A 72,089-nucleotide genomic window follows, 5' to 3' on the forward strand; every position below is an offset into this window, starting at 1 on the left:
CAGAGGAGTTATCTGGTAGAATCTTGAGGGTCGCTTATTTATACTATCTTATCATCTGTGAAAAAGCAGTACTTTGACTTCTTCTTTTCCAATTTGTAGTTCCTTGATCTCCTTTACTTGTCTTTTCACTTTAGCTAGAATTTCAAGTACTATATTGGAGAGATATGGTGAGAGTAGGCAGCCCTGTCTTGTCCCTGATTTTAGCAAGAACACTTTAAGGTTCTCTCCATTTAACTTGATGTTGGCTATTGGCTTGCTGCTTATTGCCTTTATTGTGCTTGGGTATGAGACTTGTATCCCTGATCTCTCCAAGGTTTTTATCATAAGGGGTGCTGGATTTTGTCAAAGGCCTTTTCAGCATGCAATGGGATGATCATGTCGGTTTTTTTTTCTTTCAGTTTGCTTATATGGTGGATTACCTTGAATGGGTTTTCATATGTTGAAACTCCTTGCATTCTTGGGATGATGCCTACTTGATCACAGTCGATGATATGCTTGATGTGTTTCTGGATTGGGTTTGCAAGTATTTTATTGAGTATTTTTTTTCATCAATGTTTGAGGGAGATTTGTCTGAAATTCTCTTTCTTTCTGGGTCTTTGTGTGGTTTAGGTTTCAGAGTGACTCATAGAATGAGTTTGGCAAAGTTCCTTCTATTTCTATTTTGTGGGATAGTTTGAAGAGTATTAGTTCTTCTTTGAAAGTCTTGTAGAATTCTGTTTAAAGCCCTGTGGCCTAGGGTTCTTTTTGGTTGGGAGGCTTTTGATGACTGCTTCTATTTCCTTTGGGATTATAGGTCTATTCAAATTGTTAACCTGATCTTGGTTTGATGTTGAAAAGTTCTATCAGGAAAATTATATATTTCATTTAGATTTTCCATGTTTTGGCTGCGTACATATTTTTGAAGTAAGATCTAATAATTCTTTGGATTTCCCCTTGGGTGTCTGTTGTTATAGCCCCATATTAATTTCTGATTTTATTAATTTGGATACTCTCCCCCTGTACTTTAGTTAATTTGGTGAATGGTTTGTCTATCTCATTGATTTCCTCAAAGAACCAGCTCTTGGTTTTGTTGATTCTTTGTATTGTTCTCTTTGTTTCTGGGTTATTAATTTCAGCCACAAGTTTGTGTATTTCCTCCCTCCTACTTGTGTGTGTTTGCTTCCTTTTTTTCTAGTGCTATCAGGTGAGCTCTTAAGTTGTTCTCTCCACTTTCTTTTTTCTTAATTTTATTTTTCTTTTTAGTTACATTTTGTTAACTCTGTGTCCCAGCTGTATCCCGCTCCTTTATTCCCTCCCCAACCCCACATTCCCTCCTGGTCTCTTCCCTGCCCCTTTCCACGTCCACTGATAGGGGAGGACCTCCTCCCCTTTCATTTGACCCTGTTTTATCAGGTATCTTCAGGGCTGGCTGCAAAGTCCTCCTCTGTGGCCTAACAGGACTGCTCCTCCCCTGCGGGGGGGGGGGAGGTCAAAGTCTCTCCACTTTCTTTATGAAGGCACTTAGTGCTATGACCTTTCCTTTTCACGCTTCTGTCATTGTGTCCCATAATTTTGGATATATTGTGCCTTCATTTTCACCGAATTCCATAAAGTCTTTAATTTCTTTATTTCCTCCCTGACCCAGTAGCCATTAAGCAGAGAGTTGTTAAGTTTTCTTGAGTTTTTTGGTATTCTTCTCTTTTTGTGGTTGTTGAAGTATAGCTTTAATTCATGGTGGTCTGCTAGAATACAAAGTGTTATTTCAATCTTCTTGTATTTCTTGAGGCTTGCTTTTTGTCTGAGTATATGGACAATTTTGGAGAAGGTTCGTTTAATTATTTTCCTGTTTAGTTCCTGTCTCAAGGATCTGCCCATTGGTGAGAGAAGGGTGGTAAAGTCTACTATTAGAGCTTGGGGTTTGATTGATGTGTGATTTAAGCTTTAGTAATTTTTTTTTAATGTGAGTGCCCTTGTATTTGGGGCATATATGTTCAGAATGGAGACGTCATCTTGGTCGATTTTTCCTTTGATGAGAATGAAAGGCCCTTCTCCATCTCTTTTTATTAATTTTGCTTGAAAGGCTATTTTACAACATTTTATAGTTTCCATGCTTACTGGAAGCATATTAGAAAACAGCCTTATACAGGAAATGAAAATAAATTAGTCATTAAAAAAAGAAATCTAAGCCATATAACCTGGGCCAAGGGATATTTATAAAACAAACAAGCAAACAAACAAACAAACATGATGTTTCATAGTTCCTAGTGAAATGTGACAACTTCAGAGAGTTTTGATTGTCATAGTCATCTGAAATTTAAGCATACTAAGTGAGATTATTTTAACAAGAATTTCTTCTATTGTCATGTTTCTGACTGTGTTTCTTATGGTACATTTAACAGTGATGTTTATTATGTGGTATACATAGAGTGCCAGACATCTCTTGTCATATCTCATCCTTTCTATGTAGGTTCTTGTAAGTCTGACATCTTTTAAAAAATTAATTAACTAACTAATTAATTAACTAATTAATTAACTACAATTTATTCACTTTGTATCCTGGCTATAGCCCCCTCCCTCATCTCCTCACAGCCCCACCCACCTTCTCTCTTCTCCCCCTATGCCCTTAGTCCACTGATAAGGGAGGACCTCTTCCCCTTCTATCTGACCCTAGCTTATCCAGTCTCATCAGGGCTGGCTGCATTATCTTCCTCTGTGGCCTGCAAGGCTACACACTCCAGGGGAGGTGATCAAAGAGCCAGCCAGCCAGCCACTGAGTTCATGTCAGAGATATCTCCTGCCACCCTCCCCCCATTAGGGAACCCACTTGGAAACTGGGCAGCCTATGGGTGTCCCCAAAGCAGAGGGTCTAGGTACTCTGTATGCATGATCCTTGGTTGGAGTATCAGTTTCTGCATTCCCCCCAGGCCCAGGTGATTTTTTCCCCCACTTTGTTGGTCTCCTTGTGGAGCTCCTGTCCCCTCCAGGTCTTTCTATCTCCCTCTTCTTCCATAAGGTTTCTTGCATTCTGCCATGAGTCTCAGTATCTTGTTCAATACCGTGATGGGTAGAGTCTTTCAGAGGCCCTCTGTGGAAGGCTCCTGTTCCTTGTCTTCTCCTACTTCCAATATCTACCCTTTTTGCCTTTCTGAGAGAGGTTTCAGCCGCTTCCCTAGGGCCCTTCTTTTTATTTAACTTCTTTAGGACTATAGATTTTGTATGTTTATCTTATATTATATGACTAATATCCACTTATAAGTGAGTATATACCATTTGTCTTTCTACTTCTGGGTTACCTAACTCAGGATGATATTTTCTAGTTCCCACCATTTGCCTGCATATTTCATGATTTCCTTTTTTTTTTTAATTGCTGAGTAGTGTCTCACTGTGTGAATGTACTACAATTTCTGTATCCATTTTTCTGTTGAGGGACATCTAATCCTCCAAGAAATGCAAACCAAAATGACTGACATTCCACCCCACACCCATCAGAATGGCTAAAACACACAAGGGATGACACCTGCTGGAAAAGTTGTAGAAAAAGGGGAACCCTCCTCCATTGCTGGTCAGAATGTAGCCTTGTAAAACCACTTCAGAAATAAATCTGGTGTTTTCTCAGAAAATTAGGAATAGTGCTACCTCAAGATTGAGCTATACCACTCCTGGGCCAATATTTGAAAGATGCTAAAATGTACAACAAGGACATTTGCTGAACTATGTTCATAGCAACATTATTCATAATAGCCAGAATCTGGAAACAATCTAGATGTCCCTCAAGTGAAACCTGACATCTTAAATGTACATTGAAAAAATATCATCCTACTCTTTAAAACATTCTCCTTTATTTAAAAATTATGTATTTTCACTTATGTAAATGACTGTGTGTGTACGCATGTGTGTTTTTGTGTGTATGTGTGTGTTTTAGTATCTTGTTATGTGCACTGATTCCTTTATGGAGCCCAGAGAGGGCATCTTTTGCTTTGGGGCTATTGTTACAGTTGGTTGTTAAGACCATTTTTCAAGGCTCTGTATTGAATCAGGTCTTATTCAAGAGCAGGGCATGATATTAACTGCTGAGACATCAATCCATCTTCTTTCGTATTCTTTCTGTTTATCAAACCATCATTCTCTCTGTTAAGTTCTAATTTTCTAACTCCTTGGTTAGCATCAGTATTCTCTTATTTTAAGGAGGAACATTGTTTCATTTTCATGCAAACAAAACTTCACTCTCCCATAAACTTCTTAAATTTTTTGCACACTATTCAACTGACATCACAGCCATTCACCCAGATATTAAAATAAGAACTTTAAGTTTATTTTGCTTTTTTTATTTCAGAAAAGAACATGTCCACTCTGCACTATGTCCCATGATAATGCTATGAAATATCATTAGAGGAAACAGTGAACATCATTTTAGAAATAGATATTGCACTATATTTGGTGCAATACAATATTTGGTGGTTATGCACCGATCTTATATTTGTCAGTTAGAATTAATGAAATATGAGTTTAGGAGTATGATTTCTCCCTGATCTTTTGAATAGAATTTCTGTCTGGTCTTAACAAAATTATGTATAACTTGGGAACAAAGATGCATCCCAGCATCCCTGCACTGGAAGCCAAGATAGAAAAAATCTCCACAGCTACCATGATCTTGCCCTTGGTGCTATGGTAAACAGGGAGGAAAGTGATCCAGACACTGCAGAACAACAGCATGCTGAATGTCAAGTACTTGGCTTCATTGAATGTGTCAGGCAGGTTCCTGGCCATGAAAGCCACAGTGAAGCTTCCCAGGGCCAGGCAGCCCAAGTATCCCAGGACACAATAAAATGCAACAACTGAACCCTTGTGGCAGACAATGAGGATGTGGCCATGCTCAGAGTGTGCATCAATATCAACACAGGGAGGAGAAACTCCCAGCCAGATTGAACAGAGAATAATTTGGATGAGGGTACAGAGGGGGATGATACAGTTAAGAGCCCCTGAAACCAGAAAGTACCTCATCCTTCTTCCATGAGCTGTGACTTTGAAAGCCAGAACCACAGTGATTGTTTTGGCTAACACAGTAGAAACAGCCACAGTGAATACAACTCCAAAAGTGATTTGCTGCAGGATACAGGTGACTGAGTTTGGATGACCAATGAAGAGCAAGGAACAGAGGAAACAGAGCATGAGTGACATGAGTAAGATGTAGCTCAGGGTGCGGTTATTGGCCTTCACGATGGCAGTTTCATTGTGTTTCAAAAATACTGCAAGAACCAGAGCTGTGAATGCAGAGCAGCACAAGGCCACTAAGGCCAGAGCCACCCCCAAGGGGTCTTTATAGCTCAGAAAGATCACAGCTTTGTGCATGCAGTGGGTCTGCTCTGTGTTGGCATACTGGTCTTCTGGACACTTCACACACTGATCCATATCTGATAGAGAAAGGAAAGATTTGTTAGTGTAGCTTCAGCATTTTTATTGATGAGACATTTCAAATAAGAGTCTTGGAGAAGTGTTGCAAGAGTGGTTGTACAGACCATAAGTTTACAAAAGCTAAAATCATTAAGAACGTGTGGCTGCATATGGTTTAAAGTCATCAACCCCATACAGTCAGTGCCTCCCGAGTTTACTGTTTAATGCTGTCCTTATGGAGATGGAGGCTGTTTTCTAGTGGGACAAGACCTGTGATAGGCTTCCTAGTTCCAGTTCACCAGGCCACATACAATGACATAGAAGGAACAGTAAAAAGAAACTCATCAGGTTTTCTTTGTCTCTGTATGTTTGTGTGTGTATAGGTGTGTCCATGTGAAAGTAAGCAGTGCTTATAAATTTGGTAATGATTTAGTTTATATAGGGGAAGTAGGAACGTGAGGGTGAGAAATGAGAGTTATATAAATGCAATATTAATGTTTGAAAACTAAAAATTAAAATTACAATTATGTCCTTATTTATCTTCTCATCTGGCAGTAGGGACAAAGTGTTCCTCAGTCTTGTTCATGAGAAGCACCAAACCTATCAATGACATTAAAAACCTCTGAACAGACTGAGCCCTATGTCTTGATTCCATCTTCTTGGGAAGCATCCACCCTCTTCCTACTTCCCTCATTTCCATCACTGTGAGACACAGACTCTGTGAATATACTCAGAGGTAAAATATATATTAATAACTAGAATGAGCAAAATGAAATAAGAACCCTCAAGCAAGAGTGGTAAACCAGATTTTTATTAACAGATCTTGCCTTGGGTGTATAAAAACAGCACAGGACACTGGTCATCTGTAAATAGTATGTAGGTAGGTTTGTCACACCAGTCCATCTGTCTTCACATTAGCAGAAGCCTTTCCTATGGGGCCTTCACCTGAGCTGGTGCTGAAGTCTGGACCTTAACTGAAGCTGTGGCCTCTGCCTTGGTTTGAAGCTTGGGTTTTGTTTGACAGAGCCTACAACCCTTGGCCATGTAGCTTCAAATCTGCTTTCCAAGCTTGGGGTATGCGATGAAAGCCAGATGCCTGAGTTTGTGGCTGGGGCCCTTTGGCACCTTTGGCTTAATGGTGGTAGGCTTCACAAAGGCCTTGATGGCCTCTGCTCGCACACTCATTGCCTTTGCATCGTTTGCCTGCATCTTCTTCAGGCCTTTCTTGTTGTGCTTCTCAGAAGAGCACATGTTCCTCTAGAACTTGGGGTAGACCCCTCTAAGAGATTTGTGTCTTTGTGTTAGTGGTTTCTTGATGCCATTTCTGTGCTATTTGTGGTACTGTCTGTGTGTGGTATAGTTCTTGGACTTGGTCATCTCTGCACAGTAACTGGTGGCTCCTGCAGCTTCTGAGACCAGAAGAGGTAACCCAGATTTTTTTTTTGTGTGTGTGTGTGTTGTGTAAATGACCGCTTTCAGGATATGTAATTCCCAAATGGCAACTGTGTAAAATGTGATTGCAGTTGTCCTGAATCAATAGGTAATTGCCAAGAGATATGATGCACTTCCAGGATTTTAAGTCTTTTCATCTAACAATGCATTTATGGACAGCTTTAGTCTTTAGTTAATTGGTTTAAACAACTGGAAAGTTGGTTCAGCTGTGAAGAGAATGTCCTGATCTTGCAGAAAACCTGCACCTATGTCAGGAGTTTCACAACAGCTTTTATAACCATAGGGTTATTAGGTACCTCTCACTTGCATCTGCCCTTGAGTACACATAGCCTAACACCTCACAGATACACATAATTAAATTAACAATAAAAACATTTTCTGTAAATTGTGTGGTATTTCTTAATGCAATTACCCATTATTCTTACCTGTTTTTACATTTAAAATAATTTTATAGTTTTGGTTGTGTGTCTAGCTTTTAACAGCTGAGCCATCTCTTCAGTACAGGCTGATCTATCAATGGAATCAAATCAAAGACCAAGAAATAAACCCACACAACTACCAAAAGTGGATTTTTGACAAAGAAGCCAATGCCATACGATGGAAAAAAAGCATCTTCAACAAATGGTGGATGAAGAGAGAGAACAGAGCAGGAGGTGGAGTAGGGAGGGAAACAAAAGTGGAGATCAGATGTGGGGATAATGGGGTTGGGAGGTGAGGGGGCCGAGAACAAGAAGAGAAACTGAGGAGGGACATCTCTTGGTCAGGGTGGAGGCCTGCTACAGGGTAGGCTCCTGGGAGGATATGTGTGTGATTCTAGCAGAGACTCCTAACAGCGTGGGGGCCATGAAGACTGAAGTGACCACCTCCTAGCCAGGCAGGACTAGTGGAAGGAGGGGAACAACAACCACCGACAAAACCTGTGAACTAAAAATTACCCTAAAGTGTAATTACACAAGAAATGTAAGGATAATGAGGGAATAAAGATTGAGGGAAAGTCCAAACAATAATTGGCCCAACCTGAAACCCACCCCGCAGTAGAGAGCCTGACACTACTCTGCTATGCCTTCAGACAGAAGCCTAACTTGACTGTTGTCTGGGAGGCTACAGCCAACAGTAGATTGAGACATATGCTGGGACTTGCAGCCACACATGGAGCAGAACTCTGGGGGTCATGCGGAAGTGTTGGGCGAAAGAAGGAAGGACCTGGAGGGGATAGGAAACTCCTAAGAAGACCCACAGAGGCAACTAACCCAATCACATAGGGGCTTACAGAGACTGAGACATAAACCAAGGAACATGCATGATCTGGACCTAGGCCCCCTGCACACACGTAGCTGATGGGAAGCTTGGTCTTCAAATGGGGCACCTGGTGAGTGGAGGGGAGGCCTGTTTCTAACATGGACTCTATTGCTTGCTTTTGGATCACTTCCCCCTGGCAGGGCTGCCTTGCCTGGCCTCAGGACACGAAGATAAGTGCAGTCCTGATGTGACTTGATGTTGGGGAAGGTTAATAAGGGGGGGGAGGGGGCTCCTCTTTGTCTGGGAGAAAAGGGAGAGGGAAAGGGAAAGGAGAGGAAGCAGGGGAGAGTAGGAGGAGAGGAGGAAGGGGGCACACTTGGAATGTAAAGTAAATGAACTAATATAAAATTTAAAAAAATTCTCAATGTTCTGTGTCATAAAGGAAATGCAAATCAAAATGACTCTGTGATTCCATCTTGCACCAATCAGAATGGCTAAGGTTAAAACCTCAAGGGACGGCACATGGTGGGTGGTGTGGATGTGGAGAAAGGGGAACATTCCTTTATTGCTGGTGCAAGTGTAAACTTGTACAACAACTTTGGAAGTCAACCTGGTGCTTTCTCAGATAATTGGGACTAGCTCTACTTCAAGACACAGTCATACCACTCCTAGGCATAGACCCAGAAGTTTCTCTACCATACAACAAGGACATTTGTTCAGCTATATTCATAGTACCTTTATTTGTAATAGCCAGAAACTGGAAACAACCCAGATGTCCCTCAACCAAAGAATGGATAAAGAAACTGTGGTAATTTACACAATGGAATATGACTCAAGTATTAAGAACAGAAAAATCATAAAATTTGCAGGCAAATGGATGGAAATGGAAAAGACCATCTTGACTGAGGTAATCCAGACCCAGAAAGACACACATGGTATATACTCAGAAGCAGATATTAGCTGTATAGTACAGGATAACCACATTACAATTCACAGACCCAAAGAAGCTAAATAACAAGGCCCCAAGATGAAGTTGCTTGAATTTTACTCAGAAGACGAAATAGAATAGACATCAGAAGTGTTTGAAGAAACACACCAGGAGAGGAGAGGGAGTGTGAAGGGAAACAATAGTGCAGAGCAGATGTTGGGAGAGTGGGAGCAGGAGTGGAAAGACAGGGAATTTGCAAAGAGAGGGGAACCTGTGGACAGGAAATTTCTGAGACAAGTTGGAGACCTAAAACAGTGCAGACTCCAGGGAGGATATTGAGGCGACTATAACTGAGACCCATAGTAGTGGAGGGTCATGGAGACTAAAGAGACCACCCTCTAACTAGACAGGATTCCTGGGGGAGGGAGATGGAACACCAACTCACCTACAAACTATTGGTTTGAAATTTACCCTGCCTACAAGCTGTGCAAGGATAAAGATAGATCAGAGAAAGAGGGAATGTCCAAGCAATCCCTGGCCCAACCTGAGACCTACTCCACTAGAGAGAGACAACCCCAAACACTAATAACATTCTACTATGCTTGCAGAAAGGCGCCTAGTATAGCTTTCTTCTGAGCAGCTCAGCCCAGCAAAGGGTTGAAACAGATGCTGGGACTCACAGCCAAAGATTATGCAGAGCTCAGGGAGTCTTGTGGAAGAATGGGGAAAGAACAGAAGGACCCAGAGGGGACAGGATATCCACAAGACCAATAGAGACAACTACCCTGGGCCCAGGAGGGCCAGCAGAGCCTGAAGCACCAACCAAGGACCATGCACCCATTGTATCTAGGCCCCCTACACATATGTACTCAGTGGGCATCTTGGTCTTCTTGGGTGTCCCTTTAAGTGAAGAGGGGGCTGTTTCTGGCATGGACTCTGTTGAATGCTTTTTGAACACTCTCAGTTGGTGGGGCTACCTTGCTAGTTGTTCAGTCCTGATGTGACTTGGAATGCTGGAGTAGGTTTGCTGGGAAGGGGAGCTCTCACTTGAGTAGGGGAGGGGGACGTGTGAGGGAGGGTGGGACCAGGAGAAGAGGAGAATAGAAACTAAGAATGAGGTGTAAAGTGAACAGCTAAATAAATAAAAGTAAAAAAATTACAATTTTATTATACTCTGTTTAATTATTTCGGAGTACTTTGAAGTGCATAGATGTCAGAGCAGTTTTCTAGGAGTTGGTTACATGCTCCTACTACATGGGTCCTGGGCATGAACTCCAGTCATCAGTCTTAGTGACAAATGATTTAAATGTTGTATCATCTCATTTGCCAGAGAACTAGCATTTCATTACATAAGATGACAGGCAAAAGCAGAGAAAACCTATGCATTGGCCTTTTGCATATATCCAACCCTAAATATATAATCATTTGATTATTGCTCTGTTGGTGGCAATAAAATTTGAATATTTGTGACTAATTGCTTTCAGTACAAAATCATTATAATCTATTACTTCATGATTTAATTAATTGGGCACTTTATATAAAAACACTGAAAATACGACTCCTCATATTTTCTACATCATATGTTAACACTTATTCCCACCTTCCTAGATTCAAATCACATTTGAGAATAGGCTTCTCAAAATTGCACAAAATCTGTTTCATATTTCGCAGTTTGTGATAATTTTACAAGTAATATTTGACCTCTACATTAATTTCCAGAAGAAATGGATTTGGTGTCCAGCACCCTCATCACACAGTCCAGTGGGTCTGATGTCCTATTCTATTCCCCATGGGCCCCTCTACATACAAGGTGTGCATAAATAAATGTAGGGACACACACACACGCAGAAAGAACTAATGCATTTTTAATAAGATTCGTGACTGAGATATTTTCTACATATTGTTTTAGAGGAGATTAATCACAAGAAAAGATTTTGTATAGAATGTGCTCACACTGCATTTTGACTATTAAAACTTTTTTTTTTTTAGAAAATATGATCTGACAAAATTTCAGTGAATCAAAATCTAGGTCTAGGCATAAATATTTTTTTCTTTTTTGGTTAGGACATTGTTAATGTTTGATTCCTACAAAGACTACTGTAAAAATGGTATGTTTTATTTTTGCAGTTGCTTTTTCTAGGCTCCTTCAGCATCCCAGCGTGGGTGTGAGAGGAGTGGCAATGTGAAGGATTGACCACAGCAGCAAACACTCACGTGTCTCATTAGAAATTTCATTTTCTGGGCAGGGGATGCAATCAAAACAGCAGGCTGCCATTCCCTCCTTCCAGAATTTTCTGAACCCAGGACTGCAATCAGCACTGCATACAGAGGGCGGCATCTGAGAGAAATAACATACATGCTAATATCAGGAGTTTTACCCACTTCTTCCATAACTATATTCTATTAGCAAGTTGAGATATCAATAAGCGTATTTCATACACAGAAACTGAGGTAGCACTAGTCACTTAGGACTTTGTATAATGCCAAACCTGAATATGTGGAAGCAAAATGATGAAAAGCTGAGTTCTTTACCAAATCCTACAAATTCAGGAGGAAGAGCTTTTAGAGTGCTTTGTGCATACACTACAGAGATTGCAACTTGGTTTTCTAGTTATTTTTCATCAAACTGACACAAAGTACAGTAAAAAGACAGAGGAGATGGAGGGAAGCTTAACTGAGAAATTCTTACTATCCAACAAGTGATCTTTAAGTTCTTGCCTTGTCTTTCCTTAACTATAGCCCTTCAGCCAAGTCAACTCTTCTTCCTACTTTGCTTAAGGTCAGTGTTTAATCACAGCAACAGAGTAGCAAGTTAGGACTAAAGGATATCTGAACAAGGAAACATCTCCTCTGTACCAGATAACAAACATGACCTCCAATAAATTAATACTGCAAATCTTTACAACTCAGTGTAAAAAAAACAAAAACAAAACAAACAGCTGAAAAGACATATCCTGGGCTATATAATGTGCTGAGTTGATGTGCAGGAAGCTTGAAGGTGAAGTATTTCCTGAAGTGCAAAGGCCTTACAGGGGGAACCTGAGTAAAGTTAGTTTGTTTAAAGTTAATTGAAGGGTTTCTTAGGGTAAATCTGAACATGGTGACGGAGCTCTAAATGCTACATCAGAAATTTGCTGCTTCTTGAATGCTTACTTTCTTTTTTTTCTTTATTAATTACACTTTATTCACTTTGTATCCCCCCCCCCCTGTGGTTCCCTCTCTCCTCTCATCCCAATCCCTCCCTTCCTCCACTCTCTGCATGCATGCCCCTCCCCAAGTCCACTGTTAGGGGAGGACTTCTTTTTCTTCCTAGTCAATTAGGTCTCATCAGGAGTGGCTGCATTGTCTTCTTCTGTGGCCTGGTAATGCTGCTTCCTCCTCAGGGGGAGGTAATTAGAGAACAGGCCAATCAGTTCATGTCAGAGGCAGTCCCTGTTCCTATTACAATGGAACCCACTTGGATACTGAACTACCATGGGCTACATTTGTGCAGGGGTCTTAGGTTATCTCCATGCATAGTCCTTGGTTGGAATAGCAGTCTCAGGAAAGACCCCTGTGCTCAGATTTTTTGGTTCTGTTGCTCTCTTTGTGGAGTTCCTATCCTCTCCAGATCTTGCTGTTTCCCACTTCTTTCCTAAGATTCCCTGCACTCTGCCCAAAAGTTGCCCATAAGTCTCAGCATCTACATTGATAGTCTGCAGGGCAGAGCTTTTGAGAGGCCCTCTGTGTCAGGCTCCTGACTTGTTCCCTCTTTTCTCCTTCTTCTGATATCCAGCCTCTTTGCTTTTCTGGATAGGAATTGAACCTTTTAGCAAGAGTCCTCCCTCTTGATTAGTTTCTTTAGGTGTACAGATTTTAGTAGGTTTATTCTATATTATATGTCTATATGAGTGAGTATATACCGTGTGCATCTTTCTGCTTCTGGGATAGCTCACTCACGATGATCTTTTCCAGATACCACCAATTACCTACAAATTTTATGATTTCCTTGTTTTTAATTGCTGAGTAATATTCCATTGTGTAGATATACCACAATTTATGCATCCATTCCTCCAGTGAGGGGCATCTGGGCTGTTTCCAGCTTCTGGCTATTACAAATAAGGTTGCTACAAAATGCTCAACCTCATTAGCCGTCAGGGAAATGCAAATCAAAACGACCCTAAGATTTCACCTTACACCCATCAGAATGGCTAAGATCAAAAACTTAAGAGACAACACATGCTGGAGAGGTTGTGGAGAAAGGGGAACCCTCCTCCACTGCTGGTGGGAATGTAAACTTGTACAACCACTCTGGAAAGCAATCTGGCGCTTTCTCAAACAACTAGGAATAGCGCTTCCTCAAGATCCAGCTATATACCACTCCTAGGAATATATCCAAAAGATTCTCAAGTACACAATACGGACATTTGCTCAACCATGTTTGAATGCTTACTTTCAATCCTTCATTCAGTATTAAGGTCTATGTCTAAACCACATTGTCACTGATGCTGTCCTCATGTGCTCCACAAATACAGTTTTAACTACAACTTTTCTTTTTATTGTGGTTGTGAAACAGGGTCCCAGGGAACATTTTTCCCTCTTTTTTGTATATATTTCCCCATTTATTTTGGCACTTGGTAAGATTTTAATGACTATTTTAAAGAAGAGTGGAGAAAATACACTCTAATGTCTGTTCCTTTTTTTTTTTTTTTAAGGCAGGTGCTCTATGTCTGCTGTGCCAGCCTTGGGTTAGCTGTATTGGCCAGACTGGATACATGTGGACACAGATCTTACTACCTTTGCCTACAAAGTGTTTGAATTAAAGAAATGCACACACTTACCTGGCCTGTTTTTGATTGGAATGGAAAAATTTTAATTTTTCTCTCTAACTAGTACAATCTGTTTACCATAAAAAAACCTTAATCTGTCAAGGCATGTTCTTTTTATTCTGTCAGGTTTTGTTTGTTTTGTTTTTTAACTCTGAATGGATAATGGAATTCTGTTTTTAAATTTTATTTATTTTTCCTTTTTATTAATTTATTTTACATCTTGGTTACAGGCTTCTCCCACCTCTCTTCCCATTCCTACCCTTCCTCCTGCATAGCCTTTCCCTTATTCCTCAGAAAAGGGGAGGCACACACCCAGATACCCCAGCTCATCTATTCACATGATGGCTGAGTTATTTTTTCTCCCCTGTGGCTGATAGGGAAACCCTATCGGGTTGAATTGATCAAAACCCAGGCAACATAGTTCATGACTGAGATTTCCTCCCTTTCCCTAACTAGTTGGGCCCACATGAGGCCTAAGATTCCTATCTGTCTTATCTTCTTGATATCTGTGCATTGTAGTATGCCTATCCTGTGCTTTAAGACTAAAATCTGCTTATAACTGAGTATATACCATGTGTGTCTTGCTGGATCTGTATTACTCCACCTAGTATGATCTTTCCTAGTTCCATCCATTTGCCTGCAAATTTCATGATTTCCTTGTTTTTAATTGCTGAGTAGTATTCCCTTGTGTAAATGTACCACAGTTTCTGTATTCATTTCTCCGTTAATGGACATCTGGGTTGTTTCCAGTTTCTGGCTATTACAAATAAAACTGCTATGAACATGGTTGATTGAATGTCCTTGTGGTATAGTGGGGCATCTTTCGGATGTATTCCCAGGAATGATAGAGCCGGGTCTTAAGGTATGGCTATTGCCAGTTGTCTGGGAGAGCAGTGCCAGATTGATTTCCAGAGTGGTTGTCCTGTGCACTAGCACCAGCAGTGGAGGAAGGTCCCCTTTCTCCACATCCTTCCCAGCATGTGTTGTCACATGAGTTTTTGGTCTTAGCTATTCTGAAAGGTGTAAGATGGAATCTCAGAGTTTTTTTGATTTGCATTTTCCCGATGACCTAGGACATTGAGCATTTCTTTAAGTGCTTTTCCGCCACTCAAGATTTCTCTGTTGAGAATTCTGTTTAGCTCTGTCTCCCATTTCTAAAGTGCATTATTTGGTGTGTTGGTGTTTCTTTTCTTGAGTTCTTTACATATTTTTTAATATATTAGCCCTCTGTAAGATGGGCTAATCTGACAGACTGGAGATCTTTTTCCAGTTCACAGGTTGTCGTTTTGTTCTGATAACAGTGTCCTTTGCTTTACAGAAGCTTTTCAGTTTCATCAGGTCCCATTTATTGATTGTTGATCTCAGTGCCTGTGCTGTTGCTGTTCTGTTCAGGAAGTTGTCTCCTGTGCCAATGAGTTCAAAGCTCTTCCCCACTTTTTCTTGTAACAGATTTAGTGTATCTGGTTTTATGTTGAGCGAGGTCTTTGATCCACTTGGATTTTAGTTTTGTGCAGGGTGATAAACATGGAACTATTTGGTTTTTGCTACATGTAGTCATGCAGTAACACCAGAACCATTTCTTGAAGATGCTGTCTTTTTTCCATTGTATGGTTTTGGCCTCTTTGCCAAAAATCAAGTATCTGTAGGTGTGTGGGTTTATTTCTGGATGTTCTGTTCAATTTCATTGATCCACTGTTCTGTTTCTATGCCAGTACCATGTAGTTTTAATTTTTTTATTTTTTATACTCTTTAACAATTTTATTTTTATTAATTACAGTTTATTCACTTTGTATCCCCGCTGTAGCCCCACCCTTATTCCCTCCTAATCCCACCCTCTCTCCCTCCCTCATCTCCTATCCCCAGTCCACTGATAGTGGAGGACTGATAGTGGAGGATCTCCTCCCTTTTCATCTGACCCTAGCCTATCAGGTCTCATGACGACTGTCTTTCATAGTCTTCCTCTCTGGCCTGGTCAGGCTGCTTTCTCCTCAGGGGGAGGTGATCAAAGAGTCATCCACTGAGTTCATGTCAGAGACAACCCCTGCTCCCCTTATTAGGGAGCCCATTTGGAGACTGAGCTGCCACTGGGTACCTCTGTGCTGGGGGTCGAGGTTATCTCCATGAATGGTTCTTGGTTGGAGTATCAGTCTTAGAAAGACCCCTAGGCCCAGATTTTTGAATCTGTTGTTCTCCTTGTTGAGCTCCAGACCCTTCCAGGTGTTTCTATCTCCCCCTTCTTTCATAAGATTCCCTGCACTCTGCGCAAAGTTTGGCTATGAGTCTCAGCATTGCTTTAATACCCTGCTGGGTAGAGTCTTTCAGAGGCGCTCTGTGTTAGGTTCCTGTCTTGTTCATTATTTTAAGCTTCTTCCAATGTCTATCCCATTTGCCTTTCTGAATGAAGATTGAACTTCTTAGGCAGGTTCCTCCTTCTTGCTTATGTTCTTCAGGTATACAGATTTAGGCATGATTATGTTATATTAGGTCTAATATCCACTTATAAGTAAGTATAAACTGTGTGTGTCTTTCAGCTTCTGGGATACCTCACACAGGATGATATCTTCTAGATCCCACCATTTGTCTGCAAATTTCACGATTTCCTTGTTTTTAATTGCTGAGTAGTATTCCATTGTGTAAATGTACCACAATTTCTGTATCTGTTCCTCAGATGAGGAACATATGGGTTGTTTCCAGGTTCTGGCAATTACAAATAAAGCTGCAATGAACATGGTTGAGCAAATGTCCTTGTTGTATACTTGAACTTATTTTGGATATATGCCTAGGAGTGGCATAGCTGGATCTTGAGGTAGCACTATTCCTAATTGTCTGAGAAAGTGCCAAATTGATTTCCAGAGTTGTTGTACAAGTTTACATTCCCACCAACAGTGGAGGAGGGTTCTCCTTTCTCCACATCATCTCAAGCATGGGTTTTCACTTGAGTTCTTGATTTTAGCCATTCTGATGGGTGTAAGGTGAAATCTCATGGTTGTTTTGATTTGCATTTCCCTGATGAGTAAGGATGTTGAGCATTTTATTAATTGTTTCTCTGTCATTCGATATTTCTCTATTGAGAATTCTTTGTTTAGCTATGTACCCAGTTTTTAAAATTGGATTACATGATTTGATGCTTTTTAACTTCTTTAGTTCTTTATACATTCTGTCAGATATAGGATTGGAGAAGATCCTTTCCCAATCCATAGGTTGTCATTTTGCTTTGACCACAGTGTTCTTCACTTTACAGAAACTTTTCAGTCTCACGAGGTCCCATTTATTGATTTTTGATCTTAGAGCCTGTGCTGTTGGTGTTCTATTGAGGAAGTTGTCTCCTGTACCAATGAGCTCAAGGTTCTTCCCCACTTTTTCTTCTAAGAGGTTTAGTGTGTCTGATTTTATGTTGAGATCTTTGATCCACTTGGACTGTAGTTTTGTGCAGGGTGATAAATATGGATCTATTTGCATTTTCCTACATTTAGATATCCAGTTAGACCAGCACCATTTGTTGAAGATGCTGTGTTTTCTCCATTGTATGGTTTTGGCATCTTTGTCAAAGATCAGGAGTCCATAAGTATGTGGGTTTATTTCTGTGTCTTCTATTCGATTCCATTGATCCACCATTCTGTTTCTATGCCACTACTATGCAGTTTTTATTACTGTTGCTCTATAGTACAGCTTGAGATCAGGGATGGAGATACCTCTAGAAGATCTTTTATTGTAGAGGATTGTTTTAGTGATTCTGGGTTTCTTTTTATTCCATATAAAGTTGAGAAATTTTCTTTCAAGTTGTGTAAAGAATTGTGTTGGTATTTTGATGGGAATTGCATTGAATCTGTAGACTGTTTTTTGCAGGATGGTCATTTTCACTATGTTAATCCTACCAATCCATGAGCATGGAGATCTTTCTATCTTCTGATATCTTCTTCAATTTCTTTCTTCAGAGACTTGAAGTTTTTTTCAAACAGGTCTTTTACTTGCTTGGTTAGAGTCACCCCAAGGTACTTTATGTTTATTAGTGGTTATTGTGAAGGGTGTTGTTTCCCTGATTTCTTTCTCGGCTCTTTTGTCTTTGGTATACAGAAAGGCTTCTGGTTTTTTTTGAGTTAATTTTGTATCCTGCCATCATTCTTTGAAACTTTTATTTGTAATGTCGTTGAACATACTCTCATTTATGTCTCTAACTGTAACATTTTGAGGCATGTTGCTTTGATATCATCATTTTTTAAGTTTGTTTCTGTATGTATCCTGTTATGCATATCTGGGAGCAGAACACTGACTGTATAGTTTTTAATCTTGTTTATTTATTTATTTATTTTTCTTTTTAAAATTTTTTTCATTTAATTTTTATTAATTACACTTTAATAATCTTGTTTATTATTCCAGGGGATGCTCTTGTAATGCTAAAGTGAGCTGTCATTAGAACACACATGAAATTTCATCTCTGCCATTGAATGGATATGTAGATCACTAGCTACACTTTCAGCTCATGTGATCTTTTGCCCAAGAATGATTGCCCACATCACTCTGGGGAAAGAATTTTAACTATAAATGTCACACTATATGAATAACCTGAGATATTACTTATGATCTAGCTTGAAGAATGTCTGAACTTCACTTCTTTAAAATTTAAACAACTTTGGAGTTGGGTAGTTAGAATAGAATACCTTAAAACCAACCACATCAAAATGTATATACCCTATGATATATATTATACCCTAAAGCCATGATGGGATATTTTATGTTCAAATTTCCTCATAGCTAAATTTATATTATTACCAATACTTCTCGGTATAGTGAAGGAAACTAGACATAGTCTTATTAGTTTGAAAGAGATATGCAGGAATTAAGGGAACCAAGCAAGGATACTATAGCAAGCAATTTCTTTTCCATGGCATAATTTAGGGTTGGAGAGATGGCCAAAATCTCATTAACAGCTGAATTTTTTTGCACCCACTGTGTACCACTAAGCTATCTCAAGTTCCCAGGTATTCAATCACTCTACTAGTGTCCACATGCTTCACATATGATAGTGTTGAATGGACAGGCATGCATACAAAACACCCATACACATATAAAAGAAGAAAAGAAAGAAAATACAAAGTTATATTTCATAGAATATCTGATATGTATGAAAATGTTAATTTTTGATTAGATTAATTTTGATAACACTTTAGGGCCTCATTGTAAAAAGGCTTAAATAAAATTATAAAATAAAAATTAATGATTGCATTTGAAAAAGTACTTTGTATTTTTAATTTACTCCATCTTTACAATTAGCCTCAGCCTCTTCAAAAACTCTTTCACATTTCAGCATAAGGGAGAAAATCACTGTATAGTAACTAGAATGGTACCATGAAGACATTGCTCACTTCACTGAAAATAATATCAATGAGTGTTCAAAACAGTTTTATATTCCTATTAAAAATAAAACAGGTTCTGAGATAATAAAGTACACTGTATATACTGTACGTTTGAAATCCTCAAATAAATAGAAATGTCACATCTAAAACAGTGAAAAGAAGTAATGTAATATAGGAAGCTAGAGGTAAGTTTCTTAAGTAACATTTTTTTTAATTTTTAATTTTTATATTAATTACACTTTATTCAGTTTGTATCCCTTAAGTAACAATTTATCACATTTTGCTAAATCATAATAAAGTATTAATGGATCCACTAAGCACACAGTGATTACTGCTGTGCAATGAAAAATTGATTCAGTTACTTAAAACCCACCTGTCTACTTCCTGTGGCCCACTCTATCATGTCTTCAGATAAATGCAGCTGTTGACCATGTGGGAAATATGAGCTAAACTTTCCTATCTTCACCTTAAGTCCAAGGCCATGTGGGAAATTTCTAATGTGGAAGATGTCACACTCTTCCTGTAGTTTTTCCTTCTGGTTCATATTCACTTTATCTCCAATAGGACTAGTGAAGTGGGTCTTTCTCAGAATGGAGTGCATCTAAAAGAGAGACAAGGGTTTGTAGTCTATATGTCCTTTATTGGTGTGAAAAAAACTGAGGAAGTTAAACAGCAACAAATCAATAATCCAATTAAAAATGGGGTATTGAGCTAAACAGAGAATTCTCAATAGAGGAATACCAAATGACAAAGAAACACTTAAAGAAGTGCTCAACATCCTTAGTCATCAGGGAAATGCAAATCAAAATGACCCTGAGATTTCACCTTATAACCCATCAGAATGGCTAAGATCAAAAATTCAAGTGGCAACCCATGCTGGAGAGGATGTGGAGAAAGGGGAACCCTCCTCCACTGCTGCTGGGAATGTAAATTTGTACAACCACTCTGGAAATCAATCTCGCTCTTTCTCAGACAATTAGGAATAGTGCTTCCTCAAGATCCAGCTATACTACTCCTAGGTATATATCCAAAAAGATGCTCAAGAATACAATAAGGATATTTGCTCAACCATGTTTGTAGCAGCTTTATTTGTAATAGCCAGAAGCTGGAAACAACCAAGATGCCATTCAGTTGAGAAATGGATACAGAAATTGTGGTACATATACACAATGGAATATTACTCAGCAATAAAAAACAAGGAAATCATGAAATTTGTAGGCAAATGGTGGGAACTGGAAAAGATCGTCCCAGCAGCAGAAAGACACACAGGGTACATTATATACTCACTCATAAGAGGATATTAGATATATAATATAGGATAAACATACTAAAATCTGTACACCTAAAGAAACTAACCAAAAAGGAGGGCTCTGGCTAAGATGTTCAGTCATTATTCAGAAAGGCAAAGAGGATGGACATTAGAAGAGGGAGAAAACAGAGAACAGGATGGGAGCCTATCACAGAGGGCCTCTGAAAGTCTCTACTCTGAAGGGTATCAAAGCAGATTCTAAGACTTATAGCCAAATTTTGGACAGAGTGCAGGGAATCTTATGAAAGAAGGGGGAGACAGTAAGACCTGGAGAGGACAGGAGCTCCATAAGGAGACCAACACAACCAAAAAATCTGAGCCAAGGTGTCTTTTCTGAGACTGATACTCCAACCAAGGACCATTCATAGAGATAACCTAGAACAACCCTGCACAGATGTAGCCCATGGCAATTCAGTGTCCAAGTAGGTTCCATAGTAATGGGACTGTCTCTGACATGAACTGAATGACCTGCTTTTTTATCACCTCCCCCTGAGGGGGGAGCATCCTTACCAGGCCACAGAGGAAGACAATGCAGCAACTCCTGATGAGAGCTGATAGACTAGGATCAGAAGGAAGGGGAGGAAGACCTCCCCTATCAGTGGACTTGAGGAGGGGCATGGGTCAAGAAGGGGAAGGGAAGGTGGAATTGGGATGGGAGGAGGGAAGGAGCTACAGGGGGGATACAAATTGAATAAAGTGTAATTTATAAAAATAAAAAAGAGAAAATATATTCTCATTCATCAGAAAGACAACTTTGTTGAAGGTATCCAGGGGAAAATCTCAATGAAAGCAAAATGATAAATTATTTCATCATAATGTTTGCAGAATTTTAGTTCGCTGAAAGTAATAAAACAAACAAAATCATAGGTGTAAATGTAGACACCAAATATAGATGTGGAACACACATGTCTCTGGACAGAGAGATACATCCATATGGATATACACAAGTAATATGGTCTCACATTTATTTGCGCACATATCAACACTCATGCCTAGACACACTTATGAATATACAGTCACAAACACACAGACATATGCACCCTAAAAGACACACAAGAAACAGTGAAAACACATACATAAGCACACACACACACACATGCACAGACAAATGCACACAGGGTGACATAATGAGATAGAAACACCCACACAGAGAGACGCTGACACAAAGACAGATTTATGTTCACAACATCCAGTGACAGTTCAACACACACATACACACACACACACACACACACACACACACAGAGCAACACAGGTATACATATAAACAAGGCTATACACAGAAACACAAAAACACATATTCAGGAACACAAAGACATATGCACTGACAAATACATTCAGAAAAATACACAAAGACAGAAACAAACAGAGAGACATTGAAAAACAAATCAATTTATGCTCATTTTCACAGAGAGTTAGCAGGACAGAAACACACATGCACACAAACACAAACATCAACACAGATATACAGAAACACTCATAGAAACACAATCACACTGGAAAACATAACATTCAAGCACATGAACATATGTCTGTTACTGAACTCAGTAACAGCACTATTTTCTGTGTAATTACTCTCAGCCTCTGAGGAAGGTCTCCAGAGATCTACAGTTGGGACAGAATCAGTTGTGAAAACTTGAGAAAACCTTCCCTTGCAATTATTAACTCAAATTTAGCAATTAATAAACAAATGTTAATCTTATCATGGGAAAGATTAATGAGGAAGGACAGATTACTTCTCCAATAGTAGAACAGGTATGATTATATTTAGGTGCTCTGTGACAGAATCATTGATTTTTCACAGAAACATAGTGTCTTTGACTCCACCGCCTTTCTATTAGAGATTTATCCAAATCTCTAGATTTAGTTTGTCAGCATTAAACATGTTTAGAAACCTAGTTTTTTGAGTAAACATTTTCTAGTCAAATTAGTTTGGACATCTGAGAGATTCTTAAAAACTATGACATTGATGAGAACAAGCATCATCCAATGGAAGAAACATTACTTTCAAGTAGATAAAAGCGTGTACTTTCCAATTGTCAACTGGCTGATTTTCTACCTGCTGAAGAAGTATCTCATGAAAGACATGGGTCACGGCATACACAGCATTGTATGTGTCATAACTGCTATCACTAAAGGCCATGTCAAATGTCTGTTCCATTAGCCATTCCAATGAGGCATTGGATGAGCAGTTCCTCAGTGTCTTACAGTTAGCTGCTGAGTCTTCACAGTTAAAGTGCATCCACTCCAGCCTTGCCAGAACTTGTCTGAGTATTTGAGTGGGTTCAATGTCTGGACAAAATTTTTAAAACCAGAAATCTTCCCATGGTGGTGTGCAAAAGCAAGATTCCCATGGTATGAGTCAAGTCTGAAGTCTCTCTTACTTGTAGTGACATCCCATTGTGAGGTGGTGACCCACATTCTCTGTATACCTCGAGATTCCCACATTCTGAAGCTCACAGCTAGAGTACCGTCTGTGTCACCATAAATGATAACCACATTTGCAGATGATGTCATTATATGGTTGTAGTACACTTCAGCTCTTGACATATATAGCTGTGTGTTGCCTGGGATCATGTTCACAAAGGCCAAGCAGACTGTACTTTTTTCCATCTCTGTTCTCAAATATGAGAGGAATTGGATACTTTGATCATTGTCTGAGATGGCCAGCCCAACCCAGTTCCAGTTGAAGTAAAGTAAGAAGGAGACCATGGCCAGAACAAGAGATGAATCCTCATGGGCCATTTGATGCAGAAAGGGAAATTGTACAGCATCATTCAGGATAGGATGGAAAGACCCATAAGTAAGCTGAAGAACCTAGGATATAGGTAGCAGCATGAGGAAGCATGCACACTTCAGAAATTATAAACACCTTTTTTCCCCTTCGAACTGTTCTAGAAATCCCCCTTAGCTTTTACTTCTTCCCCTTTTCCTATTTCACACATATAAATGTAGGAACCCCATCAAATCTCTGAATAACACCCTTGAACTACACAGATTGACATAAGCCATTAAAGCCAGTTTTTCCTTTACAGCTGGTTAATAACACCAATGGAGATAATTTCAACCATTTCCACCCCACAACATCTCACCTGCTGAGCTGTGTAGTGGCACATGAGTGTCTGATACAGCACAGATGCTGCCCAATTCGGTCCTGTAAGCAATATTCTACATTTCATTTCTTTGCTACAGGAATAATTAGGAAGAATATCATTATTTCATTCAGAAAAAGGAATGAGACTGTATAATTGTGGCATATCCGTACAAACTGGTAAATTAAATACTAAAGACTTATTTGGTAAAAGATCAGGGTTTCTGTTGACCTCATCCGTTGAAAAACTCAAGGCTAGAGCAAACCGTTGGTTTTCACCTGGTGTTCTGTAAAAGGGTACAATAATTATTTTGTTCAGAAATCTGCACATGATCATTTACAGTCAATACAATGACTATTCTGTACTTGTGGATATTGGTCCCCTCGCCCAAAGTTTAAAACAAATGTCCTCTATAGTGAGGTTGGGATGACATAAGAACGCTAAAAACTTTCATTAGAGTTCATGTTCCATAAACAAAGATCTTCAACAGAAAGGGTTTTCCCTCTGTGTTTATTGAGTGCTTACTCAGAAGGTAAAGACAAGACCATATGCTGTGATCGAACAGCAAACCTGATCACGTACTAATTTTACAGGTATTTAGCTTATTAAAACCGATGTGTGAGCCTTTGAGATAATGTTATTTTCTCATAAAATTAAGTGAACCTTGTGGCCAAGTACAGGCCAAGGTAGCCTCGAGGGTGGCTGTTATGCACGTAAAACTGTAAACCGGCTATGGGAAGCTTTTTGTTAACTCTCAACTGACCTTCCCATTGCGAACTGTTATTCCTGTGGTTTTAGGCCAGTATTACAGTACCTCAGGCAATGCTCAGCCCATTCTAATCAGAAGTCTTGATTAGCATTTACTTACATTACTGGTGAATTAAAATAGATGACGTAGTCACAGCTTAGAAAAGTTTGTGAATTGAAGGGCCACATAGAGGAAAAAGAAAAAAAAATGATTGAATAGCAACAAGAAGATTTGGAAGAACTAGATGGCTTACTCAAGAAGCAAGTTTATTTTGATGTTAGAAGTACTGTACAAAGGGGTCATTCAATATAGATTTTATTGGAAACTTTGTATCCTAAGATTCCCACATTACTTAGCTCTTTCAATTTTAGGTCTAGTGCAAAGGCTATATTCCACCCCAAACATTGTTTTTGAAGCCACTAAAAGCAACCTAGGAGAGGGAGACTAGTTAGGCTACCTATTCGTCCATAACTATTAAAATAAAAAATAAATATATATGTACACAAACATTTGCAAAAGTGTCCAAAAAATTAACTGAACTTGTTGGTGTAGTGAAAGAATGACTGATGCAGGCAAAGAAAATTATCTGGGACATTTGCTTCTGTACTAACAATTCGTTATAATTGTGGGAAATATATTTAACATATTCCCTCATACTGATTTTTTTTGTAATTTATCTTTGGAGGCAGAAAATCTTTTTAATGATTTATTTTCAAGTGAATCACACAGCAGAGATGCATTTTTAAAAAGATGCATGACTGACTTTGGACATCATCTGTCATTTTCTGAGAAAACTGGGAAAAGCTCTACCTGAAGACCCAGCTATCCCATTCCTGGTCTTATACCCAAAAGATGCTCTTCCACACTACAAGAACATGTGCACAATTATGTTTATAGTAGCCTTATTCATAGTAGTCACAATCTAGAAACAGTGTAGACCTTCCTGAAACAAGAATTGATAATGAAACTGTGTTACATTTACACAATGAAATATGATTCACAAGGAAATGACGAAATGTACAGGCAAATGAGTGGAAGTAGATAATCCTGAGTGAGGTAACCTAGACCCAGAAAGACACACATGGTATGTACTCACTCATTAGCGGATTTTAGCCATATAGTACAGGATAAACATACTTTACTTCACAGACCTAGAGAAAATAAGTAACAAGTAGGACCCAAGTGAGGATCCTTTTTTTTTTTTTTAATTTTAGCACATTTTAATGCTTTGCTATTTCTTTTTTAAGTTTTTAAAATATCATCATTTATTAAAATTTATTCCATTTGAATACTGGCTGTGTCCCCTTCCGCTGTCTCTTTCAATTCCAACCCTCTTTCCCACTTCTTCCCCTAAGTCCTTAGTCATCAAGAAAATGCAAATCAAAATGTCCCTGAGATTATACTTTACACCCATCAGAATGGCGAAGATCAAAAACTCAACACTTGCTGGAGACGTTGTGGAGAAAGAGGAACCCTCCTCCATTGCTGGTGGGAATGTAAACTTGTACAACCACTTGGAAGTCAATCTGGTGCTTTCTCAGACAATTAGGAATAGAGCTTCCTCAAAATCCAGCTATACCATTCCTAGGCATATATCAAAAATATGCTCTACTACACAGAAAAGGCATTTGCTCAACCATGTTTATAGCAGCTCTATTCATAATAGCCAGAAGCTGGAAACAACCTAGATGTCTCTCAATAGAGAAATAGATACAGAAATTGTGGTACATATACACAGTGGAAAAACAAGGAAATCACAAAATTTTCAGGCAAACGGTGGGAACTAGAAAAGATCATCTTGAGTGTGGTAACCCAGAAGAAGTAAGACACACATGGCAAATACTCATTCATAAGTGGATATTAGCCATATAATATTGTATAAAAATACTAATATATATAGTCCTAAAGAGGATAAACAACAAGGAAGACCCTAGGGAAGATGTTCAATCCTCATTCAGAAGGACAAATGTGATAGACCAAGTGAAGATTCTCATATCTCACTTAGAAAGGAAAATAGAGTAGTCTGCCGAAGATGCTGGAGAGGTAACAATGTATGAGAGGGAATACAGAGATATATGAGTGTAGAGAACAGACATTGGGAGAGTGGGGATGGGAGGAGAGAGGGCCTGCTGAGAGAAGAGAAGAGAAGAAGGGTGGGGTCATGTCTCTCTAACAGTCTGGAGAAGTAGGACAGGGAAGGATTTTGGAAAAACATGGACTTGACTCTAGCTGAGATTCTTTGAAGGTGATACAGACTGAAGTGAATACCTTCTAGCCAGGCAGGACTCCTAGTAGAGGGAGCAGAGTAATAACCCACCCAAGAACCTTTGATCCAAAAATTATCCTGCCTACAAGAAGTGTAGGGATAAAGAGAGTACAGAGATTTAGTGAATGTACAAGCAATGCTTGGTCCACACTGAGCCTAGCATAGCTTTTCCCTTTGAGGATCCATCTATCAGTGGATCAAAACAGATGCTGAGGCTCACAGCCAAACTTGGTCAAATTGTAGGCAGTCTTGTGGAAAAGTTGTGCGGTGGGATAGAAGGAACTAGATGTGACAGGAGCTCTACAAGAAGACCAAAAGAGCCCAGAGAGGCTTGAGGAAACAGAAGCACCAAAGAAGAATAATGCATAGAAAGGGCCTATGCCCCACAGAGTTGTAGCCCATGGGCAGCTCAGGGTTCATGTGGGTTCCATAGTAAGGGAACTAGCTCTCTCTGACTTGTAATCTCTTCCCTGTTTTTGATCACTTTCCCCTGGTGTGGCTTCTTTGTTAGGCCACAGGGAAAAAAGACATGCTCAGTCCTGATGTGACTTGATGAGCTGGGGTGTGTTGGTAGGTGTCTCCCCTTCTCTAAGTAATGGAGGAGGGTGGATGAAGAAAAAGGAGGGAGGGTAAGATTAAGAAGAGAGGAGGGAGGGTCTATGATTAGGATGTAAAATGAATAATCAAGTATATTAATTTAGAAAACATATATTTCTGTATGGATCTTAGTGTATGGATATAAGCAATGCTCATTAATCCAATATGAATGTAACTGATCCTGTGGTTTGAATGTTTTTTTCTCTAGACTAGTCTGGTTAAATGCTCAATGATATTCCTTCTCCAGATGTGCATGAAGAGATTAAGGGTATGCACAAGCTTCCCCATGTACTTCACCTATTGCATTTCCACAAATGGATGTGATGTAAACTTGATACATCTGAGTAATACTTTTTCTTATAGAAAATATCTTTTGACTACCTTTGACTATACTAACAGAACACTAGCACTCTACTGAAAAATAGTAAGTTCTCAAAATTGCAGGGACATTTGTTTGTGCCAATATTGCATGTTTTTAAAATAGAAGGGTATAAAGAGTAAAACACATGGGAAATCTTTATGTTTTTAACAAAAGTGGGAAAAATTCAGTTGGACTATAACACAACATTTTTGTTTCTCTTTATGGAAACAATAACCAATCCTGTCTCTTCCTAGTCCTTTCATATCATCTGACCAATAAACATCAATCCTGATCCTTCCTTTGAACGGTTCACTCAAAGTTAAATGAAATTTATTTTCTACTTAGAAATGCTGATTTCTTATATTTATGGTTGTGAGCCTAGCCTTTAATGGCTGAGCCATCTCTCTTATGAAAGAAGTGGGAAACAGTAAGATTTGGAGAGGACAGGAGCTCCACAAGGAGAGCAACAGAACCAAAAAATCTGAGCACAGGGGTCTTTCCTGAGACTGCTATTCCAACCAAGGACTATGCATAGAGATAACCTAAGACCCCTGTACAGATGTAGCCCATGGCAGTTCAGTATCCAAGTGGGTTCCATTGTAATAGGAACAGGGACTGTCTCTGACATGAACTGATTGGCCTGCTCTTTAATTACCTCCCCCTGAGGGGGAAGCAGCATTAGCAGGCCACAGAAGAAGACAATGCAGCCACTCCTGATGAGACCTAATTGACTAGGATCAGAAGGAAGGAAAAGAAGACCTCCCCTATCAGTGGACTTGGGGAGGGGCATGCATGCAGAGGGTGGAGGAAGGGAGGGATTGAGACAGGAGGAGGGAGGGAACCACAGCGGGGATACAAAGTGAATAAAGAATTTTAAAAAAAAGTAAAAAAAAAAGAAATGCTGATTTTTCTCCCCCATTATCTGGCTTCAATCCAGACATTGCATTGTGATGCTTACTCCAAGCATCACCTGTCTCAAGTTTCTGTAAACATGCCAACATTTGTTTTCTAAATTGTCAATTAAAACAACCAGCCACATTGCTGAACAATGGAGAGGATAGGGTGGGACATCCTGGTCCGGAGTAGGAGGAAGAGGAAGGAAGTAAGGGAGGAAGGAGGAGAATCTGGAAGAGAGGTCTTAGAACCATGTGGAGAGATGGATCGGACCTAAGATATCACTAAAAGCAAGTATGATGGGTAAAAGCTGAATGGTAAGAAACTATGTGGGCTTGGAGGTTTAGGATGGAATAACTATTGCCTAGCATTGTGATCTAGGTTAATTAAATAAATAAAAAAAAGAAATTGTACATTGTGGTATCTTTGGCTACAAAACAGGACATTTTACAATACATTTATTTTTTATTTTAATTTTTATATTAATTAAAGTTTATACAATTTGTATTCCAGTTGTAGACCCCTCCCTCATTCCCTTCCAATCCCACCCTTCCACCTCCATCTCCTCCCATACTCCTCTCCAAGGCCACTGATAGGAAAGGTCCTCTTCCCCTTCCATCTGACCCTAGCCTATCAGTTCTCATCAGGACTGGCTGCACTGTCTTCCTCTGTGGCCTGGTAAGGCTGCTTCCCCATCAGGGGGAGGTGATCAAAGAGCCAGCCAGTGAGTTCATGTCAGAGATAGTCCCTGTTCCACTTACTAGGACACCCACTTGGATACTGAGCTGCCATGGGCTATATCTGTACAGGGGTTCTAGGTTATCTCCATGCATGGTCCTTGGTTGCCTTTCTGAGTGAGGATTGATCATCTTACCCTGGGTCTTCCTTCTTGCTTAGCTTCGTTAGGTGTACAGATTTTATTATCTTTATCCTATATTAAATATTCCCGATCTCAAGCTGTACTACAAAACAATAGTAATTAAAACTGCATGGTACCTTCATAGAAACAGAGTGATGGATCAATGGAATTGAAGACCCAGAATTAAACCCACACACCAACATAGTACTTGAAGTCCTAGCTAGAGCAAGAAAACAACTAAAGGAGATCTAGGGGATTCAAATCAGAAAGGAGGAAGTCAAAGTATCACTATTTGCAAATGATATGATAGAATACATGAGTGACCCCAAAAATTCTACCAGAGAACTCCTTAAACTGATAAACACCTTCAGCAAAGTGGCTGGATAAAAAAATAACTAAAAAAAAACAAAAAACAAAAAAACAAAAAAACAGTAGCCCTCCTGTATATGAAAGACGAAGGGACTGAGAAAGAAGTTAGGGAAATAATACCCTTCACAATAGCCACTGATAACATAAAGTACTTTGGTGAGACTCTAACCAAGTACATGAAAGACCTGTTTAAAAAAAAAACAAACTTGTGTCTTTGAAGAAAGAAATTGAAGAAGATGTCAGACAATAGAAAGATCTCCCTTGCTCATGGATTAGTAGGATTAACATAGTGAAAATGGCCATCGTGACAAAAGCAATCTACAGATTCAATGCAATTCCCATCAAAATACCAACACATTTTTTTTTACTAACCTTGAAAGAAAAATTCTCAACAACATATGAAAAAACAAAAAAACCTCAGAATTGCCAAAACAATCCTCTGCAACAACAGATCATCTGGACATATCTCCCTCCCTGATCTCAAGTTGTATGATAGAGCAATAGTAATAAAAACTGTGAGGAACTGGCATAGAAACAAAATGGTGGATCAATGGAATTGAATAGAAGACATAGAAATAAACCCAGGATGGAATGGCCTCAATGGGGAGAGAAGTCATCGGTCACACAACTCCAGAAAAAGGCAGGAAAGAAGCTCTGGTGACTAGAAAAAATAGAAAATTGAGAAACGAAATTGAGCAGAGATCAACACGCGTGATTTTCACTCTTTGTGATATGGGAGGTTTGTTTGTATTGTGCTGTCTGGGGGAAATGAGAGAAATAAAGGAGTCATTTTTAGGCATGTTGGTTAGGAGATAATGAAAGGTTATCAGAAGGGAAGTCTTTGCAGAAAGTCAAAAGTACAGACTAGCAACTGCTCCAAGGGCAGAGAAAGAGTGAGTGTGCAGTGGTTGGCAATAAACAGAACATATCTATCACCTTCCTGGGTAGCCAAGGCTCAGGGGGCAGAGAGCTGGTAAGAGCCTAAGGTTGACAAGGACGGCTGCAACCAGTGCATCTGGACATGACGGGACTGCTGCACTCAGGAATGTACTGCACCTACAGCCATTGGCACCAGACGAGGCTGGCAACATTTGTTCATGAAAGGGTGAAGGGTTTTTGAGCCCCCTCTTCTTTCTGAAAGACTATTGATACTCAATTCTGCTGAAAGAAAGGATACCACTTTCTTCAGTGGTGTAACCACTGTAAGTCATTGTGCTCCAGTAACTAACTTCCCATCCATACTCTTTGAGGCAAGTGTAACTAAAGACAGCAGATCTGCCACACACACACACACACACACACACACACACACACACACACACACACACACACAATGAAAGTAGGTTAGGTGGAAAAAATAAGGAAAAGGAGATAACTTATTAAGGTTAAAAAGTGCTAATGTTCATTATATTTATGTATAAAATGATCGAATAATTAAAAAAACAGTTTTGTACTTGGCACTATCATAAATTTTATTATTTTAATTCTGATTGTTGTTGCTAATAAATAAAAATGCCACTGACTTGTGCACATTGATACCAAAAAAAAATTAATCGCAGGTTATTTAGCAGCTTTATTTGTAATAGCCAGAAACTGGAAACAACCCATATGTCCCTCAGTTGAGGAATGAATACAGAAATTGTAGTAAATTTACACAATGGAATACTACTCAGCAATTGAAAACAAGAAAATCATGAAATTTGTAGGCAAATGGTGGGATCTAGAAAAGATCATCCTGAGTGAGGTATTCCAGAAGCAGAATGACATACACGGTTTATATTTACTTATAAGTGGATATTAGACCTATAAGGAAGGGCAAACATACTAAGATCTGTACACCTAAAGAAGCTGAACAAGAAGGAGGTCCCGGTGTAAGATGATCAATCCTCACTTAGAAAGACAAATGGGATGGATATTGGATGTAGGAAAAAACAAGAATCAGGACAGGAGCCTAACACAGAGGGCCTCTGAAAGACTCTACCTACCAGTGTATCAAAGCAGATGCGAGACTCATAACCAAACCTTGGGCAGAGTGCAGGGAATCCTATGAAAGAAGGGGGAGTTAGTAAAACCTGGAGAGGACAGGACTGACACAAGGACCAAATATATCTTGGCACAGGGGTCTTTTCTGAGACTGACTCTCCAACTAAGGACCATGCATGGATATAACCTAGAACCCCTGCTCAGATGTAGCCCATGGCAGCTCAGCATCCAAGTGGGTTTCTGTAGTAAGGGGAACAGAGACTATCTCTGACATGAACTCAGTGGCTGGTTCTTTGATCACCTCCCTCCTAGAGAGGAGCAGCCTTACCAGGTCACAAAGGAAGACAATGCAGACAGTCCTGATGAGACCTGATAGGCTAGAGTCAGATGGAAGGGGAGGAGGACCTCCCCTGTCAGTGGACTGGGTAAGGGGCATGAGTGGAGAATAGGGAGGAGGGTGGGATTGGGCAGGGAAAATAGAGGGTGCTAAAGATGGGATTCAAAGTGAATAAAGTGTAATTAATAAAAATAAATTAAAACAAAAACAAAACAAAACAAGACAAAAAAGGAAATATCTTTTGACTACCTTCGACTACACTAAAAGAACACTGTCACCCTATTGAGAAATAGTAACTTCTCAAAATTGCAGGGACATTCGTATGTGCCAATATTGTATGTTTTTAAAATAGAAGGGTATAAAGAGTAAAACACAAGGGAAATCTTTATGATATGTTTTTTAACCATAATGGGATTAAGTCACTTGGATTATAACATAACATTTTTTTTTCTCTTTATGGAAGAAACAATAATCAGTCCTGTCTCTTCCTAGTCCTTTCATATCATCTGATCAATACATAGTAGTCATGCTGATTCATTCTGAATGGTTCACTCCAAGTTAAATAAAAACTATTTTCTACTTAGAAATTATGCATTATGGTGTTTTTGTCTACAAAAATAGGACATTTACAATATGCTTTATTTTCACACAGCAATATTGTTCTTGAATATTTCAGTGACATACAACAGGAATTTGAGAGTAGAAATTGTGTGACTCAAACCCTATGTATGTGTAAGAAACATCAATTTCTTGAGCTGTAAGAATGACCTAGTGGATGAATGTGCTGTGCTGGAAATCAACTACCAGAAATCCACAAAGTCAAGATGTGTACACTAACCACATTGGTAAAATATGTAATTTCACTAGTAAAATTCCTTAAAGAGAAACGTAAGAGGTAATATAAGTGATATAAGTGTCAGAGAATAAACAACTTGGACACAAAGAAAGAAGACACACCATTCTCCAATAATGGCAGAGATGAGCTTCTGGGAAATTCTATTTTTATTGTCAAGTATTGTTAACTATACACGTCACAAATGTCACTTAGGCAAGTGACAAGGGAAGTAAGTAGTCACCACTATTAGTGACAGCCTCACTTTTCAAACAAATTTACAGTCCAAACATTTCTTCTTTACTCTAAAGAGAGAGTGGAGAACTGAGCTTTGTAGTACTTAAAAGGCAGTGGTTGTGTATGCATACAAGTTAAGATGGAGATATAAAACATGTTTGAAGTTCACATTGGACAGATCTCCTACTTCCATTCTTGAAGAAGGTTCAGAAGACATGAATGACCACATGCAGAGCCTTTCAGGGAGTAACAACATCTATACGAAAGCTGTCTGTACTTAGGTGTGGCCCAAACATTACAGGCCCAGCACATGTATTAAGAATTCTACAGGGACGGAAAAACAGCACACCTCTATGGTTATTTAATTGTACTTTTTCTAGTTGATACTGACTGAAATAGTGTGGGGTATCTTTTTATAAGACAACACTGGCTACTCTGCTTTGGTAACTGTCAACAGGAGAGCTGTTTGCTGTGGATCATGGTAGACAGCCCTGTGTTCACTCAACCTCTGGGTCTGTAATTGTGAGGCTAACTAATGGAAAAAGAAAACACTCTATGGAGTAATTTATTTTTTTTTATTTTTTATTTTTTTTATTTTTTTTTTTTGTTAGGAGCAGCTGCTGTTTTTATAAAAACCTGGGTTTGATTCCCAGCATGTACACAGTGGCTTACAATTGTCTATAACTCCAATTCCAGGAGATCCAATGCCTTCTTCTGACCGCAGTGGGCACCAGGCATACATATGGTACACAGACATGCATGAGAGCAAATTACTCACACATATAAAAGAAAAATAATTAAATCCTTAAAATCCCATTTTTATATACACATATATATTTAATATAAGCATTTATAGTTATGGAGTATAAACATAATTGGCATATAGGTGGAATATTCTAAACTGTTAAGATATTTAAAAAATATTTAAAATTTTATTTTATTTTATTTTTTTTTAATTTATTCATTTTATTTATTTATTTATTTTTTTTATTTTTTTTTATCAGTTACATTTTATTAACTCTGTATCCCAGCCATGTCCCGATCCCTCATTCCCTCCCAGTCCCTCCCTCCCTCCCTCATCTCCATCAATTTAAAGTGATAAACAGCATTGAGTCTCTAAAAGATTTTGGAGTTGTTCCTTGGTGTACACAGTAGGAGAACAGGACAGAAGACTCAGAGCATTGTCCTATTCCTCATTAAGACTGCTTATAATATACTCATGACGGTATTTAAATGGAAAAATACAAAAACACTTACAGTGTATTCAGGATGTTGCTGAAATACTCTTTCTCCATAGACGAATGTACTGCCCTGAGATAAAAGGAACAAACTGTCATTAAATCTCCATCCTTTTCTTCATTCTGCTTCACTTTCCAAAAGCAGCTGGAAGGAATGAAAAAACTGGCCACGAGAAGTGGAATATGCAGAAGCAAGTAGAATAAAATCAAAGTGAACATCTTTGTCCTACTGTAAGCCTGGGAAATGTGGCCTGAAAAGTGTCGTGCAAATCAGCATATCATGTGGGCACTCTCATCTTCCTACCTGCTTTTATTTTTCTGTGCAAGGGAGAGGCTACTTGCACATTCGTGGATCCTTTTTTCCCCAAGGTCCTTCCTGAATCCTGGAGGAAACTTTGATACTCTCTTTCCTGGAGCTCATCATCTGAGATCCACAGTTCATGTGATAAACATGAGGTGATAAATATATCACCATGACATCATTCATATTTGCAACAAAGAGACCCCAGGCAGAGCCATTTTGAGACAATTTGGTCTCAGAACTATCTCACAAATTTGTTAATGTGAACAGCATTAGAAACTATGTCATTACATTTTCTTAGATGATCAACAATGAAAGATAAATTATTTTTTTTCAGGAGGGACTTACAAAAGGGCTAATGAATTCAAGCTGAGCATTCTATCACCAAATCCATTTGATGGAGAGACAGCCTCTTGTGTTGGGTATCTATGCCAGTCAAAAGTACAGAACATCTAAACAAAACCTGTGTCTCCAGTGTCTGGAGAATTAACAGTAAGGTGGAATCCAGGTATTTTTGAGTCCTGATGTGTCCAAAATCATCCAGCTCCTCACAGAACACAGTTCATTTACATGTTAAATCTTGATTTTTAAAAGTTCAACAAGATCTATGGAGAACTACAGTCCTTTGTGCATCATTTCAAATATTAAATATGATTCATCACCCCACAAACAGATATACTATTAATGAAAAACTACATTAAATATTTAGTTCTAACACATGATCTCTCTCCTAGAACTTCAGTTCTCACACATCAATACCTTGGGATGGCCCATTTCTTATACTTCCTCTTTGTTTTCCAACATTGCTTTTTGCTGTTTTACATTCCAGAAATGGCTGTATAGAATGCTTGTGCAGAATATTCTATAATCAGGTAATAACCTGGAGACAACCTGAGTGTGCTGTGTAAACTCTTCATGTGTCGTTTTCCTACTCATCATTCTTGGTTGCATTCTAGAATCTGCATTGCCAGTGTAAGCGGACACTGATGATACTGTTTTCCATTTGCTTCACATGGTACTCCATACCCATTTCCTCAAGGCCCTTTCAATTCTCAATGCTTGTCCTACTTTATTTGTGTAAAAATGTGTATGTCTCTCACACACAGACAGTTATACATACACAGACACAAGAAATGCTCTGTTGAATGTAGAGTCTGAAAATTCTGAGTTTCCCAAATCTGATATTTAGCTTAACATGACGACCTCCTGTTCCTGCTAATGATAGAATAATTTTTCCAGCTTGAAGACAACTCCATTATTTATATATAGACCACTATGTGCTTTTCTTCTGAATTCAAATAGGTCTAAGGGAAGTCTGGACAGAATAATTGCATTTGTTTAATTTAGTCTTTCATTTCAGTCGTTTATGGATTACATAGAAGCCAATGTTTAAAGTATCATATAATCAGTTGTATGATTTAGTTTAAAACCACACTGTGTATAACATTTAATGAAACTTTCAAAATTATGAGGTTGTATTACAAATACCAAAATGATAATGTACATAAGAAAGTAAAATCACCCATTTCAGATGTTCTGTTTTATTTACGTACTCATCTGTTCAGAAGTGTTGAGGTTCATTTCATATCTTCAATATTCTGAATAATGCTGTAATAAACATGGCAGACAAGTGTCTGTGTGCTGTGCTGACATACCTACATTCAGAATATTTCATGAGAGGTGTGGGTGGAGCATAAAATACTCAGACACAAAGATGGCAGCGCCGGGAGAACTCTCATTCTGACCAGCAGCACAGCGGGATCGGCATAGTGACCAGCAATCAGAACTCGCGGCCATAAAACACAGACGATTGTGTTTCCCAGGTGAGAGGATACCCCACAGTGGGGGATTCAATTAGCTTTTAACTCACCTGGCTATACCGAGGAAGAGAACCTGGTTCCGCCAGATGCTTGGCCGCCAGTCCAGAGCCACACATGAGTGTCTCTGGTCCCTGTCCCAGACTGAACTGTGAGCACCACATTATCAGAGACTGGAATTTTCACTTGAGAGATAACCCAACGGTACAGGAAACGATTGGGACCGACCTTAGGTCACCCAGAAATCCCCTGGAAAAGACTCGGGTTCTGCGGGTGCACCAGGAGCCAGCCTGGAGCCAGAGCCGGGGACCCAGGCACCTGCACAGAGCCCTGCCTGTGTGCCTGATTCACCGCCTCAGATAGAACTGTGGGCACCAGGGCACCAGGGACTGAGTTTCACTGTCGGGTGCAAACCCACAGGGAGGGAAATGTCTGCTCTGATCTCAGAGCACTCAGCCGACACCCCCACCCTGAAAAGGTCTCAGAAAAATTACCCAGTTTAGGTAGATGCCCAGGCTCCCAAAGGCCGGAAAGGCAGACACAAGCAGTTTCAGTGCGCCAGCTAGCTGGTGGAGACTGAACGGTGCGCCCCAGGGCAAAAAAGAGACTGGGAGTCCCTGTCTCCAGAGAATCCACAGGGAAGGAAGGAAACTGTACTGACTTAAATCACCCAGTTCTTCCCTGGAAAAAGTCTCGCAGATCGGTGGGGCCGAGCTGCCATCACTCAGCTGTGCTCCAGACACAGGCACAAACAGTTGCTGTGTGCCAGATGTCCAACAGGGTCACAGCAGCTGATCATTAAATTTACAGCAAGAAACCAGAAACAGGGCAGCTGTCCTCAGGACTTCCCTGGGTGAGAAACCCCTCGACTAACAAAGACCACAGTTACCACTCAGGTCTATATCCCTGAGGGGAGCAGCAGCAACTCCTAAAAAAACACCAGCCATCCAGGGACTATACCCAAAAAGCTGAAAAGACTTCCTTCAGGAAAAAACAGCTTTCTGCAAAGGGGATTCTCTCCACCACAGGATCTCTAGGAACCACCAGAAAATAACCCCAAACACCTAAGATAACACAATGGGTAGAGGCCAGTGTAAAAGCTCAAGCAACAAAAGACAGAGCAATATGGCATCTCCAGAACCCAGTTACCCAGGGGCAACTAGCCCTGGACACCCCAGCATAACTGAAATCCAAGAAGATGACTTAACAACTATGCTCATGAAGATGATAACAGGAAACAAATAAGATATGTAAAGACATAGAGGAAGATAAACTCAAACAGAATATTTCCATCTGTAAAGAAATAGAGGAAGTTGCAGCTAAACAGTTTATGGCCTTTAGAAAGGAAATGCTTAAAGCACTGAATGAAATAAAAGAAACAGAGTTGAAGGAACTAAAAGAAAAACAGGAAAGTACAATCAGACAGGTGAAGGAAGTAAACAAAACAACTCAAGACCTGAAGATAGAATTGGAAAAATTAAAGAAAACACAAATGGAGGAAATAATGGAGAGGAAGAACCTAGGGAAGAAAACAGGAACTACAGCGGTAAGCATAACCAACAGACTACAAGAGATGGAAGAAAGAATCTCAGGTGTAGAGGATACAATGGAAGAAATCGATGTATCTGTCAAAGAAATGTTAAATCCAAAAAATTCCTGACACAGACCATCCAAGAAATCCAAGACAATATGAAAAGACAAAACCTAAGAATAATAGGTATAGAGGAAAGAGAAGACTCCCTTCTCCAAGGCCCAGAAAATATTTTCAACAAAATCATTGAAGAAAATTTCCCCAAGCTAAAGGAGAGGCCAATAAGAATACATGAGGCCTACAGAACACCCAACAAATTTCACCAGAAAAGAAAATCCTCCTGCCACATAATAATCAAAACAGTAAGTATACAGAACAAAGAAAAAATATTAAAAGCTGCAAGGGAAAAAGGCCAAGTAACATATAATGGCAAACCCATTAGAATCACACCTGACTTTTCAACAGAGATTATGAAAGCCAGAAGGGCCTGGACAGATATAATGCAGACCCTAAGAGATGTCAGCCCAGGCTACTATACCCTGTAAAACTCTCAGTCCTCATAGATGGAGAAAACAAGATATTCAATGACAAAAACAAATTTCAACAATACCCACACACAAATCCAGCATTACAGAAACACTGGAAGGGAAAATACAACCCCCAAAAATTAGCTTCTTTCAAGAAAACACAGAAAATAATTAATCTTACTACAGTAAAACAAAAAGCAACCAAGCACACAACCTTATGACTATAGCCAACATCAAAATCAAGGGATCTAACAGCCACTGTTCATTAATCTCTCTCAACATCAATGGACTCAACTCTCCAATAAAAAGACACAGATTAACAGAATGGATACGTAAACAAAACCCAGCAATCTGTTGCATACAAGAAACACACCTAAGGCACAAAGATAGACATTACCTGAGAGTAAAGGGTTGGAAGATGGCTTTCCAAGCAAACGGACCCAAGAAGCAAGCAGAAGTAGCCATTCTAATATCTGATAAAATAGACTTTCAACCAAAATTAATCAAAAGAGATGGGGAAGGACACTTCATACTCATCAAAGGAAAATTCCACCAGGAAGACATCACAATCCTGAACATCTATGCCCCAAATACAAGGGCACCCACATTTGTGAAAGAAACATTGATAAAATTTAAAGCACATATAGATCCCCACAGATTAATAGAGCTGGTTCTTTTGAGAAAATCAACAAGATCGACAAACCCTAGCCAAGCTAAATAAAAGGCAGAGAGACACCACCCAAATCAACAAAATCAGAAAGGAAAAGGGGGATATAACTACAGACACTGAGGAAATCCAAACAATCATTAGGATTTACTTCAAAAGTCTATATGCCACAAAATTTGAAAATCTAAATGAAATGTACAATTTTCTTGATCTATTTGACCTACCAAAGCTGAATCAAGACCAGGTAAATCAAATAAATAGTCCTATATTCCCCAAAGAAATAGAAGTGGTCATCAAAAGTTTCTCATCCAAAAAAAAAAAAAAAAAAAAAAAAGCCCAGGACTTGATGGCTTTAGCGCAGAATTCTACCAGAACCTCAAAGAAGAGCTGACTCCAATTCTCTTCAAACTATTCCACAAAATAGAAACAGAAGGAACATTACTAAACTCATTCTATGAAGCCTCAATCACCTTGATACCTAAACCTCACAAAGACTCAACAAAGAAAGAGAATTTCAGGGCAATCTCCCTTATGAACATTGATGCAAAAATACTTAACAAAATACTGGCAAACCGAATACAAGAATACATCAAAGATATCATCCATTATGTCCAAGTAGGCTTCATCCCAGGTATGCAGGGGTGGTTCAATATACAGAAATCCATCAATGGGATCCACCATATTTACAAACTGAAAGAAAAAAAAAACACATGATAATCTCCCTAGATGCTGAAAAAGCATTTGACAAAATCCAACATCCATTCATGTTTAAAGTATTGGAGAGATCAGGGATATAAGGCACATATCTAAACATAGTAAAGGTGATATACAGCAAGCCTATAGCCAACATCAAACTCAATGGAGAGAAACTTAAAGCAATCCCACTGAAATCAGGGACAAGGAACAATAAGACAATTGCAGGAGATTAAGAGGATACAAATTGGAAAAGAAGAAGTCAAAGCATCACTCTTTGCAGATGATATGATAGTATACGTGAGTGACCCCAAAAACTCTACCAGGGAACTCCTACAGCTGATAAACACCTTCAGCAAAGTGGCCGGATACAAAATTAACTCAAAAAAATCAGTAGCACTCCTGTATACAAAAGACAAAAGGGCTGAGAAAGAAATTAGGGAAACAACACCCTTCACAATAGCCACAAAGGACATAAAGTACCTTGGTGCAACCCTAACCAAGCAAGTCAAAGACTTGCATAAAAAAAATTTCAAGTCTCTGAAGAAAGAATTAGAAGAAGATATGAGAAGATGGAAGGATCTCCCATGCTCATGGCTTGGCAGGATTAACATAGTAAAAATGGCCATCTTACCAAAAGCAATCTACAGATTTAATGCAATTCCCATCAAATTGCCTATACAATTCTTTATAGACCTGGAAAGAAAAATTCTCAACTTCATAGGGAATAATACGAAACCCTTACCAGGCCATAGTAGAGGACAATAAAGTCACTTTTGATGTGAATTGACAGACTAAGATCAGAAAGGAGAGGAGAACCTCCCCTATTAGTGGACTTGGGGAGTGGCATGCAAGCAGAGGGAGGAGGGAGGGTGGGATTGGGAGGAGAGGAGGGAGGGGCTTATGGGGGGATGCAGAATGAATAAAGTGTAATTGATGAAAAAAAAATTTAAGGACCAACTTCGTGCTCTCAAACTACAAATATTGAGATGGATGCATGACAGGAATCATTAAAATTCAAAAACATTTATAGAAAGAGTTTTATAGAAATAATACTAGAAAAATATTTGATAACAATCCTGAGAAAACAATGAATATCCTGAAGAACAACAGCGGAAAGACACAAGAGAGGTGGAAAAAAAATAAAGGAAAGTCTTTCAGTGGTCCACTAAAAAAAAAAAAAAAAAAAAAAAAGAAGCCCAGAATTGCTAAAACAGTCTTCTACAATAAAAGATCTTCTGGAGGTATCTCCATCCCTGATCTTAAGTTGTACTATAGAGCAACAGTTTTAAAAACTGCATGGTACTGGCATAGAAACAGAACGGTGGATCAATGGAACCGAACAGAGGACCCAGAAATAAACCCTCACACTTATGGACACCTGATCTTTGACAAAGACGACAAAACCATTCAATGGAAAAAAGATAGCATCTTCAACAAATGGTGCTGGTCCAACTGGATGTCTACATGTAGAAAAATGAAAATAGATCCATACTTATCACCCTGCACAAAACTTGCACAAAAGTTGCACAAAACAAGTCCAAGTGGATCAAAGACCTCAACATAAAACCAGATACATTCAATGTTCTAGAAAAAAAAGTGGGGAATACCCTAGAACTCATTGGTACAGGAGACAACTTCCTGAACAGAACACCAACAGCACAGGCTCTAAGAGCAAAAATCAATAAATGGGACCTCATGAAGCTGAAAAGCTTCTGTAAAGCCAAGGACACTGTCATCAAAACAAAGCGACTGCCTACAGATTGGGAAAGAATCTTCGCCAACCCTTTATCTGACAGAGGACTCATATCCAGTATATATAAAGAACTAAAGAAGCTGAAAAGCAGCAAACCAAGTAATCCACTTAAAAAAATGAAGAACAGAGCTAAACAGGGAACTCTCTGTAGAGGAATATCGAATGGCAGAGAAGCATTTAAAGAAATGCTCAACCTCATTAGCCATTAGGGAAATGAAAATCAAAACGACCCTGAGATTTCACCTTACACTCATCAGAATGGCCAAGATCAAAAACTCAAGTGATAACATGCTGGAGAGGTTGTGGAGAAAGGGGAACCCTTCTCCACTGTTGGTGGGAATGTAAACTTTTACAACCATTCTGGAAATCAATCTGGCGCTTTCTCAGACAACTAGGAATAGCGCTTCCTCAAGATCCAGCCATATATCCAAAAGAGGCCCAAGTACACTAAAAGGACATTTGCTCAACCATGTTTGTAGCAGCTTTATTTGTAATAGCCAGAAGATGGAAACAGCCCAGATGCCCTTCCACTGAAGAATGGATGCAGAAATTGTGGTACATCTCTACAATGGAGAGATGCTTATTTTTCAGCAATGAAAAATAAGGAAATCATGAAATTTATAGGTAAATGGTGGGACCTGGAAAGGATCATCCTGAGTGAGTTGTCCCAGAAGCAAAAAGACACACATGGTATATACTCACTCATATCAACATATAGCATAGGATAAATCCACTAAAATCAGTAATCTAAACAAACTAAGCAAAAGAGAGGACCCTAACTAAAACACTCAATCCCCATCCTGAAAGGCAAAGAGGATGGACATCAGAAGAAGAAAACAGGAAACAACCTAGGAACATGGTACAGAGGGCCTCTGAAATCCAGAAGAAGAAAACAGGAAACAACCTAGGAACCTGCCACCGAGGGCCTCTGAAAGCCTCTGCCCAGCAGACTATCAAAGCAGATGCTGAGCCTGATGACCAGAGGCAGAGTGAATGGAATTTTATGTAAGAAGTGGGAAATAGCAAGAGCTGGAGAGGACAGGAGGTCCACAAGGAGAGCAACAGAACAAGAAAATTTGAACACAGAGAACTTTGCAGAAACTCATACTCCAACCAAGGACTATTCATAGAGATAACCTAGAACCCCTGCAGAGATGTAGCCCATGGCAGTTCAGTGTCCAAGTGGGAAGAGGTACTGCCTCTGACATAATCTGATTGGCCTGCTCTTTGATCACCTCCCCTTGAGGGGGGAGCAGCCTTACCAGGCCACAGAAGATGACAATGCAGCCACTTTTGATGAGAACTGATAGTCTAAGATCAGAAAGAAGGAGAGAAAGACCTCCCCTATCAGTGGACTTAGGGAGGGGCATGCATGCAGTAGACTTGGGGAAGGGTGGGACCAGGAGGGGAGGAGAGAGGGGCTTATGGGGGGATACAAAATGAATAAAGTGTAATTAATAATAATAATAAAGAAAGAAAAAAATACTTGTGCACTAGCTAAAATAATCAGCGGAATACTGCTTACCACACTGGAACTTTTAGTTTCAGATTATACTAGAAGCCTTTAGGAACCTTTACAACTCCCCCTTTCTCATTAATCGATTTGGTAATTATTTTGCTACTCATTTTCCCTGTGATGAGTGACACTCCTCTTAAGTGTTGTTTCAATTTTTTTGATATCTATAGCAACGTAATCTTGAACTTTAGCATCATTTGCAAAAAGGAAAGTTAAAACTCTAATATGGATTATGAGGAAATATTCACTATGTGAATATAATCAGTTCGTGATTAAAAGCATTGACTGTTGTTACCGAGATCTAGTGTTCTATTCCTTGCATCCCCACAGAGGCCCACTGACATTCACAAATACAGTTCTAGAGGTTCAGATTACCTAATCTGACCTCTGTGCTTTCATATGCATGAGATGAATAAATTGGTCTTTTAAAAAGGAAGTAATGGGGGCAGAGACAAGACGGCAACTAGCACACACAGTTTCTGAGTGGCAGAGGAGCTGAATGTCTGAGTTCATGAATGGAAGGACTTCTGAAGCCAGGGAAATGATGGTGAGTCTTTTTAAATGACAGGGAACATTGCACAAGGTAAGAACTCTGGTCACCAGATGTAGCCTGTGGTAGCTCAGTAACCAATTGGTTTCCCAAAGTGAGGGGAACAAGGACTATTTCTAACAGGAACTCAATGACTGACTCTTTGGCCTCCCCACCCCCCAAGGGAGGAGCAGTCCTGTTAGGCCACAGAGGAGGGCTTTGCAGCCAGTCCTGAAGATACCTGATAAAATAGGATCAGATGAATGGGGAGGAGGTGCCCCCCATCAGTGGACTTGGAAAGGGGCACGGTGGAGATGAGGGAGGGAGGGAGGGGCTGGGAGGGAATGAGGGATCGGGACATGGCTGCGATACAGAGTTAATAAAATGTAACTGAGAAGAAAAAATTAAAATAAAAAAAAGAACTTTGGTCACCTGTGGATTTGTTTGGGGAAGGAAAGAAATGATCCTTTGATCTCCCAGCACTCCCCTTTCTAGGACAACCTTCCACCTCGGCATAGCCAGCTCACAGAGATTCTCAGCTCAGAGCTCACTGCCTGGGGTTTGGAGCAGCTGAGGCAGGGCTCCTAGCCCCTTAGCCACAACTGCCAGCTGTTCCTGTCTTAGAGTCCCAGATCCGCAGCACCATCCTCCCAGGGTCCCAGGTCTGCTAGTGGCCATAATGACTCTACAGGGTCTCCCAGCCACTGACTATATGGCCCGCCCAAACCCTCAGTGCCAGATAATATGCTATATACCCATCAAAGACCAGCAGATCCGCCTTACAAACTAGGCACAGCAGGCACTGGGCCTCCCAGGCCTGGAGAGCACAGTGGAGGGCCCCCAGGACTTCCCAGAAGGCATCTGGACCAGCATCCCAGTCTCCAGCTCTAGCTGGACTTCTTAACCTGGCGGCTGCATTCAATTGCATTGAATCTGTAGATTGCTTTTGATAAGGTGGCAATTTTTAGTATCTTAATCCTGCCAAACTATGAGCATGGGAGATCTTTCCATCTTCTGATATTTTCTATTTCTTTCTTCAGAGACTGAAAGTTTTTTTTATACAAGTGTTTGACTTGCTTGGTTAGAGTCACACCAAGGTACTCTATGTCCTTTGTGGCTATTGTGAAGGGTGTTGTTTCCCTAATTTCTTCTCAGCCATCTTGTCTTTTGTATACAGGAGGGCTACTGACTTTTTTTTTTTTTTTTTTGAGTTGCTTTTGTATCCGGCCACTTTGCTGAAGGTATTTTTGAGCTGTAGGAGTTCCATGGTAGAATGTTTGGGTCACTCATGTATACTATCATATCATCTGCAAATAGTCATACTTTGACCTATTTCTTTTCTGAACTGAATATGCTTGATATCCTTTAATTGTCTTATTGCTCTAGCAAGGATTTCAAGTACTATGTTAAAGAGGTATGGAGAGCATGGCAGCCTTGTCTTGTCCTGATTTAAATGTGATTGATTTAAGTTTCTCTACATTTAGTTTGATGTTGGCTATAGGCTTGCTATATATTGCCTTTACTATACCCCTGCACAGATGTAGCTCATGGTAGCCCAGTGTTCAAGAAGGGCCCATGTCTGACATGAACTCATGGGCTGGCTCTGTGATCACCTCCACCTGAGGGGGGAGCAGCCTTGCCAGTCCACAGAGAAAGACAGTGAAGCCAGTCTTGATGAGAAAATGATAGATTAGGGTCAGAGGGAAGGAGAGGAGGACCTCCCCTATCATTGGACTGGGGTAGGGTCATAGGAGAAGTAGAGTGAGGGAGGTTGGGATTGGGAGGGATTGGGGGAGAGGGCTATAGCTGGGATACAAAGTGAATAAACTGTAATCAATGAAAACAAAATAAAAATTAAAAAGAAGAGAAGATATTTCAAAACAAAAGTCAATTGGAACATCTCGACACAAATCCAGCTATACAGAAAGTACTAGAAGGAAAACTCCAATCCAAGGAGGTTTACTATATCGACAGAAACACAGGAAATAAACAGCGCCACACCAGCAAAAAAAGGAAAGGAAGCACACAAACAGACAAACAACAACAAAAACAACAACACACACACACACATCCCAACATCAAAATAACATGAATTAACATCAAGAGACTCAATTGCCCAATGAAAAGACACAAACTAACAGAATGGGAAAACAGGATCCACCACTCTGCTGCACAGAAGAAACAGATCTCAGAAAAAAAAAGAAGACATTATCTCAAAGAAAAGAGCTAGAAACAGAATTCCAAGCAAAAGGACCCAAGAAGCAATCAAGAGTGTCCATTCTAATATCTAATGAAATAGATTTTCAACCATAATTAATCAAGTAGATGGAGAACAGCACTTCATGCTTTTCAAGAAAAAATCCACCAGGATGATGTCTCAATTTTGAACATCTATGACCTAAGTGCAATGGCACCCACATTTGGAAAAGAAACATTACTCAAGCTTAAATCATACATCAAACCCCACATAGTTTTATTGAAAATTATTTGGTAAATATTATCTATTTGTTGTTATTGCAGTATTTGATACTTTTCTTTTTTATTTATTTATTTATTTATTTTTATTTTTTTATTTTTTTGATACTTTTCTAATAGTTGTTTTTCTCTGGACTTTAGTGCTATCTGTATGTTCATATGATATCTTTTGTTCATCTTGTGAAGAGGATCCTCTAGCATCCTTCATAGTGCTCTTTCAGTGGTTATGAATTCCTGTCCTTCTGCTCATTATTGAACTTTATTCTGTATCCTTCTATTATGACCAATAACATTGCTGGGTATAATTACTGTGGTTGGTAGTGATGTCTCTAAAGGTTTGAAATATAAAACTGTTACTCTCCTCTTTTAAGTGGAACAGATTCCATAGTGGAATCTGTTATTATACAGATTGGGCCTTTCTATATAACACAGTCTTCTGTCCGGCAGACTCCAATTTTACTTGTTACAAAATAATTTTATGTTAGATCAAAGATGGCAGCGCCAGGAGGACACTCTTTCTGACCAGCAGCACAGTAGTATCTGCACAGTGACCAGCAGACAGAATCTCGGTCCTAAAACACCAGTGATTGTGTTTCCCAGGGTGAGAAGATACCCTACGGTGTGGGATTCAGTCAGTTTCAACTCAATGAGCTAACCTCAGAAGAGGTCCCTGTTCCACCAGGCGCTTGGTCGACAGCCTAGAGCCACAAGCTGGGGTGCTTTGATCACTGTCCCAGACTGAACTGTTGGCCCCACAACACCAGTGACTGAGATTTCCAGTCGAGAGAAAACCCCACAGTGCAGGAAATGATCGGGACTGATCTTAGATCACTCAGACAATCCCTAGAAAAGACCAGGAGTCCAACAAGTGCCCAGCAGCCAGCCCAGAGCTGGGTACACAGGTACCAGCACAGAGTCCTGCGTGTGCACCTGACTTAGTGCTCTAGAAAGAACTGTGGGCCCCAGGGCACCAGAGACTGAGTTTCTCTGTCAGGTGGAAACCCATAGTGAGAGGAAGAGCAGGTCTGACCTCAGAGCATTCAGCTGACACCGCCACCCCGAAAATGTTCTCACGAAAAGTTACCGAGTGTTGGCAGATGCTCAGGCACCGAATTGATAGCAAGGTGGAGCCATACGTGCGTGTGCCTGCATGATCTACATGCCATCCCAGACAGAACTGTGGTCCCCAAAGCACAGTCTGGTTGTCCCTGTCGGGAGGAAACCCAACAGTGGGGGGGATCATCAGGTCTAATGCTCAGGACATGTAGATCCAGAAGACTTTCTGGGTTCACACAGCCTGTAGGATCTAGCCTTTTACTGCAGGCATAAGTGCCTTGCTCACCTGCCATTGATTACCAATAGGGCACAGGGACACACAGCTGCAACCCCAGACCTATAAAAGCCCGAGAGCCACTAGAGCAGCCCTCAGGTAGTGCTCCAAGGTGCGACCAGTTATCCCTAGCTAAACTGATGAAACTATGGGACTCCCTGGTTCTTCAAGAGAGCTGCACCCAAAAAATGCACCTTAAGAGCAGTAGCTGCAGCTCACTAAATTCAGAGAAGGAAACCCAGCAGCAGGGCAGCCATCTCCAGGACTTCTCTTGATGAGAGAAGAGCCTTCTGGAACACCACAGTTACCATACAGGTCCATATGCCTGAGGTGAACTGTGACAATTCCTGAGAAGCACCACCATTCATTTGACCATACCCAAAAAGCTGAGGAGATCTCCTTCAGAACCCTGCCAAGGGGATTCTCCCCACCCCAGGACCCAGTAGGCACCAGAAATTAACAGACAACACCCGAGACAGCCAGATGGGTATAGGCCAATGTAAAAGCACAACCAACAAAAGGCAAATCAATATGGCATCCCCAGAACCCAGTCATCCATGGGCAAGTAGCTCTGCACACCCTAACATAAGTGAAATTCAAGAAGATGACCTTACATCAATGCTTATGAAGAGGATAACGGAGGAAGCAAATAAAATGTATAAAGAATTAGAGGAAGATAGTAGAACAGATTATGGCCATCAGTAAAAAAATACAGGATGATGCAGCCAACAGTTTGTGGCTTTCAGAAAGGAAATTATTAAATCACTGAAAGAAATAAAAGAAACAGCAATGTTCAAACAAACAGACACAGGAATTAAAGGAAAAACAGGAAAATACAGCCAGACAGTTGAAGGAAATCAACAAAACAGTTGAAGATCAGAAGACTGAATTGGAAAAAATTAAAGAAAATACAAACAGAGGAAATCATGGAGAGGGAGAACCAAGGAAAGAAAACAGGAACTACAGAGGTAAGCAAAACCAACAGACTACAAGAGATGGAAGAAAGGATCCAGGTGTGGAAGATGCAATGGAAGAAATGGATGTATCTGTCAAAGAATATAATAAATCTAAAAAAATTCCTGACAAAAACCATCCAAGAAATCCAAGACATAATGAAAAGACAAAACCTAAGAATAATAGGAATAGAGGAACAAGAAGATTCACTCCTCCCAGGCCCAGAAAATATTTTCAACAAAATGATAGAAGAAAATCTCCCCAACTTAAAGGAGAGGCCAATAAGCATACAAGAGGCCTACAGAATACCTAATAAATTAGACCAGAAAAGAAAATCCTCCCACCAAATAATAATAAATACAGTAAGTATACAAAACCAAGAAGAAAGCACTAAAAGCTGCAAGGGGAAAAGACCAAGTAACATATAATGGCAAACCCATCAGAATCACACCTGACTCCTCAGCAGAGACTATGAAAGCCAGATGGGCCTGCACAGATATGCAGACACTAACAGTCCACAGATATCAGCCCAGGCTACTATTCCCAGCAAAACTCTCAGTCCTCATAGATGGAGAAAATGAGATATTGAACAACAAAAACAATTTTTAATAGTACTTACACACAAATCCAGCATTATAGAAGATACTAGAAGGAAAAGTACAACCCAAGAAAACTAACTACTTTCAAGAAAATACAGGGAATAATTAACCTCAGTACAGCAAAACAAAAAGTAGCCAAGCACACAAACATACTACCATAGCCAACATCAAAATCAAAGGATCTAACAGCCACTGGTCATTAATCTCTCTCAATATCAATGGACTCAATTCTCCAATAAAAAGACACAGACTAACAGAAAGGATGTGTAAAGAAGACCCAACAATCTGCTGCATACAAGAAACACACCTAAGTCACAAAGAGAGACATTACCTGAGGGTAAAGGTCTGGAAGACAGTTTTCCAAGCAAATGGACCCAAAAAGCAAGCAGGAGTAGTCATTCTAATATCTGATAAAATAGACTTTCAACCAAAATTAATCAAAAGATATGAAGAAGGACACGTCATACTCATCAAGAAAAAATTTCACCAGAAAGATATCACATTCCTGAATATCTATGTCCCAAATAAAAGGGTACCCACATTTGTAAAAGAAACACTGATAAAATTTAAACCACATATAGATCCCCAAACATTAATAGTGGGAGACTTCAACACCCTACTATCAACACAGGACAGGTCAACAAAATAGAAATTAAATAAAGAAACAATAGCTATAACAGAGGTCATGAATCAAATGGACCTAACAGACATCTACAGTACCTTACACCCAAACACAAAAGAATTTACCTTCTTCGCAGCACCTCATGGAACCTTCTCCAAAATAGACCTTGTAGTTGGTCACAAAGTAAGCCTCAATAGATACAAGGAAATTGAAATAATCCCTTGTATCCTATTAGACCACTTTTAGTCAAAAACTAATCCATCCATGTCCGTCAAAGTGGTTGTCCTTTCATTTTCTTTCTTTTATTTTGAATCAACTTCATTACATAGTTTCTCCTCCTCCATTTTTATTAAAAGATTCTGTGCAGGTTTATAAATAACATTTTTCCCCATGGATGTAACAAAGGAATATTTGTTTTCTTTTGTTTTATTAAACCATTCTTTTTGTATGTGGATTTTTATTAGAGAATGTGATCATTAGCATTAAATTATTATTGAAAATTATTTGGTAAATATTGTCTATTTGTTGCTACTGCAATATATGATGCTTTTGTTTTTTCATTTTTAATTTGATTTTATTTATATATTTATTTATTCCAATTTATTCACTTTGTATCTCTACTGCATCCCTCTCCCTTGTCTCCTCCCAGCCCATCAACCCTCCCTCTTCTCCACCTATGCTCTTTCTCTAGTCCCCTCATAGGGAAGGACCTCCTACCTTTCTATCTGACTCTGGCTTATCAGATCTCATCAGGGCTGTCTGCATCATCTTTCTTGATGGCCTGGCAAGGCTATACTCCCCAGTTGGGGAAGTGATCAAATAGCCAGCCACTGAGTTCATGTAGAGACAGGCCTTTTCCCTTTACAAGGGAACCCACCTAGAAGCTGAGTAGCCAATGGGCTTCTTCTGAACGGAGGGTCTAGGTCTTCTCTATGCATGATACTTAGTTGGAGTATCAGTCTTTGCAGGTTCCCCTGAGCCCAGGTATTTTGGCTCTGTTGTTGTCCCTTTGGAGATCCTGACCCCTCTAGGTCTTTCTATCATCCTCTTCTTCCATAAGGATTCTGGCAATCTACCCAAAGTTTGGCTATGAGTCTCAGTATCTCCCTTGATACTCTGGTGGGTAGAGTCTTTCAGAGGTCTTCTGTGGAAGGTTCCTGTCCTGTTCCTTGTCTTTTCCCACTTCTGATGTCTATCCTGTTAGTTCTTGTTAAGATTTTTCCTTAGGGTCCTACTTGTTGTTTAGCTTCTTTAGGGCTATAGATTTTGGCATGATTATTCTATATTATATGGCTAATCCACTCATAAGTGAGTATATAGCATATGTGTCTTTCTGGCTCTGGGTTACCTCACTCAGTATGATCTTTCCAGTTCTATATATTTGACTGCCAATTTCATGATTTCATTGTTTTTAATAGCTGAGTAGCATTCCATTGTGTAAATATACCATAATTTCTGTATCCATTCTTCAGTTGAGCAACATCTAGGTTGTTTCTAGCTTCTTGCTATTATGAATAAGGCTACTACAAACATGGCTGAGCAACTGTCCTTATGGAATGGTGGGCCCTCTTTTGGGTATATGCCTAAGTGTGGTATAGCTGGATCTTGAGGTAGCACTATTCCTAATTTTCTGAGGAAGCTTCAGATTGATTTCCAAAGTGGTTGTACAACTTTATACGAATCAGCATTGGAAGACGGCTCCTCTTTTCTAATAGTGTTTTTTCTCTGGACTTTAGTGCTATCTGTATGTTCATATGATATCTTTTGTTCATCTTGTGAAGAGGATCCTCTAGCATCCTTCATAGCGCTCTTTCAGTGGTTATGAATTCCTGTCCTTCTGCTCATTATTGAACTTTATTCTGTATCCTTCTATTATGACCAATAACATTGCTGGGTATCATTACTGTGGTTGGCAGTGATGTCTCTAAAAGTTTGAAATATAACACTGTTACTCTCCTCTTTTAAGGATGCCCATAGTGGAATCTGCTATTATATAGATTGGGCCTTTCTATGACAAGGTCTTCTGTCCTGCAGACTCCAATTTTATATCTTTCTTACAAAATAATTTTAAAGTTAAATTTGTCAATGGGTCTTTCTTTTCTGATGTTGAGTGTTTGGTATTTAAATGACTATTTTATCTTGAGGGCGACACATTTCACTGAAAAACTACCACTCCATTTTGCTGGATATAGTGTTGATAATTTGAGTGTGTCCTTCTTCTCTTGTGCCCATGGTTTGTAAATTTGATCTTTTAATCCTAACCTCTTCATCTCCTATGTTTTAAAATCTTCTGTACTGTTTTATCTTGTCATACTTTGATTTTCTAATACTTATGCATAATATTCAAGCTTTATCACCTGTCTTCATCTTTTAGTTTTCTCTTGGTGAGATTTTTTTTTTAAATGCAGTTTATTCAGGAACCTTGAACAATCATCTGACCCTGGGGAAAGCCAGCCCACAGCATATATAGCCTCTGGGTAGCCAACCCCAGAATGCCACGTGGGCAATGCAGATAGGTCCACATACACGGAAGCAAGCCAGATCCTCAGCCTTAGCCAAATACGGAGTTTTTAGTGACAGAGAGCACTCACCATCGGGAAGGTGGAAGGCAGAAATCAGCTCCATCTTTAAGGTGCGGCATTATGCAGCTCTCTACAGTTCCCCCTTTTTGTTTTAGACGCATCAGGCAAGAGTAGAGGTCTGATCTCTGATAGTAGAAATAATTTGGGACTTTATACCGATGTTCATTTAGGTGTCATCCACCCAAAGAGCATCAGACCCGTCTGATACCTTTTTCTCAGAGGTGGGACCTGGGGCATCAACCCGCATGCAATTAGACATGCTCTTCTCTGGGTCCAAAGTGGCTGACCCTGAGTGCAGTGCTTAGCCTTGCATCCTGAGCGTAACATTTTAGCTCCCATGCTTGGGGAGACTATCCTGCTTCAATGGCTGTAAAGGCCTGAATGGTCATGGCTGCATTACTCTGTTGTGAGACTCTAATCTTGCATATATACCACAGGCAAACCAAGGAGACCAACACCAGAAGGCCTGCTAACGCTCCCATGCACGCCCATTCCTTCAGATGATTCAGGGCTACAACAATCCATGATGATAATCCTGTGGCTAGTCCTGTGTCCACTCTGGTAGAATTTACCGTGACAATGGCCACTCTCAGCTGCTCCATCATAGTATCGAATTGGTGAGATATTTTTGAATTTTATTTCACCTTATTTAGTTTACATCCCAAGGATGCCCCTCCCTCCTCCATTCTGAGCCCTTCCTCCCTCTTCTTCCACTGTACACTCTCACTTCCCCCCAGAAAATGGGAGCTCTCGTTCCCCCATATCAACCCTACCCAGAACATCAAGTAACAATCTTACTGAGCACATTCTCGTCCATGTGACCAAGCAAGGCAGTGCTCCTGGAGGAAATGATCCATACGTAGGCAACAAAGTCCATGTTAGAAATAGCTCCCAAAACACACTGTCCAGGAACCCAATGAAGACTAAACTGCCCATTGGATTTTCCAGGAAATGATATCAATGAGTGATCAAAAATAGTTTTATATTCTTACTAAAAAATAAAACAGGTTCGGAGACAATTAAATATCCTGTATGTGTTGCACGTTTAAAATCTGCAAAGAAATAAAAATGTCACATCCAAATAATAAAATAAGTAACATAAATATAGGAAGCTAGAAGTAGGTTAATTATGTAACAATTTATCTCATTTTATTAAGTTAGAAGAAAGCATAAATGGAGCCACTAAACACACATCATTTACTGCTATGTGATAGAATTCAGTACAGTTATTTAAGGCCCACCTGTCTACTTCCTGTGGCCCCCTCTATCAAGTCATGAGACAACTGGAGCTGAGGACCATGTGAAAAATATGGTCTAAACTTACTATCTTCACAGTAAGTCCAAAGCCATGTTGGAAAATCTTAATGTGGAAGATTAAGATTAAGATACTCTTTCTGCAGTTTTTCTTTTCAGTTCATATTCACTTTGTCTCCAACAGGACTAGTGTAGTGGATCTTTCTCAGGAAGAAGTACCTCTAAAAGACAGGCACCGTTCTGTAGTCTATTATTTTCTTCCTTAGTGTGTGAAAATGTATTCTGTTTCCATTTGAAAGACTATTTTATTGAAGGTATCCTGGGGGAAAATCTCAATGAAAGCAAAATGATAAATTAATTCATTCCAATGTTTACAGAATTTTAGTTCTCTGAAAGGAAACTAACAAACTCAATCATAGACATTCATGTAGACAGCAAACATACATGTGCAACACACACAAACAGACAGATATGTGGACACAGAGAGAGTCACATCCATACAGAGATTCACAAATAATATAGGCATAAATTTATGCAGAGACATAGCAGCATACCTCCCTAGGCACACATGAACATACAGACAGAAACAGACAGACACATGCAACACAAACAGACATCTGAGTACAGAAACACATAGAACACATACAGAGTTATGCACAGACAAATACACACTGGGAGACATAGAGAAATACACAGACCTAGCAGGGAGACATTGACACAAAAACAAATACTCACAATATACAAAGATAGAGAGACAAACAGACACACAACGACAGCAACATATATATATATATATATATATATATATATATATATATATATATATACATATGAGAAACATTGACACACAGACACATTTTGGCTCGCATCCACAGACAGACAACAGAGAGTCAGCAGGACAGAAACACACACAAACACACACACACAAAAGGTATACACACATAGAAACAAAAATACACAGTGAGAAACACACATTCAAACAAATGAACATACATCTATGCACTGAACTGAACCATAGCACTCTTCTCTGTGTAATTACTCTCAGTCTTTGAGGAAGATACTCAGAGACTACAACTGGGACAGAATAAGTAGAAAATACCATCTTTTTAACTTATTAACACAAAATTTAAAATTAGTGAGCAAACACCCATCTTATATCTCAGAAGAATAATGAGGAAGGACATATTATGTCTCTAATATTAGTACAGGTGTGATTATATTCAGGTGTTCTGTGGCAGAATCACTAATTTTCATTGAAAAATAGTGTATAGTGTATCTGATTCCATTACATTTATATTAGAGAACTGTCAAATCTCTAGACTTACTTTGTCAGCAGAAAACATGCTTAGAAATCTAGTGTTTTGGGGGGAAACATTTCCTAGTCCACTCTGAGAGATCCTTAAAATCTATGGCATTGATGAGACTAGGTATCATTCAAAGAAAGGAACACTACCTTCAAGCAGTTAAATTCATGTCCTTTCCCATTGCCAATCAGCTGATCTTCTACCTGTTGAAGAAGCTTTTGATGAATGGCATTAGCCACAGCATACACAGAATTGTATATGTCATAACTGGTATCACTAAAGGCCATGTCAAATGTCTGTTCCATTAGCCATTCCAATGAGGCATTGGATGAGCAGTTCCTCAGTATCTTACAGTTAGCTGCTGAGTCTTCACAGTTGAAGTGCATCCACTCCAGCCTTGCCAGGTACTTGTCCGAGTATTTGAGAGGGGTCAATGTCTGGACAAAATTTTTAAAACCAGAAATCTTCCCATGGTGGTGAGCCAAAGCAAGATTCCCATGGAATGAGTCAAGTGTGAAGTCTCTCTTACCTGTAGTGACATCCCACTGTGAGGTGGTGACCCATATTCTCTGTATACCTCGAGATTCCCACATTCTGAAGCTCACAGCTAGAGTACCGTCTGTGTCTCCATAAATGATAACTACATTTGCAGATGATGTCATGATTTGATTGTAGTACACTTCAGCTCTTGACATGTATAGCTGTGTGTTGCCTGAGATCATGTTCACAAAGGCCAAGCAGACTGTACTTTTTTCCATTTTTCTTCTCAAATATGAGAGAAATTGGATACCTTGATAATTATCTGAGATGGCCAGCCCAACCCATTTCCAATTGAAGTAAAGTAAGAAGGAGACCATGGCCAGAACAAGAGATGAATCCTCATGGGCCATCTGATACAGATAGGGAAATTGTTCATGATCACCCAGGATAGAATGGTAAGGTCCATAAGTAAGCAGAAGAACCTAGGACATGGAAAGCAGCATAAGAACACATGCACTTCTAAGAACTTGTAAACAGTTCTAGAAATTCTCCTTAGCTTTTACTTCTCCCTTTAACCCATTTCACACAAGGAAATATAGGAACCTCATCAATTTTTTGAATAATACCTTTAAACTACATAGACTGACATATGGTCATCAAAGCCAGTCTTTACTTTACACTCTTGTTAACACCTTGTTAAAACCGCCAATGCAGACAATTTCATTAATTTTCACCCCACCATATCTCACCTGCTCAGTTGCGAAGTGGTTCATGAACATCTGAAATAACACACATGCTGCCCAATTTGGTCCTATAAGGAATATATTACACTTCATATTTGGGTGACAGCCATAATTAGGAATAAAATCAAGATTTTGTTCAGAAAGAGGAATGAGACTGTATACTTGTGACAAGCTTTGACAATGTGGTAATTGAAATACTAAGGACTTATTTGGCAAAAGATCAGGGTTTCTGTTGATTTCATCCATTGAAAAAGCCAAGGCTAGAGCAAACTGTTGGCTGTCAGCTGGTGTTCTGTAAAAGGGTACAATAATCATTATGTTCAGAAATCTCTATATGATAATTTGCAGTCAATATAATGACTATTCCATACTTGATGATATTGGACCCCACGCCCAAAGTTTGGATCAAATGTCCTGTGTAGTGAGTTTGGGATGATGTAAGAATCTGGAAGCTTGCAAAAGCTAAAAAATTTCATGAGAGTTCATCTTCCATAAACAAACATCTTTGACAGTGTTTTACTTCTGTGTTTATTGAGTGGTTGCTCAGAAGGTAAAGGAAAGGCTTTAGGCTTTAATCAAACAGCACTGATTTCACAATTATTCAGCAATAAGAAAAATAGACATGATGTGTGAGTTGTTATTTTAAAATTAACTGCACTTGTTGGGGTAGTGCAAGAATGACTGATGAAGGCAAAGAAAATTTTCTGGGGCAACATTTGTTGCTGTACTAACAATTGATTATAATTGTGGGAAATGTATTTAACATATTCCATCTTATCTATCCTAATATTGATTTTTTGTAATTTATCATGGTAGGCAGAAAATCTTTTCAATGATTTATTTTCAAGTAAATCACACAGCAGAGAGGTATTTTTAAAAAGATATATGTCTGACTTTGGAAAGCAGCTGTCGCTTTCTGAGAAAACTGGTAAAAACTCTACCTGAAGACCCAGCTATCCCATTCCTGGTCTTATACCCAAAAGATGCTCTTCCATAGGACAAGGACATGTGCACAGTTATGTTCATAGTAGCCTTATTCGTAATAGCCAGAATTCAGAAACAACCTAGATGTTCCTGAACCAAAGAATTGATAAAGGAACTGTGTTACATTTACACAATGAAACCTGATTCGCTCTCTAATCATAAGGAAATGATGAAATGTACAGGCAAATGAGTGGATGTAGATAACCCTGAATGAGGTAACCTAGACCCAGAAAGACACACATGGTATGTACTCACTCATTAGCAGATGTTAGCCATATAGTAAAGGATAAACATACTTCACTTCACAGACCCATGCATAATAAGTAATAAGTAGGACCCAAGTGAGGATTCTTAAATCTCACTTAGAAGAGAAAATAGAGTAGACTGCAGAAAATGCTGGAGAGGAACGAAGGTAGAGAGGGAGTGTAGATTGTAGAGATCAGTCATTGGAAAAGTTGGGGTGGGAAGAGAGAGGACCTGCCGAGAAAACAGAAACCATGGGTGGAGTCATCTCTCTCTACCAGGCTGGAGAAGTAAGACAGGGTAGGATTTTGGGAAAACATGGACTTGACTCTACCTGATTCTTTCAAGGGGACACAGAAACTGAAGTGAACACCTTCTAGCCAATAAGGACTCCTAGTGGAGGGAGGGGAACAATATCCCACCCACAAAACCTTTGATCCCAAAATTATCCACCCTACAAGAAGTGCAGGGATAAAGAGGGTGCAGGGATTTAGTAAATGTGAGAGCAATGATTGGTCCACACTGAGCCTAGCATAGCTGTTCCTTGTGAAGATCCATCCATCAGTGGATCAAAACAGATGCTGAGACTCACAGCCAAACATTGGTTAAATTGTAGGGAGTCTTGTGGAAAAGTCGGGGGAGGGATAGATGGACCTGAATGTGACAGGAGCTCCACAAGAAGACAAACCAAGCCAAATAACCAGGGCTCAGACAGGCTTGAGGAAACAGAAGCACCAGAGAAGGACCATGTATAGCTAGGACCTATGCAGTGCAGAGTTGTAGCCCATGAGAAGCTTATGCTTCTTGTGGGTTCCATAGTAAGGGAACCAGTGGCTGTCTCTGACATGAACTCTCTTTCTTGCTTTTGATCACTTTCTCCTGGTGTGGGTGCTTTTTTTAGGCCAGTGAAGAAGAGGCTCAAGTCCTGATGAGACTTGACAAGCTTTGGTATGTTAGTAGGGGTCTCCCCTTCTCTGAGGAATGGAGGATGGTGGATGAAGAAAATGGAGGGATGGTGGGATTAAGAGGAGAGGAAGGAGGATCTATGATTGGGAGGTAAAATGAATAATCAAATACCTTGATTTTAAAATATATATTTCTGTATGCATCTTTGTGTGTGGACATGAGCAATGCTCTTTAATCCATTATGAATGTAATTCATTCTATGCTTTTTGAATGTGTTTTTCTCTAGTCTAGTCTGGCTTCAAATGCTCACAGATATTTCTTCTCTAGTTATGCATGAACAGGTTAAGGGTATGCACAAGCTTCTCAGTGTCCTGCACCTACTGCATTTCTACAAGGAGATAATATTCATGTTTGATACTTCTGAGCAAAATATTTTCATATAAAAATATCTTTTTACTGACTCAAGCTACACCAACAGAACATTATCAACCTACTGAGAAATAGTAACTTCTCAAAATTACAGGGAGGCCTGTATGTGCCAATCTTCCATGTCTTTAAAATAAAAAGATATAAAGAGTAAAACAGGTGGAAAATCTGTATGATATGTTTTTTGTCCAAACATTTCTTCTTTACTCTAAAGAGAGAGTGGAGAACTGAGCTTTGTAGTAGTTAAAAGCCAGTGGCTGTGTATGCATACAAGTTAAGATGGAGATATAAGAACATGTTTGAAGTTCACATTGGACAGATCTCCTACTTCCATTCTTGAAGAAGGTTCAGAAGACATGAATGACCACATGCACATCTATGTGAAAGCTGTCTGTACTTAGGCATGGCCCAAACATTACAGGCCCAGCACATATATTAAGAACTCTACAGGGACAGAAAAATGTCCCCATATCTCTATGATTATTTAATTGTACCTTTTCTTGTTGATACTGATTGAAATAGTGTGGGGCATCTTTTTATAAGACAACACTGGCTACTCTGCTTGGTAACTGTCAACAGGAGAGCTGTTTGCTGTGGATCATGGTATACAGCCCTGTGTTCACTCAACCTCTGGGTCTATAATACTGAGGCTAACTAATGGAAAAACAAAACACTCTATGGAGTAATTTAAAGTGATAAACAGTATTGAAAATCTAAAAGATTTTGGAGTTGTTTCTTGGTGTGCACAGTGGGAGAACAGAACAGAGGACTCAGATCATTGCTTTATCCCTTATCTTCAGACCCCCTGTGATATACTCATGATGGTATTTAAATGGAAAATACAAAAACACTTACAGTGTATTCAGGATGTTGCTGAAATACTATTTCTCCACAGGTAAATGTACTGTCATGAGGAAGAAAAAACAAACTGTCATTAAATCTCCATCCTTTTCTTCATTCTGCTTCACTCTCCAAAAGCAGCTGGAAGGAATGAAACTGGCCACGAGAAGTGGAATATGCAGAAGCAAGTAGAATAAAATCAAAGTGAACATCTTTGTCCTACTGTAAGCCTGGGAAATGTGGCCTGAAAAGTGTCGTGCAAATCAGCATATGAAATGGGCACTCTCGTCTTCCTACCTGCTTTTATTTTTCTGTGCAAGCGAGAGGCTACTTGCACATTCATGGTCCTTTTTTTCCCCCAGGTCCTTCCTGAATCCTGGAGGAAATTTTGATACTCTCTTTCCTGGAGCTCATCATCTGAGATCCACAGTCTGTGTGATAAACATGAGGTAATAAATAACTATGACAATAGTTCACTCTTTTGTTCCATGAGATCATTCATATTTGTGGACATTGAGACCCCAGGCAGAGCCATTTTAAGACTATTTGGTCTCAGAACTATCTTACAAATTGTTTATGTGAACAGCATTAGACATTGTGTGATTGCATTTTCGTAGATGCTTCAGAATGAAATATAAATTATCAATTCAGGATGGAAATTCAAAAATGCTAATGATTTCAAGCTGAGCATTGTATCACCAAATCCATGTGATAGAAATGCAGCCTCTTGTGTGCTCCATCTAAGAACCACAGAGCATGCATGCTAAAGAATATGTCACACCAGTGACAAGTACAGAAAACCTAAACAAAACCTGTGTCTCCAGTGTCTAGAGAAGTAACTGTCAGTTGAAATCCAGAAAGTTTGAGACCTCTATATCCACAATCATCCTGGTCCTCACAGAACCACAGTTCATTTACCTGTTAAATGTTAATTGAATATATACAATTTTATGAAAGAATGGGGAGATAGAAAGCCCTGGATGTTACAGGAGCTCAAAAAGCAGACCAACAGTGCAAACAAAAAAACAAAACAAAACAAAAAATCAAATAAACAATACCCACCCCAAAACCTACCAAAAACCAAAACCAAACAAACCCTCGGGCCCTGTGCAATCACCACAGACTGATACACCAACTAAGGACCATGGAGAGGAACTAAAAACCCTGCTCAGATGTAGCCCATAGACTTGTCTCCAAGTGGGTTCCCTAGTAAGGGAAGTCGGTGCTGTCACTGGCATGAATTCTGTGGCAAGCTCTCTGATCACCTCCCCTTGGGGTGTGTAGCCTTGCCAGGTAACAGAGAAAGACAATGCAGCCAGTCTTGAAGATACCTGGTAGGCTAGGGTCAGATAGAAGGGGAAGAGGTCCTATTCCATCAGCGGTCTAGGAGAGGGGCATGGAGGGAGAAGAGGGAGGGAGGGTGGGATTGGAGGAGACTAGGGATGTGGACACAGCTGGAATAAAAAGTGAATAAATTGTAATAAATAATAGATTAAAAATTTCAAAAAATTCATCAATATCCAGAGAGCATTAGAGTCCTTAGTGCATCATTTCAAATATTAATTATGACTCATCACTCCACAAACAGATATATTATTAATGAAAAACTACATTAAATATTTAGTTCTAACACATGATCTCTCTCCTAGAACTTCAGTTCTCACACATCAATACCTTGGGATGGCCCATTTCTTGTACTTCCTCTTTGTTTTCCAACATTGCCTTTTGCTGTTTTACATTCCAGAAATGGCTGTATAGAATGCTTGTGCAGAATATTCTATAATCAGGTAATAACCTGGAGACAACCTGAGTGTGCTGTGTAAACTCTTCATGTGTCGTTTTCCTACTCATCATTCTTGGTTGCATTCTAGAATCTGCATTGCCAGTGTAAGCGGGCACTGATGATACTCTTTCCCATTTCCATGCTACTCCATCCCCATTTCCTCAAGGCCCTTTCAATTCTCAAATAATGCTAGTCCTACTTTATTTGTGTAAAAATGTGTCTGTCTCTCACACACAGACAGTTATACACACACAGATACAAGACTCTGTTGAAGGTTGAGTCTGTGATTATTCTGAGTTTCCCAAATCTGACTCTTTAGCTTAACATTATGACTTCCTGTTCCATGCTCAGGAATGATAGCACTTAAATTTTCCAGCTTGAAGACAACTCCATCATTTATATATTGACCCCCATATGCTTTTCTTCTGAATTCAAATAGGTCTAAGAGAAGTCTGGACAGAAGAATTGCATTTGTTTAATTTAGTCTTTGGTTTCTGAAATTTATGGTTTACATACAATCAAATATTTAATGTTTCATATGATCAGTATATGATTTAGTTTAAAACCACATTGTGTATAACATTTAATGAAATTTTCAGAATTGTAAGATTGTATTACAAATACCAAAAAATGTGACTATACATAAGAAAGTAAAACCACCAAATATCAGATGATCTGTTTTCTTTATGTACTCATCTGTTGAGAAGCATCCAGGCTGATTTAATATCTTGAATTTTATGAATAATTCTAAAATAAAATTGGCAGACAAGTGTCTGAGTGCTATGCTGACTTACCTACATTCAATATGTTCCATGAGAGGTGTGGGGGAGCATAAGATACTTCCCTCCTCTTTAGCATAGCCATCTTGCTGAGATTCTCAGGTCAGAGCTCACTGCCTGGTGTCTGCTGTGGCTGAGGCAGGGCTCCTAGCTCCTTAGCCATAACTGCCAGCTGTTTGTGTCTCAGAGTCCCAGATCTGTGGCTCCATCCTCCCGGGGTCCCACATCTGCTAGCAGCCATACTGACTCTGCAGGGTCTCTCAGACACCGACTTTATGGCCTTCCCAAACCAACAGGGACAGATAATATGCTACATACCCACCAAACCTCAGCAGACAGGCCATACAAACTAGGAACACCAGGCACTGGGCCTTCCATTCCTGGAGAGCACAGTGGAGGGCCCCCAGGACTTCCCAGAAGGCATCTGGACCCGCATCCCAGTCTCCAGCTGCAGCTGGACTTCCTAACATGGTGGCTACAGTAGCACTGAGCTGGAAGAGGGCATCAGTCCTCCTGCATAAGACCAAGCAGGGCCGAACCAGAGAGTAGAGTGCCTGGAGACCCCAATCCTTGCCGATGTGACCTGCTTGAGAGTGAGTGTGCCCTTGAGTGTCTGCAGAGACCCAGATGCAGGGTCCTTCTAAACTAGAAGCCAGGCATTGGACCCCTCCCACCCACATACCCACTGTGGGAAACAGAGGGTCTCTTGGGACATTGAAGCCCTGTACTGCAGGTCCAACTGAGGAGTTAAGGTAATTAAAAATACCGGAAATTGTGTGGTGGATATCACCAGCGCCTGCTACATATACAGTGCATGCACAAATAACCCCCCAAACCTTCAAGGCAGAGCCCCTCCAACACACTCAAGAGCTCAACATTCTCTTTCACTCTGTCCCTCAATGCACACTTCCACACACACTTCCAGACACACACACACACACACACACACACACACACACACACCTTTATTTGCCCTTTTGCACTCATGGACTTTCTTCCCACAGGTACAGCTAAAGCACCAACACACATGTTGAGGTCACGGAACCTCTCTCAGCTTCCTGAAAAGAGACGCAGTACCAGTTTGAACTGCAGAAACCAGAAACAAATAAGAAAGATTTCAGATAAGGCAATGGCTAGGGGTAGGCGAAAGAAAACATCCAACAGAAACCCAACATCATGGCTTCATCAGCAACCCCCAAAATTGATAGATATTCCAATTCATCAGAAGCACAAGAAAATTACTTTAAAGCAATGCTTACCCAATTATTTGAGGCTCATAAAGAGGAAACAAACAAATCTCTCAGAGCAATAGCCATGCAAATTCGGACAGTTAAAGAGGAACTGAACAGATCTATCAAAGTTTTGGCCAGTCAATTGGAGGCAAAGATAGAGGAAATGAACAAAGTTCTCAAAGAAACACAGGCACATATATCCAAAGAAATAGAGGCACGAGAAGAGATACAATTAGTGGTATATAGAGAATAAATGAACAAAAAATAGAGACCATCTTAGAGAGACAGGAACCCACATTCAAACATATGAAGGAAATGGAGCAAGGCATGAAAACAGATTTAGAATCAATATAAAGAAAAAAACACAAACTGAGAAAACCCTGGACCTGGAGAACTTAGAGAAAAGATCACGAACCACAAAGGTAAGCATCACCAACAGAATACAAGAGATGGAAGAGAGAATCTCTGGTGCAAAAGATACACTCACAGAAATTGATAATTCTCTCTCTCTCAAAAAAAAGTAAAATCAGAAAAATCCCTAACACAAAATATCCAAGAAATCAAGGACACCATGAAAAAACCAAATCTAAGAATAATAGGAGTTGATGAAAAAGAAGACTCCAGGTCCAGAAAATATTTTCAAGAAAATCATAGGAGAAAATTTTCCCAACTTAAAGAAAGAGATGTCCATAAATATACAAGAGTCCTACAGAACACCAGACTAGACCAGAAAAGAAATATATCACGTCACATTATCGTCAAAACAGTAAATCTATAGAACATAGAAAAGATATTAAAAGCAGCAAGAGAAAAAGGCCAAGTAATATGTAAAGGTAGACCTATCAGAATCATACCAGACTTCTCATCAGAAACTATGAAAGCCAGAAGGGCCTGGGCAGGTGTCATGCAGATTCTGAGAGACCACAGATGCCAACCCAGACTACTATACCCTGCAAAGTTTTGAATCAACATAGATGGAGAAAACAAAACATTCCATGACAAAACTAAATTTATGCAAATCACACAGCAAAGCAGTCCTACAGAAGATACTAGAAGGATAACTCCAATCCAATGAAAACAAATTCACCCAAGAAAAGAGCATACAATACAATCCCCCCAAAATTAAAAGAAAAACAAGCAATGAAAAACAGTAACACTATCAATTTCACAATAAAAGGAACTAATATTCATTGGTCAGTATTCTGTATCAACATCAATGGACTCAACTCCCCAATAAAAAGACACTGACTAACAGAATGGGTGCAGAAACAGGATCTAACATTCTGCTGCATCCAAGAAACACACCTCTGCAACAAAGATAAACTAACTCAGAGTAAAGGGCTCGAAAAATGTTTTTGAAGCAAACAGACCCAGAAAACAAGCTGGGGTAGCTATCCTAATATCTAATAAAATAGACTTTCAACCAAAATTAATCAAAAAAGATGCAGAGGGACACTACATTCTCATCAAAGGAAAAATCTACCAAGAGAACATCAGAATTCTGAACATCTATGCCCCAAATAAAAGAGCGCCTACATTTATAAAGGAAACATTAATAAAATTCAAATCACACATTGATCCCAACATCTTAATAGTGGGAGACTACAACACCCCACTTTCACCAAGGGACAGATCATCTAGAAAGAAGCCTAATAAAGAAATAAAGGCACTTACAGGGGTCCTAAATCCAGTGGACCTAATAGATGTCTACAGAACTTTTCATCCAAATTCAAAAGAGGATACTTTCTTGATACCTTCTTTTCAGCACCTAGTGGAACCTTCTCCAAAATAGACCATATAGTTGGTCACAAAGGAAGCCTCAACAGACACAAGAAGATTGAAATAATCACCTGTAGTCTATCTGACCACCATGGACTAAAGCTTCACCTTAACAACAATGGAATTAGCAAAAAGCCTACAAGCACATGGAAATTGAACAACAAGTGCTCAATGATAGCTGAGTTAAGGAAGAAATAAAGACAGACATTAAGGACTGCTTTGAAATCAATGAAAATGAGGGTACATAGTAGTCTTCATCTCAGGAATGCAAAGGTGGTTCAACATACAAAAATCCATCAATGTAATCCACCACATAAACAAACTGAAGGAGAAAAACCACATGATCATCTTCTTAGATGCCGAAAAAGCATTTGACAAAGTCCAACACCCATTCATGTGTAAAGTCTTGGAGAGATCAGGGATACAAGGCACATACTTAAACATAGTAAAGGGAATATACAGTAAGCCTAGAGCCAACATCAAAGGCAATGGAGAGAAACTTAAATCAATACCACTGAAACAGGAAAAAGACAAGGCTGCCCACTCTCTCCATATCTCTTTAACATAGTACTTGAAGTCCTAGCCAGAGCAGTAAAACAACTAAAGGAGATGAAGGGGATTCAAATAAGAAAGGAAGAGGTCAAAATGTCACTATTCGTAGATGATATGATAGTATACATGAGTGACCCCAAAAAACCAGAGAACTCCTTCAGCTGATAAACACCTTCAGCAAGGTGGCAGGATAAAAAATCAAGTAAAAAAAAATCAGAAGCACTCCTATATACCAAAGACAAAAGGGTCAAGAAAGAAATTAGGGATACAACACCCTTCACAATAGCCACGAATAACATAAAGTACCTTGGGGTGACTCTAACCAAGCAAGTGAAAGACTTGTTTGAGAAAAACTTCAAGGCTCTGAAGAAAGAAATTGAAGAAGATATCAGAAGATGGAAAGTTCTCCCGTGCTCATGGATTGGTAGGATTAACATTGTGAAAATGGCCAACCTGTCAAAAGCAATCTACAGATTCAATGCAATTCCCATCAAAATAGCAACTCAATTCTCCAAAGATCTTGAAAAAAAGATTCTCAGCTTCATATGGAGAAACAAAAAACCCAGAATCTCCAAAACAATCCTGTAGAACAACAGATCATCTGGAGATATCTCCATCCCCGATCTCAAGTTGTAATACAGAGCAATAGTTATAAAAATTGTGTGGTACTGGCATAGAAACAGAAAGGAGGATCAATGGAACTGAATAGAAGACCCAGAAATAAACACACATACCTATGAATATTTGATTTTTGACAAAGAAGCCAAAACCTTTCAATGGAAAAGAGATAGCTTCTTCAACAAATGGTGCTGGTCCAACTGGATGTCTACATGCAGAAAAATGAAAATAGATCCATGTTTATCACCCTGCACAAAACTAAAGTTCAAGTGGCTCAAAGACCTCAACATAAAACCAGATACTCTAAATCTGTTAAAAGAAAAAGTGGGGAACAGCCTAGATCTCATTTGCAGAGGAGACAACTTCCTGAACAGAACACCAACAGCACAGGCTCTAAGAGTAACAGTCAATAAATGGGACCTCATGAAACTGAAACACTTCTGTAAAGAAAAGGACACCATCAACAAAACAAAACGACTGCCTCCATACTGGAAAAGCATCTTCACCAACCCTTTATGTGGCAGAAGGCTAATATCCAGAATATACAAACAACTAAAGAAGCTGAAAAGCAACAAACCAAGTACCAATTAAAAAATGGGGAAAAGAGCTAAACAGAGAATTCTTGATAGAAGAATATCGAATGGCAGAGAAACATTTAAAGAAATGCTCAACCTCATTAGGCATCAGGGAAATGCAAATCAAAACGACCCTGAGATTTCACCTTATACCCATCAGAATGGCCAAGATGAAAAACGCAAGTGACAATACATGTTGGAGAAGTTGTGGAGAAAGGGGGACCCTCCTCCACTGCTGGTCTGAATGTAAACTTTTACAACCACTTTGGAAGTCTATCTGGCTCTTTCTCAGACAATTAGGAATAGTGTTTCCTCAAGACCCAGCTATACCAGTGCTAGGTATATACCCAAAATTTGCTCAAGTACACAACAAGGACATTTGCTCAACCATGTTTGTAGCAGCTTCATTTGTAAAGACAGAACTTGGAAACAACCCATATGTCCCTCAATGGAGGAATGGATACAGAAATTGTGGTATTTTTACACAATGGAATATACTCAGCAATCAAAAACAAGGAAATCATGAAATTTGCAGGCAAATGGTAGGATCTTGAAAAGATCATTCTAAGTGAAGTATCCCAGAAGGAGAAAGACAAACACGGTATATACTAACTAACAGAGACCTAAGATATGATAAACATAATGAAATTTATACACCTAAAAAAGATAATCAAGAAAGCAGACACAGGGTAAGATGATCAATCATCATTTAGAAAGACAAATGGGGTGTACCTTGAACATATGACAGGAGTCTACCACAGAAGGCATCTGAAAGACTCTACTTAGCAGTGTTTCAAAGTAAATACTAAGACTCATAACCAAACCTTTGGCAGAGTACTGGGAATCATATGAAAGAAGGGGAGTTAGTATGATGTGGAAAGTATAGGAGCTCCATAAGGACCAAATATATCTGGGCATAGGGGTCTTTTCTGAAACTGACACTCAGCCAAGGACCATGTATGGATATAACCTAGAAGCTCTGCTCCGATGTAGCTCATGGTAGCTCAGTTACCAATTGGTTTCTCATAGTAAGGGGAACAAGCACTAATTTTAACAGGAACTCAATGGCTGGCTCTTTGACCTCCCCCCCCCCAAGGGAGGAGCAATCCTGTTAGGCCACAGAGGAGGACTTTACAGCCAGTCCTGAAGAGACCTGATAAAACATGGTCAGATGAAAGGGGAGGAGGTCCTCCCCTATCACTGGACTTGGAAAGGGGCAGGGAAGAGATGAGGGAGGGAGGGTAGGGTTGGGAGGTAATGAGGGAGCAGGATACAGCTGGGATACAGAGTTAACAAAATGTAACTAATAAGAAAAAAATGATAATTTTATGTTTCTCTTAAAAAAAAAGAAAATGAAGGTACAACATACCTAATTTAAGGGACATAATGAAAGCAGTGCTCAGAGGAAAATTCATAGCACTAAGTGCCTTCAAGAAGAAATTTGTGACATCTCATACAAGCAAATTAATGGCCCAATTGAAAGCCCTAGGAAAAAAAAAAGAAGCAAATACACCCAAGAGGAGCAGACAGCTGGAAATACTCAAACTCAGGGCTGAAATCAATCAATTAGAAACAAATAAAACTATTCAAAGAATCAATGAAACCAAGATCTGGTTCTTTGAGAAAATCAACAAGATAGACAAACCTTTAGCCAAACTAACTAAAAGGCAGAGAGAAACTATCCAAATCAGCAAAATCAGAAATGAAAAGGCGGACACAACAACAGACACCGAGGAAATCCTAATAATCTTTAGGTCATACTACAAAAGCCTATATGCCACAAAATTAGAAAATATAAAAGAAATGGACAAGTTTCTTGACAGATTCCATCTATCAAAATTAAGTCAAGTTCAGGTAGAAACATTGAATAGTCCTATATCCCCCGAGAAAATAGAAGCAGTCATCAACATTCTCCCTTCCAAAAAAGGCCCCTGGCCAGATGGGTTCAGTGCAGAACTCTACCAGACCTTCAAAGAAGTTCTAACTCCAATTCTCTCTCCATACTATTCTACAAAATAGAAACAGAAGGAACATTACCAAACTCATTCTATGAAGTTACAATCACCTTGATACCTAAGCCACATAAAGACCCAACAAAAAAAAAGAGAACTTCAGACCTATCTCTCTTATGAACATTGATGCAAAAATACTCAATAAAATACTTGCAACCTGAATCCAAGAATACATCAAAGAAATCATCCACCATGACCAAGTAGGTTTTATCCGAGGCATGCAAGGGTGGTTCAACATACGGAAATCTATCAATGTGATCCACCACATAAACAAACTGAAGAAGAAACCCACATGATCATGTCCTTAGATGCCAAAAAAGCATTTGACAAAATCCAACACCCATTCATGTTTAAAGTCTTGGAGAGATCAGGGATACAAGGCACATATCTAAACCTAGTAAAGGCAATATATAGCAAGCATATAGCCAACATCAAACTCAATGGAGAGAAACTTAAATCAATATCACTGAAATCAGAGACAAGGCAAGGCTGCCCACTCTCTCCATATCTCTTCAACATAGTGCTTGAAATCCTAGCCAGAGCAATAAGACAACTAAAGGACATCAAGGGGATACAAATTAAAAAGGAAGAGGTCAAAGTGTCACTATTCGTAGATGATATGATATATACATGAGCAACCCCAAAAGTTTAACTAGGATTAACATAGAGAAAATGGCCATCCTGCCAAAAGCAATCTACAGATTCATTGCAATTCCCATCAAAATACCAACTCAATTCTTTACAATCAACAAATGGGAATATAGAATGGCAGAGAAATACTTAAAGAGATGCTCAACATCCTTAGCCATCAGAGAGATGCAAATCAAAACGACCCTGAGATTTCTCCTTATACACAACAAAGTTGTTGAAATCAAAACCTTAAATGACAACACATGCTGGAGAGGATGTGGAGAAAGGGGAACCCTCCACCATTGCTGTTGGGAATGTAAACTGGTACAACCACTCTGGAAATTTATCTGGTGCTTTCTCAGACAATTAAGAATCGTGTGTCCTCAAGACCCAGCTATACTACTCCAAGGCATATACTCAAAATTTGCTCAAGTACACCACCAGGACATTTGCTCAACCATGTTTATATCAGCTTTATTTGTAATAACCAGAACTGGAAAACAACCCAGATGTCTATCAATGGAGGAATGGATACAGAAATTGTGGTATTTTTACACAATGGAATACTACTCAGCAATCAAAAACAAGGAAATCATGAAATATGCAGGCAAATGGTGGGATCTTGAAAAGATCATTCTAAGTGAGATATCCCAGAAGGAGAAAGACATATATAGTATATACTCACTTATATAGACCTATAAGGTAGGATAAACATAATGGAATCTATACACCTAAAGAAGATAAACAAGACAGAAGATTCAGGGTAAGATGATCAATCCTCACTTAGAAAAAGAAATGGGATGTGCATTGGAGGTAGGAGAAAGCAAGTAAAAGGATAGGAGTCTATGGCAGAAGGCATCTGAAAGACTCTACTTAGCCGTGTTTCAAAGCAGATACTAAGACTCATAACCAAACCTTCAGCAGAGTGCAGGGAATCATATGAAAGAAGGGGGAGTTAGTATGACGTGAAGTGGATAGGAGCTCCACAAGGACTAAATATATCTGGGCACGGGAGTCTTTTGTGAGAGTGATATTCCAAGCAAGGACCATGTATTGATACAACTTAGAACCTCTGCTTGAATGTAGCCTCTGGTAGCTCAGTAAACAAGGGGGAATACCCTAGTAAGGGGAACAGGGACTATTACTGACATGAACTCTATGGCAGGCTCATTGACCTCCCTACCCGCCAAGGGAGGAGCAGCCCTGCTAGGCCACAGAGGAGGACATTGCAGCCAGTCCTGAAGATACCTGATAAAACAGGGTCAGTTGAATGGACTTGGAAAGGGGCAGGGAAGAGATGAGGGAGGGAGGGTGGTATTGGGAGGAAATGAGGGAGCAGGCTATAACTGGGATACAGAGTGAATAAAATGTAACTAATAATAAAAATAAAAAATGAAAATAAAATAAAAATTTAGCCACACTGCTGGGAAGACTATGTTTCCAAGAATATTTGGAAAGCAACATAATTGGTCTTGTTTTTTAAATGACAATGTTGTGTAGGTAGAGAAGGTGGTAGACTTGGGAAAGGTTGGACTATATGCAAATTTGATCAAAACACATGTGAAATTCTAAAGCCACTAGTAAAATATATTACAAATCAAAAAAAAAAAAAAATAAAAGGAAGTATGGGTGAGGCGGGGCAAGATGGCCACGCCAGGAGGACTCTCATTCTGACCAGCAGCACAGCAGGATCAGCACAGTGACCAGCAATCAGAACTTGCGGCCACAAAACACAAGTGATTGTGTTTCCCAGGTGAGAGGATACCCCATGGTGTGGGATTCAATCAGCTTTAACTCACCTGGCTAAACCGAGGAAGAGATCCGGTTCTGCCAGATCCTTGGCCGCCAGCCCAGAGCCACACGCCAGCGTGATCTGGTCACTGTCCTAGACTGAACTGTGCACACCACAACATCAGAGACTGAAATTTCCAGTTGAGAGATAACCCCACGGTGCAGGAAAGGATTGGGACAGACCTTAGGCCACCCAGACATCCCCTGGAAAATATTCGGGTTCCTTGGGCACCCAGAAGCCATCCCAGAGCCAGAGCCGGGGACCCAGGCTCCGGCACAGAGCCCTGCCTGTTTGCCCGATTTGCTGCCTTGGATAGAACTGTGGGCCCCAGGGCACCAGAGACTGTGTTTTCACTGTCGGGTGCAAACCCACAGGGAGGGAAACGGCTGGTCTGATCTCAGAGCACTCAGCTCAAACCCGCACCCTGAAAAGGTCTCGGGAAACTTACGGAGCTTAGACAGACGCAGACTCCCAAAGGCCGGAAAGGCAGAGCCAAACGTGTCTGTGCCTGTGGGTTCTACTTGCCATCCCAGAAAGAATGGCCGTCCCCAAAGCAAAGACTGTGTGCCCCTGTCAGGAGGAATCTCCACAGTGGGGGGATCATCAAGACTAATGCTCAGGACACCCAGCACCAAAAGACTTTCTGGATTCACGCAGACTCTAGGCTCTAGCCTTCTACTGCAGGCAGGAGCACTGTGCTCAGCCGCAGTTATTGAGTACCCCTAGGGCACTGGGGCACACAGCTGCATCCTCAGACCTACAAAAGCCAGAGAACCATTACAGCAGCCCTCAGATACTGTGCCAAGGATCAACCAGTCATCCCTAGCTAGACTGACAAAACTGTGGAAATCCCTGGTCCTTCAAGAGGGCTGCACCCAAAAATTACACCTTAAGAGCAATAGCTGCTGCTCAATAAATTCAGAGCAAGAAACCCAACAGCAGGACAGCCATCACCAGGACCTCTCCCAAGGAGAGGAGAGCCTTG

The 72,089-nt window shown here is 39.7% G+C and overlaps 1 protein-coding gene across 1 annotated transcript; it reads right to left on the reverse strand.

The window, feature by feature from the left end:
• Nucleotides 1-3,319: 3,319 nt before the first annotated feature.
• On the reverse strand, nt 3,320-59,564 carry LOC132646980 (vomeronasal type-2 receptor 116-like). The gene is made up of 8 exons (XM_060366209.1): nt 59,442-59,564; nt 56,325-56,398; nt 56,008-56,245; nt 54,880-55,692; nt 19,525-19,752; nt 11,204-11,327; nt 4,494-5,390; nt 3,320-3,354 (listed from the first exon to the last, which is right to left on the reverse strand). The coding sequence occupies exons 1-8, from the start codon at nt 59,562-59,564 to the stop codon at nt 3,320-3,322; spliced, it is 2,532 nt and encodes an 843-aa protein (XP_060222192.1).
• Between the last annotated feature and the right edge of the window lie 12,525 nt (nt 59,565-72,089).

This window comes from Meriones unguiculatus, chromosome 14 (genome assembly GCF_030254825.1).
Source record: "Meriones unguiculatus strain TT.TT164.6M chromosome 14, Bangor_MerUng_6.1, whole genome shotgun sequence".
NCBI classification, from domain to species: Eukaryota; Metazoa; Chordata; class Mammalia; order Rodentia; family Muridae; genus Meriones; species Meriones unguiculatus.

Coding starts and splice junctions, on each gene's coding strand:
- LOC132646980 (XM_060366209.1), bottom strand. CDS start 59,564: ATGTTCACTTTGATTTTATTCTACTTGCTTCTGCATATTCCACTTCTC. Junction 19,753..54,879: donor ATGAATTTAACTGCTTGAAG/GTAGTGTTCCTT, acceptor TCTCTCTTTTAG/ATGCACTCCATTCTGAGAAA. Junction 3,355..4,493: donor AAAGATCAGGGAGAAATCAT/ACTCCTAAACTC, acceptor CACAGTGAGACA/CTACTCAGCAATTAAAAAAA.